Source organism: Neopsephotus bourkii, unplaced genomic scaffold (assembly GCF_033783945.1).
Source record: "Neopsephotus bourkii isolate Nb327-2 ecotype Australia unplaced genomic scaffold, CSIRO-AGI_Nbou_v1 NB_107, whole genome shotgun sequence".
NCBI classification, from domain to species: Eukaryota; Metazoa; Chordata; class Aves; order Psittaciformes; family Psittacidae; genus Neopsephotus; species Neopsephotus bourkii.
Window position 1 is genome coordinate 1698429 of NW_026900624.1, and position 56569 is coordinate 1754997.

Sequence of the window (56569 nt, forward strand, 5' to 3'; positions counted from 1 at the left end):
GTCGGGGTAGGTAAAGGCTATTATAGGGACAAATGTCCACTAGAGAACTTTATTCACCCTCCATTCTAGGCTTATTTGCAGCAGCATTCAGAAAAGAAGGCTAGGTGATTGAGCCTAGTTTGCTTGAGCACAGCATGTTCTTTACTACATCCCCTTTTAACTGATCTTCACAGTAGTTTGTACAGAACAGATAGGACAAGTCTAGTCTTGACAATAGTCCATAAGGAATTGCCTTGCTGTATATGACTATGGGGTAAGGAAAACAAACCAAACAGAACCAAAACAGAAGGGTACTAGTGAGAGAGGCAGCAGTGGGCAGAGCTGAGCAGCAGTGGAATCATCAGAGACCATGATGGATTCTGGAAACTCATCCTTTCTAGTCAGCAGTGTCTTTAGATGAATGCCATCGATGATGTGCCTCTTACATTCTGGCATGGAGAGTTCCAGTAAGAGCAGCTAGGGAACAGCAGTGGTCTGTCAGAAGGATGAATCCCTGACTTGTCCTTTTCTAGGGCAACATTTTTAGCCCACACAGAACATTTTACAAGACTGATTTCTGGCTACCTCAAGATGTTCCTTCTCTCCTCTGCATCTCAGTGACCTTCTAAACTGCAGTGGGTCATTGGTTATTTTCAGATGGCAATTGTTGGGTATATACAATTACAGGAAAAGGGAAGAGATGTTCTGCAAGGACCTGACTTACTGTGGCAGGAAAAGAAACTTGGGACAGTTGCACTGACATACTGCTACCACTGGGCACCACAAGTTGTGCAGCTTCCCAGATCCAAATTGCTGGGTCCCAGCACCACAAATGGTTGAATGCGATTGGAATGTGCAATAGTGGCTGCTGAGAGATTTGCTGAAATGCTGGCATCACTCTGCAGCATGCAGATGTGCTATGTGGAGAAGAGCTTTTTTGTAGATCGCTTGTAAGATATTTGAAACATCCTAGATCAGTGGGCGCAGGCAGTTTGAACAGATGTATGGTGTTTCCTTGACTGATTATTATGCACACAGAGCTGATGCAAGACTCCTTTCTTATCTACTCTACTGACATACCTATATGTTTTTTTTCAGTAGTTATTTATTGTTTAGCTTGAGTAATACTGGATACTGCATATACAAATATAAAATAGAGGGCTCAAAGCACCCTCTGCAGTCCTGCCTAGACGCAAATAAATATGATGCAGTTGGGTTTATAAAACACATCCAATGCATGGAGTAAAATGTCTTCCATGTCTGTGTCTCTGGTTTACTGCAAAGAAGGGGAGCTGAACACTGCCCTAGTACTAAATGCTGGTGTGTGTGTATATATACATATATATATATATACACATTCTTCTTGTCTATGAACTCCTGCAATACTGAGTCACTATACCACTCATATAAGGAGTTCTGAGAACTTACCAAGAAATCAATTAATTGGTAAACACTGACATCCATCCTTTTTATAGTAATTATTTTAGAGGACACATCATTTAAAAGTCACAGCACTGACTCCTGCTGGACAAGAGCACTGCTTGACCTTGGTCCTCCTCCTCAAATGCACTTCTCACGAGGCAAGTGTTGTGAACATCTAGCTGGGAATAGAAGTTCTGTTGCCAAATAAATGACACCAGAAGAGGGGGCAATGAAATCGCAGAGGGAAGCATTTGTTGCAGAGTTGTTAATTTTGGATGGGAAAATTTTCATTCTATCTTGCATAATTCAGTTTCACAGCTGAAACTGAATTATGCAATTTATGCAGAGGGGCTTCCTTTTTCTCTGTTAGATAAGACTGTGTGGGGGCAGAGGTATGTGGAAGGAAACTGCCTACTTATTTCTGTGGCAGCATGAAAACCAAGAAATGGTTGGAAATTATATCCTGGGCTAGAAGGTGCCTTGTAAGCAAAGAGAGTAACTGTGATGGATGAGTCCATTTGCATGGGACTATCCCTTCACAGGAGCTAGGAGGCAGTGATTCACACAGTGCTGTGAGTAGCCTAGAGGTACCTCTTCGCTACCCCCTGACACGGGGTGAGGTCCCACACAGAAACCCACACTGCAGGGAAGCAGTGGCTGTGGGTGCGCAGGCACCATGCACAAATTAGGGCAAGGATGTGTGCTAGTATCAGCACCTGGAGTTCATAAAATGAATGTGAGGTGGGGCACAGCTGAGTGGCCTGCTGACACCCTCGCAGCATGTGGTTGGGACAGTCCCAGGGGGAATATGATGAGTATTGTGACACCTGCCTAGGGCAGAGCAATAGCTCTTCCCAAGCTCACTGTGACACTGTGGGCAGTCACTATGTTCTCTTGGATAGAAAGGGTAAATGATCTGAAAACATCTGCTAATATCTAAGTGGTTTTATAGATATTATCAACACTCTTCTAGGTATTGGTGTCCAGGCTTGTGTTCAGTTCCAAAGGCACACACTTTCCAGGGACCTTCAAATTCATAAATGATAAGAACGGGACAGGCAATGAGGAACTAGAAAGATTCAGGTGCTTGCTATGAAATTCTGTTGTGGTTTACTTCTTTGGTAACAGCAGGCTACTGAGGCAGCCCGTTTGCACTAACATGCATGTTCTGAACTGGAATTGCTGCCATGAACCTGCCAAGACAAGTGCTACGTACTTGCCACGGTGGAGATGACTTTCAGATTGCTGGCAACGTACCCTGTAGCCCATGCCTCTGTCCAGAACAGTATCCTGGGCCTTGAAAAGCAAGTTGTTTAGGAACGTGGTACCTCAGTATTGAGTCAGGCAACAGGACCTATTTTCAAAACAATTCCATAGTCAACCAGGGCCAAGGAACATGGCCCTTTATTCTGCTCTCATGAGACCTCATTTGGAGTATTGTGTACAGTTCTGGTGTCCTCAGCATAAAAAGGACATGGAACTGTTGGAACAAGTCCAGAGGAGGGCCACGAGAATGATCTGGGGACTGAAGCACCTCCCGTATGAAGATAGGCTGAGAAAGTTGGGGCTGTTCAGCCTGGAGAAGAGAAGGCTGCGTGGAGACCTCATAGCAGCCTTCAAGTATCTGGAGGGGGGCTATAGGGATGCTGGGGATGGACTCTTCATTAGGGACTGTAGTGATAGGACAAGGGGTAATGGGTTAAAACTTAAACTGGGGAAGTTTAGATTGGATATAAGGAGGAAATTCTTTCCTGTTAGGGTGGTGAGGCACTGGAATAGGTTGCCCAAGGAGGTTGTGAATGCTCCATCCCTGGCAGTGTTCAAGGCCAGGTTGGACGAGGCCTTGGGTGAGATGGTTTAGAGAGAGGTGTCCCTGCCCATGGCAGGGGGCTTGGAACTTGATGATCTTAAGGTCCTTTCCAACCCTAACTGTTCTATGATTCTATGATTCATTGCATGTATCACATCCCCTGTCACCTACTGGCTCTGGAAAGGTTGAGCAATACAATGAACTTCCTAAAGACTAACCTGAGAGTGGTAAGTGCTGAGTGAGACAAGGGGGCACAAAATCACAAAATGGAATATATAAAAACCTTTAGAATCAGTTTTAAGTAATATTAAGTTTGATGCCTTTGTAACAGTACCAATGGAAAATTACTGAGGTGCATGATACATAGAAAAAAAACCAGAGTACAGCTAGAGAACATACTGAGAATTCTCACAAGATAAACCATTGTAGTTGACATAGTTTTAAGAAAAACAGGCTAGAAGAACAGGACACAGGGATAAGGAGTATCTGCATGTCCAGGATGGGCTACAGTTAAACTAACTGATAATTAGGAGGATAGGAGGATTATTATGTCTCTGGTGCTAACGAACAAGTTAAACTGGTATGAGCATCTACTGCGCGTGCTCCAAAGGCTGCCAGAAGTGATGAAGATTGTTGGAAGAAGTAAACGACCCTCAGAGACCACCACCACAATTCTGTACGCAGGCGGGGGACTCTCTGGAAAATGATGTAATCCATACGTAGCCTCATGAATATGTATGTCTGCACAGGGACTATATAAGGATGGCTTGCATAGCAATACGGGGACACACGTTAGGAGGAGCTATCCCGCGTGTCTCCCGGCACCACAATAAAGAATACCTGCTTGTCAGCTTGAAAACTTTGTTGGGAAGTTTGTTCCTGGAGTTTTCTCTGAATCATGAGACATGGAAACACTGGGATGTAAACTTAGCAGAAGCCACTTTGCTGGTTAACACCAGTGGTTCTGCTGACTGACTTGTTCCTTCCCAGGCAAATGCTCCACACACTGTAGCAGGAAGTAAGGTTACCGTAGTAGAGGTAAGGGAACTGCCTGGGAAAGACAGCAAGGATTGCTCCTCCCTTGGGAACAGTTAGATCCATTTGAGGGATTGCTTTCACTCAAGGATGTGGATGCACTTAGAGGGTGATGTGGGAGGATGGGGAAAACAGGCATGCACCTGAAGGGGAATTAACTTAGGGAGAAAATAAGTCAGGATTTGAGTTGTATGTTATATCAGGTACTATAGCAGGAACCACCTGAACCAGTGGAGGGTAAGAGCCTCACAAGAACCGGGGCAAGTACAGCGATAACCCTGCCAAGACTGGTGTTAGCACCCAACAGTCTGTGATGATGTGCCACCCCTCTTGTCCTGAGTGACCACTGTAACAGATGACGTCACAGACTGAAATATCTGAACAAACTTTAATGGATATTTGGATGCATATCAGAATCAACCTTTGATAGTCCCCTGTAGACTTAAGGGAATGACATCAATGTATACGTCAAAGAATAGCATGGGTGTTGATGAGGGGTTATGAGCATGATGCAAATGATAGAGAATAAGGGGCGGAGATTGTACAGGGCATGGCTGGGATGGAGTTAACTTTCTTCATAGCAACCTGTATGATGCAGAGGTTTGGATTTGTGGCTAAACCAATGTTGATAACACTCTAATATTTGTCTGTTGCTGAACATTGCTTGTACGGCATCAAGGCTTTCCCTTTTTCTTACTCTATGCCCTGTCTCCATGTACCATGAGTGGGCAAGAAGGTGGGAGGACACATAGCCAGCAGAGCTGACCCAAATTAATCAAAGGCTTTTTTCTTCTATATAGCATCTTACTCAGCAACAAAAGAAGGAGATGGGGGAGGATTGTTGGCTTCCAAGGTGGCTGTTGCTCAGAGACTGACAGGGCATAAGTTTGCTTGTGGGAGGTGGTGAGTGGCTGCTCTTGCATCATTTCCTTTTTTCAGTTGTCTTCACCTATAAAATTGGCTTCATCTCAAGTCATGAGTTTTCTCAATTTTGCTTCTCTTATTGTTTCCTCTTTCTTGCTGCTCTGGAATTTCACTGGGATATCTTGCAGGAGCTGTCTGCTATTGAAGCTGGTATTTTTTTCAGTGACATTGTCTCACTTCAGTATTTTCAGAGGGCAGTACTGGAATACACTGCTACATGAGCAAGTTCAGTGGATAAAAGACAGACACTGTATTTGCCAACTCCTTTAAAAAATGTTTTTTAAATACTTCAGATTCCCACTCATTGTCCTTTCCATATGCATTTATTGATGCTGATTTCTTTTTTGTTAACGTAACTTACGGAAAAGTATCCTTTGTCACTCAGCCATGATATTTACCTCTCAGTTGCACAACTTGAACTTTGCAGTGCAACAGAAGGAAAGGAGAATACGGATTTCAAGATACATTATAGCATTTTTGGTATAAATAAAAAGAAATAAACCTAATGCACTAAGATACAATGAAAGATACAGTATGAATCAAATGATCTAATAGAAAAGTGGTACACCGGTCTTACATTCTAGTATTTTTATGGTCAAAAGCAAATTGTAAATTTCAAGCAGGAATCCTGAGCTATTATGCATCTAGCTGAAGTAACAAAATGCTGTAAGAGATATCTCTCTCAAGATGAAATTCAGTGAGAATCCTGAGTGTGATGTCTGTATGGTAAAACTATCTGGCTTATAAAAAAAATCTCTGCTCTGCCACTGAAAATAGGTGACTGGTGATGGATACATCTGAGGGCAGTTTTAGAGCAAATTTTTAAAATAGCCTTGAATACAGCTTCAGTTGCTGCTCTTGAAGCTTTATCTACACTTTCTCATTTCTGATGCTCTCCATCAAGAAGATCTCAACTTACATCCTCATACAAAGTGGTTTTGTATGTGTTTTTTATTTTGGGATAAATTTCTTAAAAGCTTTATCTAAAATACACTGAGACAAGAAGAAACTGTTAGACAAACAGTCGTGCACTGCACTTCTCATATCACTGAGCTTAATTATACAGATCTTCATTGTCTGTGATAGATAACAATAGAAATACGCAATCTCTACATTTCATTGCAAAAATCAGTGGAGTTTCATCTACCAAAGTCAGATCCATTTCCAAGGAACTTGGTAAACTCTTTAATAGTGATGCTGTTCATATTCTTACTAACCTGTAGGAGTATGCTTGTCTATAGGTCACCTGGCCCTGTGGCTATTTTTGAGGTCTGGCATTATCTCCAATCCCAGACTCCTGTCCAATATGGAAATTGAGTATACTTTTGCAATCTAACAGGGTGGATCATTGACAGATCTTTCAGTGTATCTGGAATTACAGCACAGCTGAAATTGTTGCTTTCAGACTTTCAAATTGAAAAGGGAGAAGAAGAAAGAATCTTCATCCTTATTGTCTGCTGTCTGTTTTTGATAATGTCATTGAAATGTAATGATAATTGCTCTACTAGTTATGGATGTTAAATCCTCCTGAGACCTTTAACTTTGCCATAATTTTAATACAGATACCTGCTTTTCAAAAGGCCCACAGTCTTCTCTGGGTTACACAAAACCATGGTAAATTATTTCTGAGTAGCCAGTTTCTATGAGATGCTTCTCATTTCCTCTGGTTATTTGCCATGGACAAGATTATTTCCAACTAACAAGCTTATTCTAATGAGTTTTTTCCCTCACTCCCCCACAATGATATTCTGTTCATCTAAGAAAGCTGTGAGGAAGTAGCATGTCAAGGTGTTTTCCATTCATATGCTGGAAGAATGGCAATATTAGCCATCTGTTAATTTACCTATCAACATGGCCATTGGTGAATGGGGACAGTGAGGAGTATTGCTTGTCTGAGAGACATCAAAATGTGCTTTCAAATCAGAATGAGAGAATTTTTCCTGTATGATTCCATTTTCACTACCCTTGGCTGCAATGTTCCAATTATAAATTGTTTGATTAAGGAAAAAACTTTTTTTTCCCCCCAATGAGAAAGTATGACATCACTGTCACTTCATCAAGGAATTCTCAGATCTTGCTCCATCCTGCAAATGGAGAGAGCCATGAGTGGTGCCATTTGAAGCACGAATGATTCTGCCTCAATGGAGACAGTAAGAGTGATAATCCTCGGAGTCACAAAAGCCTGGTGAATCGCATTTTAGCCTTGGCATTTTAGGTTTGGTATCCAGTGTGGTTTTTAACAGACAGTTTTTTACAGAGTAAGGTTTATACACACACACATTTGACTTTGTCCTGTCAATCATATCTATGACACATGGCAGTGAGTGTGGTTGCACTTTTCTACAGGATCAAAAATACATATATGTGCTAACCTTCACTTGTGGCTGCAGGGAAGACTAGTGCATGGCAAGGCTTTGAAGTGTCTCCTTGTGCATAAGCGGGGCTCTAAATGTATGGGTGCATATGCATGTGTCTATAAGAGACAGGATCTGTCTGTGATCACACCTATCCCTAAGGCTGGACTCATATAACAGTGGCTGCCTGAAACTTGGGCATCTGGTATAAGGAAGTCACCCAGGCTCCTAATGTGTGAAAATGCCCTTCTAGAGGGGAACCCATCCAGTCTTAAGCCACATATCTTGGGAAAGAATGTGCTATGCTTGGCAGGGTGTCTAGAGGGATCCTGTAAGAGTCCCTTTGACTAGATATTTAGACAGCTAGAGATAAATGACACAAATACCATCTGCCGTTCCTACAGAAAGCTGGGGATCACATTGCTGCTTGGATCTCTTCCTTTTTAGCTCTCCTGGATTTCTGAAATATCTGCAGCTTTTTCGCACATATTTTGTGTTGATAAGGATCCACTGCAAGGTGCAGTTTCTACTTTGCCATGTCCAATGACAGTGCAGAAATAGTCAGTAAAATCTCCTCCTATACAAAACCTGAACAGGGAGAGAAAGCCAGATTTAGTTGCATTCCTGACCTAGCTGAACGTAATACAGTCATATCACTTCCATGAAAGGCAGAGTGGCACCTGGCCTTGCTGCTAAGCTATATTATTGTCAGTGGGATTAGAGGCTCCCTTGCTGGACTCTCACTCCCATTCCTTAATTTTCTTCCCCAGACGTGAACAAAAGTATATGGGCTATGGTTTCCCATCTAGAGACCTTCCCCTTCTTTGGTAGTCTCCATTCAGTGGTGCTGGCAGTACACTTCCTTGCCCCTTCTTTTCTTCACTGAATTCAGTCTAATCAGATTCCTCCTTACTCACCAGAACTACAGCTGTGTTCTCTCTTGCCATCCTGATGTGACATGCCTGTGTTCCCACGACTTACAGGCTCCCTTTGACTTGTCACAGGGATGTGCTGAAGCACCTGAATCAAAAGGACTCAGGTTGCTGCAGATTACGGTCCCTGACCTCGCTTGTACTCCCTGTTGTTTGGTCTGGGGTTTGTTTGGAGTTTTTTGTGTTGGTTTGGTTTGTTTGTGTGTTTTTATGTTTCACTTTTTGCAGACATTGCATCACAGTGACTTGCTGAAAAAGGCTTACATGTCTGAACTAAGTTCCATGTTGTTAATCCACTTCCACTTCTTCTCACTGTGAGAGTATGTGAGTCCAAGTAAGTAGTAACTACTTCTAGATCGTTTGTAAAGAAAATTCTAGAAAGGAAACAGAGAATAATAATACATTAAAATAATGTTGTCTTCACCAGAGGTACAGAGAAAGCTTAGTGCTAAATGACCAACGTTGCAAGTACACCATGCATCCAGCCACACATCTCTCTGCACCGCTTCAAATGCCAAATTTTTCCAGTTTATTTAATCTCATTTCTCTTCCTGGGGCTTCTTAGGAATAGAATAAAAAGAATAATACACCTGTGATAGCATTAAAACTATATGCTATAGTTAGCCATGTATGACCTGATACCTGGAGATACTTTTCTATTCTGATTGTGATAGGAAAGCCTTTTCAGTTTTCATCAAAAAAAAACCCTCTCACAAATAAGTGTCTGCTTGTATGTCTTGGTTTGTATGCTAAATGTCTTTAAAACAGAAGTCATCTCGGCAGAGAGTGTAGTCCTTCCCATGGGAGCATGCTTGCAGAGAGAAGCTCCCAGGTGCAAGACTTGAACCACCAAGATGCATCTTACTGTGAAGGTGTTTGCTGCCGTATAGGGATGCTTGGTGTATACAGCTAGCAGTGGATTATAGATCTGCAAAGGCATCTAACATGAGAAAGCAGACATCTAGCATGAGAATACGCAAGTGTAACCCATTAGCCCTTTGGCATACAGGTCAAACCCCATGAATTTTGATCTCACCAGTTCATCCTTGTTGTCAATGATGACCAGGTCAGCCTCCATGTCAGTACATTCTTTACGGGAGTCATTCCAATTGGATTTATTCTGCCTTTGAGAAAAGAAGTAGCATTTTCCCCCATATTTTTCCCAGTGTTTGGGGCAGCCTGCAGGAGGGAAGAACAGCTGTGAAAAAATCCGTGTTCACGCTAACAAAAGGATTCCAACACAAAAGAAAGGCAAGAGAGTAAGTTGCAGCCAGAGAAGTACCTTTGTGGTTCTGCTTTTGATTTTCACCATACCACGTGGGATCCTTGCCATTCTCTGTAGTTAATTCCAGCCCTAGGCATAAGTCAGAGAAGTGGAATCACAGATAACGTTATCCAGCCTTTAAAATATTTGCTGAGGAGGTAAAGAGAAATGGCCAGGTCAAAAAGCAGCTTTAAGTTTTCAAGTCCTATTTGCCTGCTGCAAAATATGGCAATAGCGATGTTACTGAAAGAACATTTCTCTCCATTGCCAGGCAGGGTACCAGGAGGAACAGAGAATGAGGCCTGGAAAGGGTGATAACATTCAGGGAGACAGGGACTGCTTGATATAGTTTTGTTGGTTATCCAGCAGCTCCTAAAGAGCAAAAGGGAATTGCACTTAGTTAAAATGCCAAGAATGGAGAGGTACTTGAGAAGCAGTACGTACATCATGTTCATGACAATGCTGGGATACCAAAGGGATTGTTATATTTTGTCTGTTCACCTAGCCATGGGCTCCTCCGTGCTAGCATGAGAGAGTAATCAGTTCTTACCTCTGAAAAAGTAATGCAGTGCTGACCAAGCACTACTTTTAAAGAATATGAAAATATGAAAAGTCTCTGGCCTTGAGAGCTTATCCTATGAGTGTACGTGATAAAGCTGTTTGTTCCTGAGATGTCAAATTCTTTGTTTGTTTGTTCTGACCAAAATCTGAACACATACCTTCCCCCAGCCCCTCCAGCCCCTTAAAAGACAATTGAACAGACTTCTGGAAACTATCTTTTGAATGGCAGAGTATTACCTACCTAGTGCATGTGCATCTTCACAGGTGATGGAGAAGGTTTTTGAGTCAGCTGGTCTGCTTGCAGTTGGATGATCTGGAAATAAGAATGTGATTTCTGCTTTGGATATCTGACCATCTTGCCATACACTCTCAGGGCTCTTCTGAACCTCTTTGACCACCACCATCACCCCATACAGAATGTTTACTCCTCACCTTTTTCCTCCTCCAACGGAGGATTCTAAGGACCACCAGAGACTTCAAACTGAGCAGTGATATATATGAATCTCAATTTTAGTACAAAGGAATAATCAGCTCCTTCTTTAAGCCTAGAGACAGACAGTGGGTGGCAACAGGAAGGAAGGAAGTATGAAATAAGAGCATTATTTGGGGAAATGACTACACTTGTTTTCCCAGAAAACAGAGCCACTGGACCAGATTCCTTTGTTCTGTAATTTTGCTCAGGTTTCCTAGCATCTGATCAGATCTAGGTTTTTCTATTGTCCTCTCTTTCTTTATATTATTAACTGTAATAAATTGCATTTTAAATAATACCTTCCAGAGCCTGCATGCTTTCCTTTTTTCTTTCTAAGTGGGATGGTAACAAGCTGGCATTTCCTGGTGCAAAACAGTCGTTGAAATACTCTTTCACAAAATGCTGGAGTATGAACTGTGAGAGCTACTATGGTCTCCAAAACACATTGCCTAGAAAGACCTACATTTCTTAATCTACATTTCTTTCCCAATAGCAACCAAAAACCAGACTTTCAAAGTTGTGAGAGAAAAAGCTTCACTGTAGCACCTAAAACCAAATGCTGACAATGTATAATACTGGTTTTACATTTACAATTCAAAGATCAAAGTTGATCAGTAAGAGTCTAATTTTGCAGAGACTAACTTGCATGATTTGCCCTGTTCCTTTTAGGGATTAACTTCAAATATACTGCCGTAGGAGTAGTTGAGTTTTAGATATCACTATTTAAAAAACCCAACAAAACCAAAACTAAACAAAAAAACCCAAGGAAAGATGTATGTCTGAACATGAGAAAACAAAGGTTCTTAAAGCTCTGGTATATAGAATTACATCCAAACCTGTATACAGAGATACCCGTGATAAGGTACGCATTATATTTTACAAAGTATTAACACTGATTGTAATAATGAATTTTAAGCTGAGGACTGAGAAGTTGAAGACACAATCACATGTTTGGAAGAGGGGGGAATCAGAATTTATTCTTCTGTAAAAGTTCTGAAAAACATGATATGAACAAATGTCAGGACCATTTCATCTTAGAAGATGAAGAAGCTGGGTTTTGCATATTGCCTGACCCTGTGGGTGGAAGCTTGAAGTACTGCTTGTCAAGGTGACCTGAAGTCTTTAGTGTATAATAGTACCAAATATTGGTACTAAAACTACCTAACATAATTCAAAACCATTAATTTATGTGAAAAAAATCAAAATGAATACATACTGCTATGCATTGCAAGAAATAACACCATCACACTGATTCTCCTACTGAATGGAAATCAGTTTAAAACACATAAGTGTTAGATTGAGATTGTTCCTGGCATATTGTCAACTTTAACTCTGAAATCTGCTGTATCAGACAGCACCATTATTGAAAATGGTTCAAAGGCACCAAAAACTAACAAAGCAATAATGTGTTATTTTCTAATTGGGGCAACTTAATACTGAACTTTATCGTGCTTTGGCCATACACTAATTGTGAACATTTAGGCTTTCTTTGCTTTTTACTGAACTCCTAGAGCAATAAGGGAAAATAAACAAGAAGAATAGGTTTGAAAGTGTATGTTTTTCATGCATATGTGCATCTATATGCATATATCTTGAGGCTGGATATCAGCTCCTGGTTGCAGAAAAGAGCAAAATTTAAGTCATATGAAAGAGTATTTAAAAGTCAGACCTATCTGTTATTGGAAGACCAGCTCATGAACTACATGGCTAATTTTTTACTTATCAGCAGATAACTTTTCTTTCAAGAAAAAATAAAAGAATATGATACTACTATAAAAATCATAAAAATTTCTGCTCATGTTCCACTGAGTAAGATTGTTGTCATTTTCGTGAACAGAAATGGAAAATGCCTTCTGTCCTGCAGAGCTCTTGTAAAATGGAGCAATATCAAGAGGTGACAGTTTAGTTCATTTGAACAAGCTGTTCATCAATAACGGTATATTTGGCAAAACAAAACCATATGGAAAACTCATCTAAAAGAAAAACTTGGAAACAAACCACTCAACCTGGCAACAGTTTTTATTTGGAGTACAAGGGAAAACTATATGCTACTGAAATTAAAAACTAATTTGCTTTAGTTTCTCAAGTTTTATCTAGATCTCAAGTTTCTTAGGATTATTTTTTTTCAGTTCACTGGGGTCGTACTGAATCCAACAAAGTATCTATAACTGAAGCCGTACCTGAATCAGAGTCTAGTGGCTCCTAATTCAACTCCTGATTAAAAGCCTTATTAATTGGTGGTAATTTGACCTTACAATATTGTTGGGATTTTTTACATTTTATAAATGTAATGTGGTATTTTACATTCCTGTGCTATTTTACATTTTATAAAGGTCACAGCACTATCAGACATCCCTCCTTTACTTTTTCCTTTGAAAAACAGTTACCTCCCCCAGCCCTATTTTTAAAGTTCCATGGATCAAAGGTTTTGTCATGTCTTCAAGAAGAGTTTCTCCATATGCATCCAGAGTAGGTGGTAAACTCTGGGACTTGAATGTGATTGACTGTGGAAACCTCTTTAAGCTTGCTTAACTATTAAAGGATGAAAAGCAACAAGCAACCACATCTGAAATTTAAAAACGTTTCCTTGAAAAATATTCAAAGGAATGTACCATGTGGCTATATTAAAATTTGTTGTTTTTTTTGGTTTTTTTCCTCTCTAATGGAGACAAGCATGCTCTTTTCTAAAAAAAAAAAAAAAAACAACCCTAATTTTTTATGTAGTTCAAAGATAGTTGTGAACTCAGTGATATATATGCAGAGAGGCCTAACACTAAGCTTTTATTAGAGTGAGGTGCAAATAAATTCTTTTAACTTGTGACTTAGCTACCTCTTTCATATGAGTGAGCTTTTATTCATATTTATTTAAAGATTTTTGGTGTTATGGATGTGATGGTGACATGTTACAAAGTCATCACCTTAAAATATTCTCACAAATAGCAATCATAATACTAATAGGCATTATCTAATCTTGACTTGTTTCTTCAAAACATTTGAATAATAAATAGTGAATTATTTACTGTTGTCCTGGGTTCAGCAGTAGCAGTCATTTTTCTCCTTCTTAGTAGCTGGTGCAGTGCTGTGTTTTTGACTTTCAGCCTGGGAACAGTGCTGATAACACCAATGTTTTTAGTTGTTGCTCAGTAATATTTAGCCTGGCCAAGGACTTTCTGAGTCTCCTGCTCTGCCAGGGAGGAGGGGAAGCCAGGAGGAAGCAGAGACAGGACACCTGACCCAAACTAGCCAAAGTGGTATTCCATACCACAGCACGTCACGACCACTATGTAAACTGGGGGCAGTTACCTGGGAGCTAGATCACTGCTTGGTCAGGCTGGGTGTCAGTCAGCGGGTGGTGAGTGGTTGTATTCTCTTCCCTCATTATTTCCCTTCTCATTATTATCATTAGTGGCAGCAGCAGTGGTTTGTGTTATACCTTAGTTACTGGACTGCTCTTATCTCAACCCGTGGGAGTTACATTCTTTTGATTTCTCCTCCCCATCCTTCCAGGAGCCGGTGGGGAGAAAGGTGGGGGGGAGTGAGAGAGAGGATGCATGATTCTGAGTTACTGGCTGGGCTTAAACCATGACAACTGTCTGAACATCATCAAGTTTTTTAATTGTGTTTTGGGTTTTTTCTTTTGGAATTTTAAACTTCCAAACCACTTGACTCTTTACAGATTTCCTCTTACAGCCATGGTTGGCTAAAAACTACTGCCTTGTACCTCCAGACTAGCCTTCTGTTGCTGCTGGCTTTGGATGGCATTACTCAGATGTCAGTCAGTGGGTGAGGGTCAAAAATTAATTTCAGTTATTACATTTTTAGCAGGACTTACACATGAGTATCAGACACACTGCTAAGACCAATAGGAGGATTATCACAGCAACCAATACAGCAACACGTGTTCTGGAGCAACAGCTTTTACCTACAGATAGACAGAAAAAGATAAAGATTAGGGAAACAACTGGAAAAGGAACCTTTTGTCTTCATTCAAAAATGCCATTTCCAGGCTCACAGTGAGAGAACTCTTAAGTTAGACAAAGCGCTTTGATGCTGTCCCTTCACACGTTTGTTCTTCTTGTGTTAGTTACACTGTGGACGGATATTTTTCCACCACAGACATTCAACCTGAAGCCCTTCTGCCATTGCTTGCAATACTTTGATATATTCTGCTGCACTTGATACTGGAGTTAAGCGCTCACTGGGATCCATATCTGCCCTCTCAAAATACTATGAAAGCAGAGCCCAATCTGACTACCAGATAAAGGTCCTGCAATGTTGTACTCCTCAAAAAAGCAAATTGTTCAGAGAAGTGAACTGTCTCCTCTTTGTTTTTACTGTTTATGGACTTCTGTTTAGAATTTCCAGGTTGGACAAGGCCTTGGGTGATATGGTTTAGAGCAAGGTGTCCCTGCCCATGTCAGGGGGGTTGGAACTTGATGATCTTAAGGTCCTTTCCAACCCTAACTATTCTATGATTCTATGATTTAGTTCAAGAGGGTCCTTGCGATACTCATTAGTCTCTCAACTCATTGGATACTGGCTGGGTGTTATAGGGCACAAGCAGGTCCAGGAGAGGACAGATAATTTGTTTTGTAGGCCAGTGGGTGGTAGGCTGTCTAGGAAGCATTCAGAAGATGAGGTCATAGTAGAAAAGCTAAATTAATCCCTTATAGCAGAGTTTCTGAGTAAGAACTGGGTAGATCTTCCATTTCAGGGCAGTTCCTTGTGAGAAGATGCATGAACTGGAAGATGTATGGCCCAAATAAAAGATTAGATAAGCCAAAAAAATCGAAGAGACATTAGGTGTGAGATAGCTGGGTTGCTAAACCGTTTTGTAACCTCAGTCTTAAAGCTATCTCTGCACCCAGGGACTGGAAGATAACAGATCTAATGTGCACTGAAAAAATAGATGGAAGTTCTAGAGGAGATCTGTGAACTTAGGTCAGCTGTCCTGACCATACAGTCACAGAGTCCTTTAGGTCGGAAGTCATCTTTTCAGATCATCTAGTCCAAGCAATGTCAACTACAGCTGGTTGTCCAGGACAGTGCACAGTCAGGTTTTGAATATATCCTAGGATGAACATTCTACAACCTCCCACTTTAGGAATCATTCAGAAGGCAAATGAACAAAACACAGGATGTTTTGTCTACCACATGGTTTGATAAAATCATGATTTGCCTCTATTTTCAATGGTGAATGCAATTCTACTACCAGTATGGGAAAAGATTCAGAGAACGGAAGCAGTAAATGATGGTGCAGGCTAGGGTTCTGCAGTACGGAAAAGAGATAACTAGAAAGAAGCTATGTCAGAGTTATATAAAATCCTGAGTGTCATTTGGACCTTTGATATTATATGGCTGCTTACTGTATCTTTCATGGAACATCAGCTGAATCTAATAGAAGGCAAGTTCAGAGTGAAAAAATCAGATGTTTCTTCATGTAGTATTAAAAAGAACTATGGATCCCCTCATCAAAGGACACTGTAGGAATCTGGACTGTGTATAAAACCAAGGGGAGATTGGGCAAGTTTGTAGAAGAGATACCCACTGAGGGTGCCTAAACAGAAATACACCTGCCTTGGGATGTTCATGACTACATGAGCAAGTATTACAGGAAGGTATTGTTTACACCCACACTCTTCTTACTCATCTCTAGTCGTTCACGTATGCCTGCTGTGGTTTCTTGGTATGGCCCAGGATTTCTGTGTGTTCCTATACCATTGAACCCATAAGAGTTTCATTGCATATAACACAACACATGCACAGCCCCCTGCTCTGGCTGTGTAAAGCAGACATCTGTTTCTTCCTGTCTCCCATAAGGTTTCATATCACTGCATTTTTTGAAAAGAAGGACCAACATCCTCTCCTCTCAGTGTTAAGTTCATACAGACTTAGTAGACAGCTAAAAACTCACCAGATGACGTGTAGCTAACTGCAGCACTTCTGTCTAGGGACTGCACTTTCACTTCTGCATATGTAGAATCTAAAACCAGGCAAAAATAACAGAGAAAACCAAGCAACAACTTAAATGGAACAAAAATGACTGAAGTTATGAGAAATGCTATACACCTCACAGCAACTGATTTATACGACTGTGTTTGAATATGCTTGAATAATATATTTCTCCATTACATTCACAGCTAAGAGGACTTGCTATAGGCGGAAACAGATCTGATTTATCTTCAGTGCAAAGAGCAACAGAGGGGACCTGGGTACCTGCACATGTATTTTAAAAGGAAGTGAAGAAAAATGTGTAAGGTTGACTGTCTTATTCACATCTGTATGTACGTGGTGAGATTGGCTACAACATCAAAGCAAACCTGGAAACTGCAGATCATGGTAAATTTCAAGGGGTTAATGATAAGATGGTGTGAAAAGAGAAAACTGTTCTAACATCTGCAGATAAAAAATACAAATAGAAACTACTGTTGGTGTCAAAGAGATGAAAGAGATGGTGAAGTTAAAAATGAAGAAAAAATAAAATGAAACACAAAGTGTATGAAGTCTGTTGTTTTAGGATGTCACTTTATGCAGATGTAGCAAAGCCAATGCAAAATTTCATGCAATAATTCTTAGCTCATTAGAGCAAAATCAGTTTTACGTTAGAATTTTGCAAAGTCATTCCTACTAAATCAAGCTGAATCTGCCCATGAAATATTTTATGCTTGATTTATTAAACATGTAGTTTATACAGACAAAGCCAGTAGAAAAAAAGAAACCCTGGAGCAATGCCTCACATGCTCAGCAGGCAGGAACAAGCTGTGCACGAGACTGCTTCAAACAACAGAAACATTAGGCATTCAATCTCCTAATCAGTTTGCTGCAGGAATCAGTTTGGTGCCTGAGACCACACCTGGTTCAGGACCAGCTGGCATTCAACTGTGGAATAATCTCCCCGACTGATAGAAACTACCCTTAATATCACATAAGAAACTCTCCCTCACATGTGTACCTTAACAAATAAAAATTAGACCCTAGAACAATCCCCTTTTGGGGGGTAAAAGACCTGGATGGACACCCCACCTGTGCATTTTTCACACCACTGGCTCTCACATTTTCTTAGTCCTCTTTGAGGCTTTGGTGTTCCACAAAAGGCTGAAGAATACAAAGAAAGCTCAATTCAGACCAATTTACCTACCTTGGACATCGGTGACCTTCTGTAGTTTGGGCCGGGTTGATTCAGTCAAGTTCAAGTCAGCATAAATGAGTTTTTCTGACATCCTTGTTCCCCCTTTTCTTTCTTTCCTCTTGCTGCTGATTTTAAAATGGTACTCTGAACTGAGGACGACTCATAGCCTTCTTCCCCATCTAACTTTCAGGAAGTAGTTCTTTCCTCTTAGTCATGCAGAAATCAGTGACAAGCAAGGAAGCCTACTTCTAACTGACCTTTTTATAGCAGCCTGTTAAATGTAAGGTTGTGGATTGATGTGGTCATCTTTGTTGGCAAGTGCTTCTGCCTTTAGCAGTATTAGAGTCCAGAAGACAGTGCTTTCAAAAGCAGACACCTGAAAGCATGATACATTTGCCCCTGATCTGTAGAGAAATGTACTCAGTGCTGCTGAAACAGGACCCTGCCATACTCTGTGGCTCTTCATTTGTCTGCAGCTCTTTTAAACCAGAGCCAAGCTGACTTGCTGTGACCTGAGGAGTGTAGGGTTTGTGCAGCTCAGGAACAGGTTCTTCTCCTCTGTAAGTAGCTCCTGATGGCAAATGGGAATTCGTAAAATGGGATTGGTCCAGCCTGTTTCAGGAAGGAAAAAGGGTGCTTAACATGCAGAGCAACTAGAATAGGTTAGTCTAGAGAAGACAAGCTGTAGGCTTTCCCGGTTTTTAATTCCCACATGACTAATGCTTTCATAGAGCAGGAGACAGTAGCTGTGTGGGCACTGTGCTGTGAATCATTGTTGGAGGAAATATCCTAGCTTGTAGCATCATTTGAAAATGCCAGATTTAGTTTTTTTGCTGATGGGAGATGTAATTGGCCAGGAAAAACCTCATCCCCCAGCCTGATTTGCTGGTTGACAGCAGGATCAATAGGGAGTCAGCAGCGTGCCCTGGCAGCCAAGAGGGCAAACTGCATCCTGGGGTGCATCAAAACACAGTAGAACCAGCCAGCCAAAAGAAGTGATCAACCTGCTGTTTCAGCATTGGTGCAGCCTCACCTTGACTGATGTGTGCAGTTTTGTGCGGTTTAACCCCAGCTGGCCACTAAGATACTCACAGTTGCGTGTTCCCTCCCCTCCAGTGGGGTGGAAGAGAGAACTGGAGATGCGAAAGTAAAAAAACTGATGGGTTGAGGCAAAGATAGTTTAACAGGTAAAGCAAAAGCTGTGCAATGAAGCAAAGCAAAGCAAGGAATTGGTTCACTAATTCCCATCACAGGCAGGTGTTCATCCATCTTCAGGGAAGCAAGGGATCCATCATGCATAACGGTTGCTTGGGAAAACATCCTAATTCTGAATGTCTGCCACTTGCTTCTTCTTCTCCCCAGCTTTATGTTGCAGAGCATGACTTCATACAGTATGGAAATCAGTTGGGGTCAGCTGTCCCAGCTGTGTACCCTCCCAACTTCTTGACACTTCGAGCCTGCTCACTGGTGGGTGGGGTGAGAAGCAGAAAAGGCCTCAACACTGTGTAAGCGCTGCTCAGCAATGACTAAAACATCCCCATGTTATCAACACTGTTTTCAGCACAAATCAAAACATTGTCCCGTACTAGCTACTATGAAGAAAATAAACTGTATCGCAGCCAGCACCAGCCCGGGGCCCAATGATTTAAGAAGGATGTGAAGGTCCTGTAATGTGTCCAGAGCAACAAAGCTGGTGGAAGGGCTGGAAGGCATGTCCTGTGAGGAGGAGCCAGAGGACTCTGGGTTTGTCTGGTTTGAAGGAGTCTGAGGGAGAACCTCACTGCTGAACCTCCTCACTGAGGAGGGAAAGTGGTGAGAAAGGTGCTGGTCTCTTCTCCCTGGCATGAGCAGCAATACTGTGAGTTTCCTTCTCTTACTGGTATCAAGCAGCTTTCACTCCTGCCAGACAGGTGGGTGTAAAGCAAGCAGGCAAAGACATGATTGGTCTGGAACCAGCATCCCATTCATCTGCAATTCAAAATGAAGTGGGTCAGAGCCTGGCAGTCAGAGCATAACACTGTGTTTTTGAAACATCATCATAACATTGTTTTTTAAAAGCAGGTTTAGGATAATTTCCTTATGTGAGTCACTACTGACTGAAAGATTGCTCTGGTTAGCCTTTCTGAACATTGCTCTTCTGGCTTTGTGTACTCTGGCATAGATACCTCATGCTGGGTACTGTAAGCATATCATGGTATCAGCTGTGTATAAAACAAAGATGACACAGGTGAGATGAAGTTAAACATAAAGATACATGGACTATAAGAATGAGCAGATAATAAAAAGATTAAAAGTAGAAATTGTAAGACACTATCAGTGGGCCATTAAAAGAGCCATCAAAGCATAAACCTTAGAAGGTTCAAAGAAAAACTTTGAAAATGGATGAAAAGAAAAAGATTATTGCAGGTCTCATAAGAGTCTCATAAGAACAAACTTATGGATGGGTTGTATGAGAGGGATTGTGGGATTGTGTAAAATTTAAGGGCTAGTCTAAGTGTATTGTGGGAATGTGAAAAAAAATACTACCAGACATTTAGGTAAGAGGTCAAAGGTAGGGAAAGAGAGAAACAAACATGGGAAGACTGGGAGACAAAAAGGACACTCCAGTGTACCTAAGATGATTGTTGGTCAGTATGTTTGTCTGACCAAACCTGATCACTGCAAGCTAGACTGTCTTATTAAACTCTGTTCCTAACTATCTTCTGGGTGAGTATGCTCACTATGCTATGTATATGTGTGTGTTTCTGGTTTTGGGGTGGGATGATCCATTAGGGAGCTTCAAGGAGGGCCTTTTATATAGATATTCTTATCAATTTTAAAGGACTTTCAATATAGAAAAGTGCTTTCAATACAGAAAATTCTGGAAGATGTTCTCAAAGATACCAGTAGGTAACATGGTTCTGAGCTAACTACACTCAGACATCAGACTTGTAGCAACATTTCTTCAGGTATGATGTACAGAAAGACAAAGGTACTCAAAGCTGGAAACAAGACAGAGCTTATCTCCATGCAAGCCAGACCAATTAGGTGGCTTATCCCAGTGGCCCAGTGATGGACAAACAGAATACTCCCAAATTAATACTAAAATGCTGTAAAAGACAGGCTCTTAAACGTGATTGAAGGAGCAAGCCTGGAGCAATTCTGTCCTGTCCTATTTTTCCTCAGCTGTGACAAGCCTGCTAATTTACCTTGTAGATAATGGTGTTTCTGATTGACAGTGGGATAAAGGTACAGGCATATATGGTTTCTTCAACTGGAACAGCAACATGGAAAAGAAACACACATGGGTTACCTGAAGGTTCCCCTGGCAACTCAATAATGTGCACAGGGAATTGGAGAAGCCAAAGGCAGCCAGTGCAAACAGAATGAGACCCAGAACAGTGAGGGACATGGGGGAAGGGAAGAGGAAAGATAATGCTTTAACCAAAAAAGTACTTGGGGTTTATTTGCAATGGGTGAGAGGATTAAAGGGTCAAGAAGATGAAACCATATTCTGCGGAAGGGCAAACACATTTGTCAGTTCCACAAGGTCTTACATTCTTTTTCTTTTATTTTTCTGTTTGTTTGTTTGTGGGGTTTTGTGTGGGGTTTGTTTTGTTTTGGTTTCCCAAAAGGGAACTGCATGACTAATTTGCCTGTTGTAAGATGAACTGAGTGAACTGAAATCATCTGTCCAGTTATTGAACATTTTTAATTGCTGGTTTTCTGGAGTCACAAGCACAGCACATGATAGCATTAATCCCACAAATATATACATAAAAAATAGCATCCCTCTTTACTATGGAATCTTGCCCACACTAATCAGCTGATTCTGCTGCAGCTTGGGTGAGAGCTGACTGTGTGGGCTGGTGCTGTTTAAAGAAAGAAGTTGTTAATGCAATACCACCTGGAATTGGTAGTTTTGAGCTCCATTTAACAATAATAGGTCATGTATCATGAGGTGATGCTAATGGGAGGCTCCAGCTTTCCTGGTAAAAATCCATAAATCTGACACAGATGCTGCATAAGTTAATAGTGGAGACAGCACACCCTGTAGTGTGTATTAAATATTCTGAGCTCTTACTCAAAGACTTGTCAAGAGCAGGTAAATGCATACCCATTGTTTCTCTTCTCTGTGACATTGTGTAGTTCCCACAAGACTTGGATGGGAAGCAGCAAATATCTTTAGTATATGATAGATACTTTTAAATGGGGCTGTATGGATGAGACAATAGACCTGTATACATATATGCTGAGTTAATAATTATATTGCAATTCAGAAGCACCACAGTCTGTGTTTGACTCCCTAAACTTTGGTCAAGGGAACAGACAATACCTCACAGTTTTTTCTAAGAAATAAGCCCTTTACCTACCCATAGCAAGCCTTCCATTCCCACTCCATTCCTGGCGTTACTCTTGCCAGCTCTATTTGCATGTTTCCAAGATCAGTCACGTCCATCTTTTGAACACCATGGGCATGATCAATTTTGAAAAGAAAGGCAAAAGAAGGGTAAATTTTTAACATGCCAAGTTCTTGTCCAGTACTTACATTGTCCAACCTCCAGTCATAGGTGAAGAATATTTTGGGATCAGTTGAGTCAGAAGGGTCTTTGTACCTCATCAAGAAACGAGGCTTGGAAAATCTTTGTTCTTTAAAGAACTGGACTGTGTCTTCAGTGCCAAATGCAGTAATGAGGCATGCTGCTGTCCTTACATGATGGGGCAGATCCAGGTGGACCACTGAGTACATTTGTGCTCTACAGTAGCTACTAACTGGGAATCAGTGGACTACAGTTTAGTTAGATTTTTGTGTAAGTCATCATAGCATTATAACATAGAATCACAGAATGGTAATTATTTGTAAAAATTGCCAAAACCACATTAATAATGTATGAACTGCATCTGCTTGCTCTAAGTTATGAAAAGATCTTTAGCATCCCTGTACAGCTCCCGCAGGTAGAACAGTATCCAGACACTCACTATCTGAATATTTAAACATAAAGTAGTGCAGGTGTGAAATACCTGTTGCACTCTTTCATTGAAAGATCCAAATTGAAAGATAAGTAGTCTGCAAATGAGCTATTTTGAAATAGGTAAAATATTTAAAATGAAGTATACTTTATGAAAGAGGAAGGCAATAAACAGCTGGGGAAAAAAACACCTTTGCGAAAACAAGCCTTTTTCACTGTTTTTTCACCTACTGGATATTACTCAGATAATGACTTTGTTATGGTTGTAGTAAAGAGAAATATTAAAATAAAAATGAAGGATGTGAGAGAGAGGGTTAGAAGGAAGAATGTAAATGGAAAACCCCACTCAAACTTCATATAATGCAACTCGCATGTTTTCCCTTCAAACCGCTCCAAGGGTTCCATGGATGTGCTTTACAGCCTACTGAGCAAATGGGGATTTTTGTGGTCATTAATGTGCTTGTATACACTGGAATGTCCCCAGACCTAAATAATTGGAAGATATTTTCTGACATGTAAAAGAGTTGAAAAAAACCTGAAACTTTTGTGGGACCAAAATTATTTTCTAATATAAATAAAGAGATTCAGCTACCAATGCAGAAAAACATTGAAAATGTTAAATATCTCTTCTGAAACTAATAGAATATTTAATATTTTTGAAACAAAACATTTCTATTTTTATTTCATGATGATCTTTTCAGATAAATTAACTGCTTCTGTTTTATCTCAAATCACTTTTAAAAAATCATTGTTACAAAAATAAAGAATAAGATTTTCTTCTAAATTGATCATATTTCCCCCCCCCATAGTCATTCACAGCCAAAAATTCCCTGTTTGTGTCACAATCACAAAAAAGATTTCTAAACTGGGTATTTCAAGAACAGTTTCGCAACCAGCTAAAGGCCACGATTAAGGCGAGCTACCTCACCCAAAGTTCCCCCATTTCAGATGAACTCTGACACATTGTATGCAAACCACTTTTTACAGTTGTGTCAAAAGGGAACTAAAAACCTCTGAACAAAATAAAGCCACTGTGACTTACAAACACTTCATCAGTGTAAACTTGTTCTTTCTGTATCTGGATAACATTAAACTGCCTATTTCTTTTTCACTAATAAAAACCCCCAAATAACATCCTTTTCTTTTAAATTTAACACCCACAGTGGTACTTCGTTCTAAACTCCAGCTGTTTTAACATCAGATGTCTATCCTTAGTGGTTGCCTTTACAGGCAATGGAAGAAACAGCAAGTTCCAAGAGTGTCCTGTTCTATTCCTATGGGAGACATTTAAGACCATCAGGAAGAAGCAACCTTTGGAGGTGTACATGTCTCTACTTAATGCAGAGGAAACTAAGTAAACTAACCTTTGAAGAGCTTCAGTGAGGGAAAACATGGGTGTTTCACATCTGAATCCTGTCTGAACTGACCTGTGGTTTGGATGAATCAGAAGTTACACTCCCAGCAACACTTTCTAGCTTTGTGGTAGGTGATTGCTTCAGCCATATCTGATTTGTTCTGGCTGTGGTTTTGACTTGCAGATGGGATCAGTTTATTTACCTAAGCAACATCATCTAGTGCTGTCTGGGATACTACAGGGTATCTCAGGTAGCTGCATGGGGCTAGCAGGCATGACACAGGACCTGCAGAAGACCTGGCCTCTTCTAGATTGTTAGAGGCCATGACAACTAAGGTTTTCGAATGGCCTCAGACACTCGTCTTTAGCCAGTTGAGCCCATATGTTTTCAAGCCAATATACTTGGGGCATGATCTTTTGCAAAGGGGGATGCGAAGAAAGTCTTTACAGCTTACAGAGAAGTAGATGCTGCCATTTGGGAAGACACCTGCTATCACAATGTCATATCCAAGCAATTCTCCATGAGGGCTGAAGCCAAATGCCATCCAGCCAGTTGTATGGACCTGCAGCTCAAATGTCATCAGCTCCTGTTCATCATGGTCCTGGTAGAGGTAGCCCAGGAAGGTGGAGGACTGCCGCAGTGGAGACGCAGGATAGCCAGAACAAAAGCATGGGAGGAACAAGCAGAAGAGCATACCCTGGATTCTTGAGAACTGCCATCATGAACAGGACCACTGGAGTTTCTGAGCCTTGCCAACACCTTGGGCAGTTATTGTGTTACAAGTGGCCCAGTTTACATGGAAGCTCATGAAACTGGGGCTGTTGCCAAAAAGGAGGAGTGCGAACTGACTCTTCTATATCCAATTTAATACGTAGGAAAGATCAACACTTTACATAATATGCCCTGGCACCCTGCCTCAGTGAAACCATACTAGGCCATGCCATATACATCTTAAAACATTTCAATAGCTCTTTTGTACTGCAGAACCAAAAAAACCCAACAAGGCATGTACCTCCCACCCAGTACTCCCCAGGGTGGGTGAATGCTGGCTCTTCTCACCAGGGAGAAAAGGCTCTTCTGACTAACTTGCCTTTGTGTTGAAATGAACCCTGACTATGTCATCCTATTGTCTGGTGTGATGATTATTGGCAAGTTTGTTGGAAACGGGCTGGTGAGTCTTACAGCCATGGTTTATCAGAGGAAGCTGCTGTGGCACATGAAAATAGGGGCTGTAGTGGAATGGTAGAATAGGAAAAATGCTTTTGCATGCATTATGCCGTGGTGGGAGTGAGTGGAAAGAGAAAAGGCATCATCTGTTCCCCCGCTTAAGACCTTTTAGTGTAATGATATAAAAAACAAAGAGCCTCCATAGGTTTCCAACTGGTTCTGCCAGGAATTGCCTTGTACATTTCTTCTCCAATTTGTTCAGTTGCATAATCCACTATAGCCCAGTGACTATAGTGGCTATAGGCATAGCCCAGCTATGTCAGTTTTGAATGATGTGGCAGTTCATTCCTAGTTACTTGCTAGGAAAGCCTAGAAAAGCCCATTTGTATTAGTCTGCTGAGACAAGTGCTTGCAGAACAAACAAATAACAGAGAAGAAGGGATATCTAATCTCATCTTCAGGGACAAAGCTTAAACAGATCAGATTGCATACAGATTGCTTGAATCCCAGGTTATGTTGTTGAGAGTCCTGCTGTGGACAGCAAATATATTTGTGGTTTGTTTTGTGAATTATGTTAGTACAATGCAAACATTTCAAATTTTCTCTGCTCCAGAGAGTCCCAGAACACTGTTCTGGGAGAACTAGACAGGGCTGAGGGATATGGTAATGCAAAGAACAGCACGGGGGTGTCAAAACTGACAGACTTCAGCCAATCCATGGAGAGAACCAAAACCAGTTAATGATACGGGGGGGGAGGGGGAAAGGGGGAAGGGAAGGGAGTCTGCATGACTGCATTAGGGTGCTTTGAAGAACTGCTGGCATGAGAAATTCTCACCATTGTTACTTCTCCATTCTTTTAAGCAGAAAACCTCTCTCTCACAAGGTGGGGGGAGAGTGAGATTAGGGGATGCAATTGAGACGCTACTGGAAGACATGCCTTTCGGAGGATTACAAGGAGGGATTGTTTAGCTGCGTGACAAAGATTAGACCTGCATGGCTTCTTTGATAGAGCAGGATGTGGTGATTCCATGCCACTGCTGGGGGCGTGGGAGAGATATCCAGGAGCAGGAAGATACCAGATTGACAGTGAGCAACATGCCAGAGAAGATTATATAATTATGGGTGACCTGAGTAGAGGAAAGAAGATAAAAACTTCTTCCTTTAAAAATACAAGTGCTTATACAGGAGCCAAAAATGAAGGGAAAGAGGAGAGTCAGAACCACAGGGTGCAACGGCACTGCTGAGGGTTTGCCTCAGGCAGCAGACAGATACATAGAAAGAAGGGGAAAGCAGTGATGCTTCACTGAGTTCTCTCTTTGGGGATTATGATGATGTACCACAAAGTCAAGAAGAAGAATGAAAATGCTGTGCCCAGTACCCTTGAAATGACCATGAAGGCTCCAGTGCTGAGAAATTTTGCTGGCAGCACACATATCCCTGACACATAGGCAACTCCAACTCCCATGTCTCCCCAGCCCAGCAACTCCCTGTTGCAGTGCAGGGTAGGAAGCATGGGATTCCTGGTATAACCAGTTGAAGCAACATGCGTATTTCATGTCACAGTATTTGACCTTCTGTTGAGGTTTAGCACTTTTGTTTGTTCTTTTAGGCCAATTTTTAGCAAAATACTAAAAAAAAAAAACCAAAAAAAACCAAAAAACCAAAAAAACCCCACAGACTCTTGCTTTGGAAATGGGGAAAGAAATGCAACCTGCACTTCAAAGACCAAAGGCTGTCAGAAGTGAATATCCAAGGGACTTACTTAGGTTGCTTTCATGATCAGTAGCAGAGGAAGCCTAGACTAACTTAGGCCAAACAACTGGTTTTTAAAGCTACTTAAGTGACATGGAATAAATCCAAAATGCAGCATTTCTATACCATTTAAATGCCTTCTCATTTGTTAGTATAAAGCTAGTCACTCATTTCAAAACATTCAGTTTTGAACTTAGTGCGAAAAACCTCTTGCTGAAGATGAGCTATAAGACTTCTAGGGAAGAATTAAATTTGAGAAAAATGCATAGATATATAGAGGCTTAAACAAATACAGGTGCATCCCTATCCATGAACTGTCACTGGAGCCCTGAATCAGGGGACACAATTCAGTTGTCCACACATAGGTGTCTATATTTGAGATGCCTTCTTGTATTTCACCTGCCCTCACCTGCTGCTCCAGGAAGGCACAGTTTTCCTGCTGTACCTGTCTAATCTTTGTCATCTGTGTGTGGATATATTCAGTCAATAGGCCATCTAAAATAGCTGTTAGTGCATATATTAAGAGTTAAGACCCCCATGGTCTTGTCTGAGCTCTGGCAGTGACTATATTTGACTCACAGCAATTGTACTTAAGGCAGCCTCTTAGCAGGGGTGGTGAAATGCAATTATTGCAAAGTTAATTCAGATCCAGAAAGACAGCAGGGTTAGGAGTATGTTCTGTCATTATTTTTGTAAAGACAATGTTTTCTTAATGAGGTTTCAAAGACGGAAGAGGTATAACAGCTTGTTCACTGAGGCTTTGTTTGCACAGCTTTATTTCCTAAAGATTTGTGTCTCGCATCCTGTAAATACCCACTGTTGCAATAGTACTGGTTCCAGAACCTTCTCAAAGGATTCTTCTCAACCTTCTTTGAAGGTTGTCGTCTACAGCACATAGATGAACATGCTACCTGGATCTGATGGATCTCCTTGTTCCTGCAGAGGAATGTGAAAGCAGTGATGACATCTGAGGGATAGATCTTTCTGCTAAGTAATTTCAATTTATTCCTGTCATATCTGAAAAAAAAACCAACACTTATCTGAGAGAGCCCTTATTAGGAAAGATTTTCAAGACAGAAATCATTGTGGAGGCTGAAGGACCTAAAAAAAACCCAGCAGGTCAGCAAGGAGGAGAAGACAGGAAAAACATCCCAGTCAGCTACAGTGAAATGCCATCTGTCTGTCTTCTGTGAATAGAAAGATAATCTAACTGAATTGTGGTCTCAGGTGGCTTTGTCACTTTTCCCTCAACATTGAATGCCTTGAAAAACCCATCAGCATATGGCATGAGGAGTAATATGATGCTGCTTACTACAAAAAGCTATTGAAATGTGTTAACTGCGAAGAAAATGTGGCTCCAGCACACAAGCCCATACACCAAATGAGGTTTAGAGCTTCATTAAGACTAGGCAATACTATCAATAGCAACCTGGTATAATCAGCCCCAAACTTTGCCTCTGAAGTAAAGCAGACAAATACCCAAATGCCTAATTCTATGACAGGTATTTTAACTTGGAGTAGTCTAAGCAGTCAAGTGAATGTACCACAACAGAGAAGAAGAATGAGCAGCAACTGAATCAAAACAGTACAAATTACAGTTGCAAGGGTATAAGAATATGGCTTTTTACATTATGTGGTATCAGGATAAGTATTTTTGCTGTTCTTAGTCCACATTGAACCCTTGCACTTAAGCATAAATCCTTTGCTTCTTATCTTTTGTGTGACTTGTAATGAACAGCCAAAGTATTTTCCAAATATCTGCAAAAACCTATCTGAATATTCATTAAAACTGATGATGAGTTCGACTCATTCATTCAGCTCTGACGAGGGGTGGGAATTCTTCTCTGCAAAGTATGAGAAGGGCTTGGCCCACATTCTACAAGATGCTCACTCGCCCTGGGTATTCTGTTCCATCAGCTAAATGCCACCACAAGAGGGAACTCACTTCTCCCAGTACATCATTCTGGTGATGAATGGGAGCATTTTATAGTCTCTCAGCTTCAAAGGAGTCTCTCTGAAGCCAGTGATAACAGACAATTCTGGTGTTGCAAGTTGTCCTGCTTGTCAGTAGTGTCTGCATCAAAGTAGGGTGATATTTGTCTGCCAAAATACCGTTATAATTCACTGCTCAATTACACTTGGTAATTGTCTACTGCCCTCCTTGGGTCACTCATTTTCCAGGTGTTTCTTCATGAGTTGCAGGATTTGCCTGAAGCCAAGAGAATTCTTGTGATGCATTGTGCAGCCCATAGTTTCTGAAGTGACTGTTAACATCAGCTTTCTATTCAGTAGGAGAACACACTTGCTATAGGCCTTTTGTTGTGCTGTCACCTCTGTACCCTGTCAGATGGCTTGTTTACTCACTGTTACATTAGAACTGTGTGAGGACCATTTTCATATCCTTTGGGCTTTCCTTTTGCACAAAGAGCCTGTGGAGTTTGCTGTTATGGTGACTTAACACCTACAAACACTTGTTTCTCTTGGGAGTACTGCAATATTACTGCTACAGTAGCAGCTGCATTTCATAGGACAATTTCCTCATTATTTCCTTTTAAACTGCAATACCATCCATAAGCCACAGTAAAATGTGTCACATTGAGATGGATGCTTTACAAATGATGTGAAAAGATAGTCCAAAGAGGTAAATGCTTAAACTAATTAAACATATAAAACATAGAAGTCATACAAATCTGGTTTTTTGTTTTTTTTTCAGAGTTAAGTTAAATTTTCCATGGAGGACAATTTTCCTGAATCGAAACAGCTTGCTTTAATCCATCCTTCTCGTTGCTATGAATACTGAGTGGAATCTCTGCAGCAGTGGGCCCAGAATACCACTCTTCTTTGCTGCTGCTAAAGAGCTAAAGAACATAATTTGCATTTCTAAATGCTGCTTCTGCTAAGAAGGTGTGACAAGTTTCCATCTAGTGCTTCACTGTAAAGAAGAAGGAGATAGAGGAGGAAAGTGAAGATGCTGTGTTTGATTTATCTTCCTTTTTTTTATATATATAGAAGTAAATCCAGTAATCCTATCCATAAATTATTGCTGATTTATGCTGAAGTAAGTGAAAGGATTCAGATTGTTCAGTCAATGCATTCTTTCATTTAGATCCAGGAAACCTAAAATTCAGAAGTCTATTATAACATGAAGAATAAGCCACTCTCCACCTCTACAGTCTCCATTTTATTGCTGCTGGTTGTGAAGAATCTCTGATCACAAAGATATAGATAAGAAAAAGAAACGGTTTTCAAATTCCGTTTTGCTTGCCTGGACTATTTGAGGGTAAAATGAACATTGAATATACTTACAATGTGCACAGCCCATGTACAGACAGATACAGCTTATATTCCTGAGTACAAATAATACCTACAAAATATAACAGGTATGCAACTGAAGTAATCATCACTTGTGAAGTGTATTACTTAATTGGTGGGAAAAAAAGAGAATGTTTTGGAAGAACTGTTTCACCACTGTGTTCTACTTGATTACTGTTTACAGGCTTTTCCATTTGGGTTTCCAAATGTTTCTCTGGAAGAACATGTTTCCTTGTGTTTTGCAAATCATTTTCTGTTGTGCCTGCGGAGGGCACGGTAGAAGTCAGTCTTTCAGCCAGTTCACTTTCCACTTCAGTTTCCACTTTGTCAGCCATATCTTTCCAGATATTTTCTGTAAAAAGAAATAAATACAATAATAAGGTAAGGCTGCAGGCTCTTAGCAGCAGGTAAACACGACTGTCACAAATTCACCAAAGAAAAAAACAGTTCAAAATTTTCTCTGGATCTTACAACTAGCACTGGTGCATTCTTTTCCTCTGAAAGTGAAGTGCATTATAATGGGGCGTCAGATACAATTGTTATTTTGCTGTCAGCAGGGAGAAGATCTTTCTATGTGAATCTTTGGGACTGCCAGACTCCTTGCTGGCAGCTGCTATAAAACATAAGTAATGCATTTCTACAGAAGTGAGAAAGAGTGGCTCTAACCACCACATTCCAGTGACCATCCATTACCTGCACACTGTGTACTATCACCTCACCTTACTTCAGATCTAAAGAAATACCAAACACTGATATAAATGCACTTAGTTCTCCAGGTAGCACGTGCTTACGAATATTCTCTTTTTTCTTTTCCAGTGTAGAGAAAGAGACATCATTCAGCACTCTTGAATTCTGTTTTGCTCTGTATATTTTTGGTTCCTGGATCCACGCATGCTTCATTGCTTCATCGGGAGTCATGCGCAGGTCAGGTTCCCACCTTAAATCCGTGGTAGACAAATAATTATTGAACTATTTATGACAGAAAATTAATTTAAGCCAAAAGATTCAGTATTATCTTCTGAAATTCCGGTCATGAGCATATTTCTGAAACAGATTTTTAGCTGAAAATTAAGAAAAATCCTATTTGATCTCTTCCATCCTTCAAAACTTTTTATTTTCTCCAGCACTGTGTGCTTTGCTGATCAATCCTTCTGCAGCATCAAACCATTTTTAATACACAGTTCAAGGTGTTAATAGGGTAGAGACCCTACTGAATATTTGTTTCGTGGTTTTCACGTTCTGTCAATGCAAGCTCCAAAAAGACAACATAAATGAGACATGTGATAACTCACTAAAAGATACATCTTCCCTAATTTAGCTGCACTGAAACTACTGTAGAGACTTAGTGTAACAAAACTCACATGAGATCTTAGTATGGAAATTAAAGGTGGTGTTTGATTTTGGGTTTTTTTGCAAAATCTCTACATTGACTTTATGTTTTCACTGTTTTCATTTACTCAGCTCTCACACCCCCATACTCACAGGTACCAAGTGTTTTGGACAAGGGCACTTGTCCGTCACACAGAGGACAAGTACTGTCAGCTACTGAGCCATCATCACAAGTCATTGGGCATGTTCCTTCAGATCAGAGCCTTGCTAACTTCAGTCTCCATAAATGTTAGGCAAGGTAGCTACTCATGATCTATTTTTCCTTTTGGAACATATGTTTGTTTTCCTTTCAGGCTAACAGGCAAATGAAAATGAACAGCATATGTGATAATCTGCAGCCTTGTCGCCATGCAGTGGCTATGAGCTTTGACATTTGTCACTGTGCTGTGGTCTCACCAGACTGCAGGCTTCCTGGCTGTGACAGACAACATGCTCCCCAGTTTTACTTCGGAGCAATGGCCTTCATTACCAATACATACCATTCTTTCAACACCTTTTCTGCTGTTTTTTCCAGTGCTCAAACACAAGTACTTTTCCATTCTTACTGTGTTACTGTCAGTCCTAATACTTTTACAAATCTCTGTATCAGTTGCAGACTGTTACATTCTGATTTGTCTCATCTTAGTGCTGTTCAGAGCTGTACAGAAATAATGTAGGAAAACAGATTCTTGTCATCACAAAAGCTGAATGATTTTTTGTTTGTTTGTTTGATGTTTTCATCTGCAAAACAGTTATATACAAGTTGAACAAAACTATCTATCTGTGAAGTTATGGCAAATGTATCAAGCTGCTTTGGACAGACACAGATTTGCAAACAAAAAAGACAAAAGAGTTCAATTCTTTTTGTCTCCAAAGAGTTTTCTTTTCAAACCATACTTCATTCCTTTGAAAATTTAAACAGTCCCAACACGCAACATTTTTAATGTGCGACCTGGAGATACTTGTTCACAAGGTTGTTGGTTTTTTTTCTGATTCACTGAAACTATTTTCTAAATGTTATGATTCAGACTGCAAAACAAAATGGATCAATGATTCATTCAAATCTAGCAAAATGAGAACATGAAAAGCAATCTCTTCATGAAACAGAGAGGGTTGATTTTCTTTTTATCATGTAACCATATGGATTTCTTTGTTAAAGTACTACTGAACTGCTAGAAAGAAACCTACAGTCAGCGCTAAAAATGACAAAAAGTATTAGTCTTGTGTAAGACAGAGGTAACACTGGAAAAGGTATGAGGCCAGCTTCTGCTGCCACTACAGAATAAAAGTTAGAATCCAAGCTCATCCCGAAAGCCTTAGTGCACCTGTGCAAAAGGTTAGTATTTAAGGCAACCAGACAGAAGTTCGTTCCTGCATGGTCAGTCTTTTAGTTTGATGGATGAGTAAAACCCCATTATTAACCATCTCCCAAGCAAAAAGACCTATTAATAAAATAGCACCTCATATAGAATCATAGAATAGTTATTGTAAAGCAAGAATGATATCATGATATATAAAAGGAAAGGACCTTAAGATCATCTAGTTCCAACCCCCTGCCATGGGCAGGGACACCTCACAATAAACCATATCACCCAAAGCCTCGTCCAACCTGGACTTGAACACTGCCAGGGATGGAGCATTCACAACCTCCCTGGGCAACCCATTCCAGTGCCTCAGCACCCTAACAGGAAAGAATTTCCTCCTTATATCCAATCTAAACTTCCCCTGTTTCAGTTTTAACCCATTACCCCTTGTCCTATCACTACAGTCCCTAATGAAGAGTCCCTCCCCAGCATCCTTATAGGCCCTCTTCAGATACTGGAGGCTGCTATGAGATCTCCACGCAGCCTTCTCTTCTCCAGGCTGAACAGCCCCAACTTTCTCAGCCTGTCTTCATACGGGAGGTGCTCCAGTCCCCTGATCATCCTTGTGGCCCTCCTCTGGACTTGTTCCAACAGATCCATGTTCTTTTTATGTTGAGGACACCAGAACTGCACACAATACTCCAGGTGAGGTCTCACAAGAACAGAGTAGATGGGCAGGATCACCTCCTTCAACCTGCTGGTCACGCTCCTTTTGATGCAGCCCAGGATACGGTTGGCTTTCTGGGCTGCAAGCGCACACTGAAGCTGGCTCATGTTCATTTTCTTATCAACCAGCACCCCCAAGTCCTTCTCCGCAGGGCTGCTCTGAATCTCTTCTCTGCCCAAGCTGTATCTGTATCAGCAGGGTCTGTGGGCTCCCACCCTGTAAAATGCTTTAGTAACATGACCACCTTGGAAAATAAACATGAAGATGTTTGAGCTTCTCCCACAGTACTTCATTTATTGAAAAGTGCCATTTATTTTGTGATAACAGATGACATGCTGGTGATACTAAATCATGTCTCTCTTCCCCCACTCAAACACATAGGCACTTTGCCACTGACACTCTCACCATGAGTGAGGTTCAGTTTTGGAACAAGTTGCCCAAGAGGCTGTGGATCTTCATCCTTGGAGATACTTAGAACCTGACCAGGCAAGGTCCTGAGAAACCTGTTCCAAGTTTGCTCTGCTCTGAGTAGGAGGGTGGGCTAGATGATTTCCAGAGGTGCCTTCCAAGCTAAGATATTCAGTGATACTAGGTAAAAAGTTTCTGTATAGAGAATTTCTACCTTGCCTGAAGGCTGTTAACAGTTACATGCAATCTGCATTTAGCAACATACAAAAATGTGAAAATCATCTATTTCCTTTAAGAAAAAAGCTGTGTACAACTTGTCATACTAGGTATTCAGCAGCAAAATCCTTGACTAAAGTCAACAGCTTAACCTAGAAATGATAGGGTCTGAGACATGCTAGACTCTTTTCACACTCTGAGCTCTAGTGACTTATAAAAATCTATTCCAAACAAGAGAATAGAAGAATACAGTTTATCAACTAATTCTTGAAATGTGAAATGCCACTGCTATCAGTGAAAAATAGCTATAACTATGAGAAGAAGGTCTTAAATCAGCATACAAACTACAAGGTAACACTGTGCTAACTATGCTAAGTAATTCTCCACACTAAGTACTATAATCAAGAGGAAGCAATCAATACCACTGATTCTGGGTTGGAAACATGGCTGAATGCCTTTTTATCCTCTGCTAAGGGTGAGGCATATGGTATAGTGGAACTAAAAAGAGTCTAACCTCATCTGAGGGAATGTGCATGCAGAGCAAGATCTTTGTAAGCATATATTCAAAGAAGCAGAACTGTTTTCATTCATATACTACAGTATAACATCTGATTGCCATTTCCAAGCCCTAGCACAGAAAATTCCATAAAGGCATTCGAGCCACCTATGTCAGCTCCAAGTATAACTTCTGCTGGAGGAAACAAGAAGACTTTCTCACAGGAGCAGGAGTTAGATTTAAGTACAAAACCAAACCTTCATCTCCATATGCACACTGCCTTGGGACAGTGCATTACCATTATCTATGTTATCTGAATGAACCTTTTCTGATAAAACAGAAAGGTTTAACTGTAAAAGTTCTCAATGAGTAAAACACATTGCTTTTGGAGTTTAGTGTTCAGCATCAGAAGATCTGCTTTTAGACAGGATGATGTCAGCTCTCTTCTGTACCTTAGACCAATCCCATATAGGCTTTCTGTGCAATGATTTCTCTCTGGAGTAACCTATGTATAATACTAGTTATGCAAATGCTACCACAGAAAACAAAACCAAAGCAACCAAACCAAATCAAAAAACCCAAAACACCCTACCAAAAAAATCCCCAACAGATACAAAGGTTTTAAATGAAGAATAGAATGAAAGCAAAGTCAGAACTAGCTTGCTGCATGTAAGTCAAAACTAAGAACTCACCTCAGACATCCTTGAAGAAAGTCCAAGAAACCAGCGTCATTGGTTTTCAGTACTGTGCTTAGATCCTTGGAGTCTGGGCATCTTTTTTTTCCTTTGCTGTTAGTTATGGATTTAGGAAAACCTTTGGAATCTTAAAATATATATAAAAAATACATGCTCAAAAAAATATGATATATACCCTCACCAAATATTTAAGAGCTGCAAAAACAGTGCCCATATCGATCCCACTAACTCTGGTTTTGCCCTGCTGGACTGATAGTCTGCCAGCATTGTGGCAAACAATATTGTACACATCCTACAGACTGCATCCTATGCCGTGGTTTTTTGCTTTTGTGTAATTTCCAAACCCAAATTATACATAAAGGAATGAACTCAATGTATATCAGTTCCCAAAGCTCACTATCTTCCTCTGAGCAGCATTTTTAAGCAGTAACAGTGGAATGGATTTCTCAACCCCTTCTCTATCACCTTGGCAATGAAAGGCCCTAAGACAAGAAGAGGAAAGCGACAGGTTCACTTGTAAGCTTCATGTCACCCTTTTGCTTCTCCCCAGTACCTCTCTGAAAAAAGTTTTGTTAGATAAGAATTAGCCAAGGTTATCTGGCCCTGATCCTTATTGGTGCTACTAACTAGTGATTAACTAGCAGGGAGGAATCCAGCAACGACAATCAGAAGCAGTTACCAAAGAATGTTCGCTTCCTTGATGCAGCCTGGATAAAATCAGCTGGTGGAAGACCCAGTACCTTCAACATAGAAAATGAATTCATGAAGTTACTCCTCATGTCATTAACGTACCTAACAAGTATATTAACCATACTAAGCATCAGGAGAGAGGTGGTATTTCACTCTCCATTTGAAAAGAAGTTGAATGCCACAGTTTACTGTGAAATGTCTGCAAACCATTTCCTCTTGTGCCATTTACTGTGGAAGGAGTTAAGCGATTCCCTAAAGCTGCCTGCACACAGGAAATGTGATCTTGTAAAGGATAATACTGGGATCTTCACTACCACATGTCTGTTAATGACAGCAGTTGTAGAAGGTAACATGGAGAGATGCTGTCTTTTAAAAGTCTTGCGCAAATTAACATGGCAAGGATCAGAACTTGGGGCTGAGTTCAGTGTCAGGTTGCATTTTAGTGATTGGTGTGGAGTAACTGAGCAATTTGCTTTCAGTTTTGTACCTATTCTAAGATTTGCACTGGGTAGGTGATCTGAGGTTGGAGATGTTACAGCACATTCCTAAAACTCTTTGAAAAACATGAAGATGATAGTGCAAACCCCTTGATATGTGCAGACAGTATAAGAAGGGGCAGCATCCACAAACTGTGGCTTGAGAAGTGCAGGGTAACTATTAGGACAAACTTTTTCACCATGAGAGTAGAGCAGCACTTGAGCAGGCCACCCAATGGGTTTCTACTCAAGACTTTGAAGTTTTCAAGATCTCTAGACAAAGCTACAGCTGACTACTCAAATGTTAGCAAAAATCTCTTTCCCAGTAGGAGTCTGGACTAAAGACATCTGATCCAATTAACACATATTAGATTTCTAAGAGAGGAGACTGTTCATGACTATCATTTTGATTGCTTTTTCTTCGCTTTAGATACACTTCTTCTGTTCTAATTTCTCCATGCAAATTCTGACCAGAATAAAATATGTTTCCTTCAAAAGCAAAACAATAAGTGTGCAAAGTGGTGTTTGGCACATGAAATGGAAATAACAGATTTGCCTTAAAACCCATCATCTCAAAGAGCTCTTTGGCTCTATAATAAAACTCCCTCTAAGTGGCCAACCTATAGCCAATTATATTTCATTATCTATTGAGATTTCTTTGTTTCTGGCAATGTAGTTTATCAGGTGAATATACAATTAGAAAGATAATCCCAAAAGTTACCTCCATGATGCAGGCAAGTTGGTCAACTTCATTTTCCCCTGGAAACAGTGGATAGCCTGTGTAAAGCTCAGCTATAATACAGCCTAAACTCCACATATCAACAGCCATAGCATAAGGATGACCAAGAATCACTTCAGGTGAGCGATAAAACCGGCTTTGAACATAGGTGTACACTATATCAAAACAGAAAATTAGACAAGAAGCAAAATATCATAACTGGGACAGAAATATAAATTCCAGACTTCACAGAAAAGTGAAATACATGTTCAGGCATCATAAGTCTCCTCTACCCATTAGATAAAATTAAGGAGTTGCTCACACAGGCTCTAAAAACCTTTTCTAATCCCATCCTAAAACCAGTGGGTAATATACTTTCCACTATTCTATCTGGAAATTGTTCAACAAATTTCACTGGAGGAAATTATTCTACTAGTACTGATTCAACTTACTCCATGGTCATTTTCCTATCTGGAGGTCTTCCTTCGCCTTCTATCAACCAACAGTTTTTCATTATTACAGGCTTGCACTGTAGGAAATACTGGTTTCACTGACACCTGAGGAACATCTACCGCCTTCTGATTTCCCTATTAATGCATTACCAACCCAGAGCAGATGTCAAAAGATCTCATTCCAAATTTAGGACTCATCATAGTGAGAGCTTTAATTCTTTTGTCTCTTGTCATTCAGACAACTAAATGCACTTACTGTGTTATTTTCTGTTATTTTCTTATTCCTACCTCTCTGATCATCACTTTTTATTTATGCACTTCTTTGCATCCCACATTCCATCTTTCTGGAAGGAAAGCACCCTGAAAAGTAAGTGCTGCATGATATGTGATTCCTCCAAATCTGTACAGTTAGAGAATTCCATGGTGGCAATCCACCCTTGTGCATCTGACCAACTGCACAACTGTTGTCTGATTTTTGTCATTCCAAAGAAATCGTTGACTTTTTGCTTTCCACTCTCTAAGCCGATACCACTTTGAGGGTTGAACCAATTCTCTTTTCAGCTGACTGTCTCCTCAGTCGTGCTCCATCTTTCCTTTCACTTGTTTTGCATTTCAGTTTGTCAATACCCAAATATTTCAGGCTGCATCTCAGATTACCTTCTACTCAAATACGGGCAAACTTAAAACGATTACACACTCCTACAAAACTGGGATGCAAGTGGTCTGAATCTAGTGGTCCGAATCCCAAAATATAGGTGAAAAAGTTTGGCTCAGCTTAAATATCCATAATTCATAGGAAAAATATGAGCCATACAAGACTAGTTTTGTTTTTCTAAGTTAATGAAATGCAGTGCAGATTTCTTTCTTGGGTTTTGGGTTTCATTGTTGTGTTTGTTGGCTTTTTTTTCTAACAGATAATATTTGCATTCCTGATGATGATATAATTCCTGCTTTACAGTATGTCTACTAATATTAAGATTTATTATTAGGTGAATTTTTATTCATTCATTTCTCTTCTACTAATTTGGTTTTTCTTACTTCCTGCACAGTCTACTTAAATCTTTGATTAAAAAAAACCCAAAACAACAAACAACCAAATTTAGATTTTCTAGACTAAAACCATAGTTTCCCTTCCCCCCATTGTATTAATCCAAAAAGTACCAATGATAACACAACCATCCCACTGAGAAAGGCTCTCTGCACCTGATAAATTCCTTGCTAAGTGAAGTATTGAGATTATACTCGTATGCCTATTAGCAAGAGCTAGTCACTCTTCCAAAATGAAATTCCAATTTCAACAGGAATAGAGGATCTCAAGTCATCAGGCTTGGGATGAAGAAAAAGCATGGCAATAGAATATTTGTCTCCAACTAGTATTTGTTCTACCACCAGTAGCTGAATAGTTCATCAGATTCTAACTAAGGACATAGGTCACTGTATCTGCTCAATCAAAGAAGTAGTTTTCACATTATTCAAAATTAAGAAAGCTTATTAAGAAAATTACATCAACTTGACTTTTCTGCAAACCTCTTTGGTGTTCATAGCAGCTTGATCCAAAATCAATAACTTTAACTGAGCCTTGGCCTTTGTGGTATAATAGTATGTTCTCCTAAAGAGAAAAAAGAATCATAGGGAAAAAGGGGTTTTAACACCACATTAGATTAATTAACACTTTGGAAAGTAATCAATGCATAACACATCGGGCTTACACTTCTCTGCATTCATGAAAGCTTCAAACTAGAACTTCCTTGGGAATGTATTTGGTAATATGAGTAAGCATCCAATAATGGGAAATTAACCAAAGAGGCAAGATTTGTGGAGTTACCCAGTTTGAAGGTTAGCTAGACAAGGACTAGTCCGCGTCATACAATCCAAGCCACTGCACTGTGCAGTGTGTGGTGTTATCAAGGTACCAGCCGGCAAGAATGCTTGCTGTGTGAGTAGAGTGCGCTCCACAAACCTCATTATTTGTTAACCTACTAAAAGGCAAACTGCATCTGGTTGTATCCTGTGCTATATTAACCAGAACCATCCTTTTGTAAGCACAGAAAGCTCCTGGCCCATGAATAAGTAGTGCTTCACGGTTTTTCCATCCACTGCTTTCAATTTTCTCCAGACTGTCTTTAAGCATACCACTCTCCATCTCACAATGGTGTGGTCCCACTGAGAAAGGCTCTCTGGGATCCCCAGGAAGTGATGGATGGAAACGGTAGGGTCTTATGGATTATTAGCTGGGTGCAGATGGGTACAGCACTGTGTGCCTGCAATTCCCTGTAATTCCAGCTTAAGAACTGATTCTTAAACAGCTAGCTCAGGAATATTTGCAGCAATGAGTAAACATAGCCTATTAGCTCTCTTCTGCATAGCTGACTTTTATCCTTATTAAAAATCTACCTAAATCAGGGTTTTCTTTGACTTCTTTCGGGCCATGCAGTCTTTCCCACTTCTCAGTGGAGATATGGCTACCTTCATCAACCAGTTTTAAAGTTATTATATGTCAAAGCTTTGAAGCACTGAGCAGTTCTCAGGTTGATGCCAAATAATGAGAAAATAGTTTCTTAGCTAATTAGTAGGCTCATTAGGAAATACTTTGTGTGACAACAGGGAGAGGCTGCTACTATGAAAGTCAAGGCAAGGACTGACTTCCACTACCAAAGTGCTCTTGGTCTTGTTACAGGAAGAAGTATCCTCCCTCTGCCCTTCATGCTTATGGTAGAACTCTGTCTCTAATACTAAATCTCTCACAGCGCAAGGGAGCTGGTTAACTGCAAGACCAGGTTCTGGGGCAGTGATTACTTAGCATTAATCCAGGTAATGCTAGGTAATTAGTCATTACCTAGCTAATGCTAATGACTAATTACCTAGTCCAGAGAAACTTCATACGCTACATTACATTTAGATATATCACAGAAGGCAGATGGAGTAACAGATGTGAGTTTCAAACATAAATTCACAAAACTGTACAATTGTAGAATGAGAACAAAATTCTCTTTTAGCAAACTCATTAGATGTTCACTAATATATTACTCTATTTAAATACGCTTGTTGTTATTGCCAACCTCATTCCTTGTCAGTGGCTTCCTGAAAACAGATTTCCCCTTGGGCTAATTGTTTCTGATTCAGATATTTTAGCTATTTGCAAATCTCACTTCTCACTGCAAATTGATCTGGCAAAGATGTTGGCAAGACAATGAGTACAGACCGCATGTGACTCTTCAGAATTCTGTGTCAACATATATTAAGCAAAGTGAGAGCAGAATTTCATCCTTCGCATTTTTACTGGAGAGCTGATTAATTTATTGATTTACTGGCTCATTTGCAGTTTTGTAAATAAATCAAGAGAAACATTCACACAAAATTAAAATAGAATTAAAATACTTAGAAAATTTCAGAAAATTTGATAAATCTTAGACTGGTGATTAAGGAAAATGAAATGTTTCACCTAGCATGAATGCTTAGCAGATATAGCAGCAGGACTTGGATCACAGATGTTCCTCCAGAAATAGGTGAGCACTCTAAACTTTGTATTGTAGAATTCCTTTGCCATCTACTAGGCCGCTTAATTTACAGTTCCGTATATAAAATTAAATAGACTTAACGGGAGAACCTTAAATAGATGCCTTGTGAATATCTCCATATCTCCTTGAATTATAATGTCCCTTATACTGAAATACTTAATTTCACAAGTACTTTTTTTCTTTAAGCAAAATGTTATTGCCTGAATTTGATTCATATCTTCATGCATTTTGGCAACCAGCTGAACTCGTATAGTAATTGCAGTGAATGAAATGAATCAATGGAAATAGTTACTTGGGTCTAGTACTAACACAGTCTGGAGTAAACTATAGCTTCAGTACAAATAGCCTACTGGGTTTTAAAGATTCTTCTGAGAGTTCCCTCACAATCAATAAAAAATAAATGGAAGCTAATGTATTCTGTGCAGAATAACAGGTTATGAAATAACTGTACTTACAGGCTTCAGATCACAGTGAATGATTCTTTCCTGGTAGAGCACTTGTAAACATCTCAGCACACACTGAGTGAAGTGTCGAATTAAAGACAAACTGAAACCTTGGAAATTGTTCTTTTTGATCAACTCATACAAATTTATTCTGCGGGGGTTGTGGGGGTGGAAGAAGACAGAAAGCAGAAAAGAGATTAGGGAACTTATTTTTAAAGGCATGATTGCTTACAGTGTATCAAGAGAGTATTTAGCCTCTCTTCGTACATGAGGAAGGACTCAAGCAGAAGAAAATAACTTAGCTCTTTTCCTCCTTGAGAATGCTGTTCTGCATGTAATATGCCCAGAAGCCTCCCTGATCCTCCAGATCTAAAGACATAATGTCAGTGACTTGCTTGCTTGATAAACTCGGTGCTGTATTATGCAGCTGTGCTGATTTTCACTAAGAACAACTATCATTCAGGAACTGAGAGGAATTAATTTTCTTCAGTCTCCTTTTGCCCTCATTTGTCTTTGCTTTGGCAGCTTGTATAAATCCTTTTCACCTAAAGAGTCATTAATCAGCAGTAAACGCTTCTAGATAAATACCCCTGTGAAGCTGGGTCTTGTTAGGTTTTTATACCTCTCCTGTGACCATTGTATCTTAGCTCCTTTCAGTAGGTGATTAAGTAACGTTGCAACATGGCAATGCTACGCAGGCACTCGGAGCACCAGCAGCCCTGATGACTCTCCCTAGTAGCCTGGGGTTACCCCCAGCTGCTTACAGCCCAGGACCCCATGACTCCAGTGACACCACAGCAGGGCTGGTCTCCAGCGACCCCATGAATGTTTTGCTATGAGTTTCCATAGTAGCTTTTTGAAAAGAGTGGTCTGTGTCTTCTGTGGAGGGGAAGAGTCAACTCTTGTGTTTGTGTGTCTGTGAGTGACAGACTGACAAGCAGCAACACAGTGAATTTATGTCTCTTTGAGATTAAGTCTTCCATACAATAATGAATATTCAGCAAGGACTGTAACATGTGCAGCAATGGGGGCTTCAGTTTAAGGGATGGGGAACTGTGGGTAACCTCCATGATTCCAAATTGATGCCCTGATTATAAGGGTGCTGGTGAATAAAATGATCTTACTTCTCTATAATTTCTCCAAAATTCCTCCTAAGATGTGTCCTGCACCACAGGTTCATAGAAAGCAGGAAAGAGCTATATTTTTAAATTATTCAATATTATCTGTATTTACATGCCCTGAGGTTTAACAGTCCTGCATTCATTATTTTACTCTTTTCCCCATAGGTCTTTCAGGGAAGAAGACTTCGATATACAGCACAAAAAAATAAGGGATGGATCATGTCATTATCTGTGTGAAGCCTGTGAATGGAGCTTTTTCTTGTTCACCTTTGGTGAACGAAGGCTCAGTTATGCAGTCTGTATTTAGACAGTATTCCTTTCTTGTAACATTAACAGTTGCAAATTCTTCTGAAGAAGACATAAAAATTAATGCTTGTAAGGCGGAAGATCTACAATGCTCCCTAAGATTTGTGTAAAGGAAAATATACTTTACCCCAGCAGTTCGAAGGAAATACAGAAGTGATTACGAAAGTAGAAGTATTCCTTCATGTGGATGATATTGTGAGTGTCATCTTTGTCCTTCTTTAGGAGAGCATCAAGGATCTTCACTTCTACTAAAGCCTGGCTATGAAATCTGAAATATCACATCACATAGGAATGATAACATTAACTTAGTCAAGCATTTGTAGAAATACAAACGCTATGAACACTATGATCTTTCTGTAAACTCAACATGTCAGACATTGATTAAAAATTTACCATTCACCCGTTAACTGCTGTAACTTTGATTCATTATGCTGGTTTCCTTGTCTAAATATACTGGCCTTACATAACACTTAACAATAGTTATTTTTGACTTGTCTGAAAAAATGTTCTAATGAAAAAGTTTCAAATTAGCATCCAGAGTAGAATCCTAGTGCTTTCAAAGTCCATAGGAATGCTTCCGTTTACTTGAACAAGGCCACATTTCACACCTATCACAGTAAGATAGTTTTGAAGAGCACCCTTACATTTAGTGTTCACTGATGGTGAAAACTAAACAGCTCTGATTCTTCATTCCCATCTGCTTCATTGACTCTGGTTCAAGCTGGACTCAACTGAAAATTTGTAACCAATCCCATAATAAGAAGAGGTTGGTTAGGACCATAGTGTAGAACGTTTTGTGTTAAAATGAGTGATTGGAGCATCCCAGCATATTCATGTGGGTTTTGAGTCTTGGGGGGAAATGTAGGCTCTCAGCTCTCAGTCATGCAGGGCTGATCTGATGTAGAGGGGGGTTGATTTTGCCTTGTTCATATTATCCCAGATTGTCACTGCCTATATAACAGAGTTGAATATACTGGTTTAAAGTCAACAGATGTCTCACCTTTTCTTATTCCTTATTATCTTCAGTGCCACTAATTCATTGGTTTTATGATCCAAGCATTTAGCCACCTGCCCAAATGACCCTTTCCCAATGACCTCCAACACTTCATATCGATATGCAATATGGTCATGTAAAACCTTCAAAGGAAAATGAACAGTTCAGACTCAAATATTATTACAAAGATCAGGCTTTAAAGTAGTTCATGTTAAGTCTATGTTAAACAAGAGTGACAGAGAAAATGCCAAGTGCATGCTTTATTAATCCACCTACCTTGAATCAATCCCAAGTTAGTTGCAAAGTGGGCTTCTCTTTAGGATTCTCTTCTAAGCTTTAAAGTGATTGGTACTGATGTTTTCACTATGTGAATATCTTCTAGAAGCAACGTTTATCTCACATATATCACTTAAGAGTTGGCATACAGTCACTACAAACTTATCCAGCTGAAACTGAATACCATAGTTTTTCCACTTACCTTTAAGTAGGAACCATGCTCATCATCATAACAATTATTATTCTGGGTTTCTGGCAAACCTTCAATCTTTTTAGCTTCCAGCCCAAGAAACCATAGCTCCGTGTAATTGAGAATTTCCTTTTGCTCATAGACTGTTAAATGGTTTCTAAAATATTTCAAGGCTTCTAAATCAAAAAACAAGAATGTAAAACCAACAATCAATAAAATGTTGGAAACCTGGTGGCAAATTGCTTTCACCGTGGAATATCTTACAGTACAGCACACCACTGAGCAGGAGGCTGAGTAGGTGACTGTTAAGAGGCCCCTTCGAACAACATTGCTATGATTCTACAGCACTGACATTTTGCACAAATTTATGTTTCTTTTTTATTTTTATGACTTACAGTATTATGTCCAAAGCAGTCAAAGCAGCAAAGCATTCATCACCTGTCAGCAAGACTTTTAAGAGAGCTCAGGTACAAATTATTTGATTCTGAGCAAAGTTATCTACCTAGGTATTTTTGAAAATCCTGTATGTTGCCTATCTGCTTCAGCAAGCTTCATAGCATTCATTAAAAAAAAAATGATGGTTTTATTGGTTTGATCATCATATTTAAAAGAATGGCAGTAAGCTTTACTTAACCAAAGGGGTTTTTGTGATAGAAGACGTCAAGGAAGTTCAGATGCATCAGATTTGGAATCAAATGAGGCACAAATGTGCTGTTGCCCTAGTTCTGATTCTTTCTGCCTAGAAACATTTGAGCTTCCCTCACACCTCCACTTGCATCGTTTAAATCTAGATAAATAATCAGACTGTAGCATTACAAAACATGTTCTTTAGGCATGCATGTGGGTGTTTTGTTAAACGCTGGCAGATCGTAATATCGTAATCCACTAATGCAGGGATGCTAAATCATTTCAAAACAAAAGGCCACTACTTTTTATTATTCCTAGACTCCTTCTAAAAGCAGATAAACTCTGTCAGAACTTTCTAGATCTGAGAACTCCCAAAATGCAATTTAGCCCACAGAGATAAAAAGTGTCACAGCTGCAAGCAAGTGGGAAAAGTGTTTGATCATTTTAACAAAATAGCGCTATCACCTACATGTTCTGTCATAAACCTTAGACAAACCTACATTATTTTGTATAATGCATACTTCTCTCATTTATGTGTTTGTGTTAGTCTACTCCTTCTCCTATTGTGTACATCCCCAAGCAGAATTTTTGGAAATTCCTGAAATCATCCATATCCCTGTCCTCCAAATAGTTTGTTCAGTATTTCAGTGACCATTTAGCATGGGGCCTTTGGTCACTGAGTGTCCTGACTACATACACTCTTTATCAATGCAGGCAGCCTGTCACCTCAATTCTGCTATATTCTACCTGAAGCTGTCATAGGCAGTTTGACAGTGATGGTGGTGCTTTCCGGTTCTGATGGCTTTGTCTGAGCTCTGGTATCACTTTCAGGAAGACTGTCTGGAAGATTAAATTGTGAAAAATTTCCTTGCGTTCCGTTTTCCTGCCAAGCAAAAAAACCAACCAAACAAAAAGGTGAATTTTGTTTGATCTGTAATTATAGAAATATATACAAAACCAGATTTAAAAATTCTACATTCCCAAAGACAAAGCTGCAAGCTATCTATTTGGTGTTTGTTCAGTGATCTTTATGTCAATTTTGTGCTGAGAGAGAACAAGCATGTTTGGGACTAGAACACCCTAGTTACCCAGAGAGCTAATTGTGCCAATAGCACTAGAAGTTATTGGACCACATAAAGGGAAATCTCTAAATAAGAGAAGGAAGTTCATCTTCCAGGTTCATTTAATAAATGGGCTCTCACTTTTTGTAAGTTTTACAAATTGCTATGGCTTGATTAAGTTGCAGTAACCCACATGCTAGTACAGACAGCAGGAAAGAGAGTATAATAGGCATTATCAACCTCAGATTTCTATGTGGGCACATCAGCTGGAGAGTTGTGCTAGAATCCTTGAGATTGCTTGTGCAACTCACAGGACTGAATCCACCTGACCCATGGCAGGGGGGCTGGAACTAGATGATCTTAAGGTCCATTCTAACCTTAAACATTCAATGATTCTATGAACTGCAAGTACATCAGCTTGGGTCTGCACACATACACATGTATTAACAGAAACACCAAGACTGGTATGAACATGTGGGTTCAGAAGCACTAGAAGGAAGACATTGCAGAAGAAGGGATATACACGTCACCTATACCAGCAGATGATCAGGATCACAGCACATGAAGATTCTCAGGGTTTCCAGAATGGGAAAACAGAGCACAGACTGCAGAATCAAGTCACAAAGAGATGATGAAGGGCTGGAGACAGAAGAGCACCAGATAAGGAGACAGGAGACTGTACTCTAGGTTAATGATGTAAGGTTTGGTGTCCCAGGCCATGTGCTCCTCAATCCCTTCATTGAGGGGAAAAGACTCAGCAGAGGTGAAACATCCAGTGGATCTGGCAGAAGCTACAGAGAGGGCTATGGCTTCTATGAACATAAGATGAGGAACAAGAACTGCTGAGGAGAAATAGAATCTATTTGATGAAGTAGGGCAAGATTGCAAAGAGACAGGTTTGAATTAGGCACAGCAGGGAAGAGCCATCATAACTTAAAGGCCTTGGTACTGATGGGGTAGTTCAGTCTCCCCAGTATTCATTGAAGTGGCAAAAGCATTTGGGGAGATTTCTGGACTGTTCTCAGTGTAGGTGATTTGAGAGGCACCGCTAGACAGCTGGTTGAGGATGTGAAGATCAAAGAAAAGGCAGCTTTGGAGGCAGTGACCATGTGATTGTGGGGTTTAAAATCCTCAGAGAAAAGAGACAAGTGGAATTACAAGCCCTTTTATCCAGGACAGCACCTTTGGACTTGTTCAGGGACCTTCTCATCATAAACCCACGGAAGACTGCCCTGGAGGGCAAAGGAAATCAGGAGAGCTCATTGTTCTTCAAAATCAATTTTCTAAAAGCATAAGCATAGTCCATACTATTGGTGTACGAGAAACTGAACATGAGACAGCTTCAGTGTGCCCTCGCCGCCCAGAAACCAACTGTATCCTGAACTGCATCAAAAGGAGCATGACCAGCAGGTTGAAGGAGGTGATCCTGCCCCTCTACTCTGCTCTCGTGAGACCTCACTTGGAGTATTGGGTGCAGTTCTGGTGTCCTCAACAAAAGAAGGACATGAAACTGTGGGAGCAAGTCCAGAGGAAGGCCTGTGACACTGTCTCCCACTGTATGCTTGAAGCCCAAACAGTGAGATATGAACTGCATAAGTGAGTGGAAAATTGGCTGGTCAGGTTCCAAGGACTGGTTAGTAACATTTGGTTACTAGTGACACCCATCAGGGATCAATACCAATGCCAGAACATTTTAGTGTCTTTATTAATGGCCTGGACAATAGATTGAGTTCACCCCAAGTCTGCAGACCATAGCAGGGCTGCTGTCCAAAGGGATGTCAGTGAGGCTACAGGTATCTTCTAAAGCTGAACAAAGACAAATTCTAAGTCCTCTACCTGGAACAGAATATACTCATAGAGCAGGGCAGGCTGAGGGACAACAGAAAGGATGCAGCTTTGCAGGAACGTGGGTCTGACAACAGCCTGAACGTGAGGTAGCAGCATGCCCTTGTAGCAAAGAAGGCCAAACACATTCTGTTAGCAAGAGGATAGCCAGAGATCTCCCCCTCTATTCAGCATTTGTAAGACCACACTGAGAGTACTGTGTCTAGTTTGGAGTTTCCCAGCGCAAGAAAGACATTAACCAACTGGAGTGAATTCTGGGGAGAGGTCACACTGGTTAGGAGCCTGGAGCATGATGTTCAAGAAAGGGCTGCAGGAAATATGCTTGTTCAGCCTGCTGAAAAGGAAGCTTCAGGAGTGATGTTAATGCTGTCCAGTCACTTGACAGGATGGTATAGGGAAATCAAAGCCAGACTCTTCTCAGAGGTGCATGGTTCTAGGAAAAGATAGGTATGTGTCTAATAGACACAAGTTACAACACAGAAAATGATGATCAGATATTAGGAGAAACACTTTTTTACCATTAAAGTAGTTCACTATTGCAACAGGTTGCCCTGAGAAACTGTAGACTCTCCAGCCTTAGAGATACTCAGAACCAAGCCCTGAGCAAACTGCTCCAAGTTTGCTCTGCTTGTAGTGGGAGGCTGGGCTAAATGTCTTCCAGATGACCCTTCCAACCTAAATGCTTCCTTAATTTACTTATAATTTCTCATCCTTTGAGAAAGGCCTGATAACTCACAAGACTGGGGCAGGATGGAGACACAAAAGATCAGCCTCAGTGTTAGGAGGGTACAAAAGCTGTATTCAAATAACCAGCACATGGTTGCCAAGACAAGAAGAATCCAGGCGATGTGATACAGACTAATCAGTTGGAAGTATCTGGAGATTTATACAGCAGTGCTGGTAAGTAATCCATCTGATTGTTTACAGTTTTTCCTTTTGTTTTCTCTTTAAGGCTGGAAATAGAAACTGATGCAAATGCTGACACTTCATTATTTCTCTCTTCCCCCACACAAACACACTTGTGACACTCTCTTAGCTGTACTTAGAGAGAACCTGATTTACCAGGCAAACACAAGATTACTTGTTTACAAGTTTACAACTTTAATTACTTGTTTACAAGTTTACAACTCACCTGAATAGAGGAGAGGACATTCTGCAAGCTCTTATTTGTTATCTGAGGCAGGCTGTTTTCAAGGGGGAGAGGGTTTGCAGTGTCTGCAATCAAACCATGTTTTGCTTGACCTTCCAGATGTGGGAGGGAAAAAACACCACGACTGACTTTCTAAATAGAAAGCATAAGTAAATATTATACAGCAGTCTAAAAAGCAATTCTCTGTAATGCAGGACTTAAAACCTTGGAAAACAGGTATGATTCACTTCTGACACCTAATGGCAAAGGGGAAAAGAGCATGGACTCTCCTGCAGCTCCACTGTACTAATGGGCAGAAGTTTGTCCAGGGAATCAGGCAACCTGGCACATTTTAGGGCATGAAAATTTCCCCACAAGGACACCTCCATTCAGCATCAAAGCAAGGACTGCTTCAGATGGAAAAGGCAGTTGGTCTTGGAAACTAAAGAGCTGTTCCAGCAGAACTCCTTTGAGTGGGGAAAATAAAGCATATGTAGGGTAATAAAAAGGAATGAGTTGTAAATGGCAAGGCAATGTCATTAGCTATTCCCAATGGTAGAAAAGAAACTGGGATTGGGCCGCTACCAAACTTCAGGAGTGGGGACAGTGGGAGAAGGTCTTCCCTGCATTGGTTTCTCAGTATTTCCTTCCCCCTCATTTCCCATGGAGTTTGCTTTGACTAGGCCCCTTTGTACTGCTTGCTGGTGAGGGAAAGGCAAGTTCTGTGTAAAATTTACTGAAAAATAAAGGCTTATACTAATTTGAAACTCCAGGATTTTTAGTCCTTCCTTTAGACTTTTCCTACTCGTTATTTGCAAAACATTTCGTCATTCTTTAAATTCTTTTCATTCATTCTTTAAAGTCAGTCATTTAAGGATGTTGTCGTATGAATGCTAGAACCTCTAATAATCTTTGATGCCGAAGTGAGAGAAATCACACTCTCAGCAGCAGAGAAAATTCTTGTGGTAGACTATTTCTTTGAACAATAGTAAAAAAAAAAAGGTTGAAATGGATCTGAAACTGATCACCCATGCATCATCAAAAGCAGAACAAAGACTAGAGAGTTAAGGCTACAACACATACAAGTCTGTGACATTTTCGTCATCAGGGAAGGATAGAAACATATTTGTCAAGCTTTTGACAACAAAGAGGTTTGATATCTCATCGAAAAGCAAAGAAACAAAGCTCTCAATCCAACCAACTTCAGTGAATAAATTTTATTTTCCAATACTATGGAAAAGTCTTTAAAACCTTAGAACTTATTCCAGTGGACTTTTTATGAAAGCTTGAAGAAACAGGAGTGAGTAGACATAAGTAATGTCTTAAGTGCTACCGAACAGCTAGCAAACCCAAAATACAGGTATTAGGGACAGAAAGTCATACAGCTACAGGGGAAAAGGAAGAGATCAGGGAATAAAGGTTTTACCTCTGCTCAGATTCATTTATTATAGGGGCCCCCTAGAAAACAAGCCTTCAGATACTTTTAAAGTCAATTGAAGAGTCACATACCTGATGGAAGACTCTATTAGATCCCAGATGATCTCTCTCTTGAACAGTCAGCTGAGACTGAGAAAATGCATCCACATGGGAAGACTGCAAACATGAAATGATGCTTTAATAAAAATGGTTCTGGAAAATAAAAATAATCCTCTCCCAGTCAAACAGCTGTTTTGTGGGCAGATGCAGAGACGGCTTGCTTTGCCCATTATGCCTCTCAGCATGCTTCATATGCCCATGTGGCCAGTGGAGGGGAAGAGGGGGCTTTTGCCATCTCTAAATATGTGCTCAACAGCCAACAGTGGGCCTGCTTGGAAGGACAGCTTTGAACTGCCTCACAAGGTAGATTGTGCGTCCATCTGTTGTTAAGAGCAGCACGAAGCTGATTCAACTTGTGGTACAGATTTAATAAAAACACAGCTGTGTTGAAATATACTGAGATACAGAAAAAAACCCATTGGTTCCAATGGACAGGTAATATTAGCAATAAATACAAAGAAAAAAAGAAACATGTGAAAAGTGCTAAGCAGCTCGTCATATTTAAGATTTTGGTGGTGGTTTCAGCAGGTTCTTTTATAAAGATTAACACTGTAAGGTAGCACTTTCTGTCCAATAACAGACTATCGTGAACTGCAGAAATCTGTAGATACTGAGAACTCTGTGGCTATCACAGCTTGGAGCTCTGCTGTCTAGACTGAAGTGAATCCCACTGGGTTTGGTCAAAAGTGCTCCCTAGTCCCTGGGCTTTGAGATACAATGTCAGTCCACTCACAGTCAAAAAGTCATCTTTATCCAAGTAGACACATCAGTTCCATTACAGAAGTTCAGAAGCTGCAGAACAACAGTATTTTCTCTAGGGGCAGAGGAACTTGGAGCAAGGAACTTTGGTTTCCAAATAAGAAATCTGCAGCAAAAATTATCCTACAGATGTGAGGTGCAGATTAAAAACTCTTAAATAAAGCAGCATAGAATCATAGAATAGTTAGGGTTGGAAAGGACCTTAAGATCATCAAGTTCCAACCCACCTGCCATGGGCAGGGACCCCTTGCTCTAAACCATATCATCCAAGGCCTCGTCTAACCTGGCCTTGAACACTGCCAGGGATGGAGCATTCACAACCTCCTTGGGCAACCTATTCCAGTGCCTCAGCACCCTAACAGGAAAGAATTTCCTCCTTATAGCCAATCTAAACTTCCCCAGTTTAAGTTTTAACCCATTACCCCTTGTCCTATCACTACAGTCCCTAATGAAGTCCCTGCCCAACATCTTTGTAGGCCCCCTTCAGATACTGGAAGGCTGCTATGAGGTCTCCACACAGCCTTCTCTTCTCCAGGCTGAACAGCCCCAACTTTCTCAGCCTACCTTCATATGGTGTTCTTCTTCATCTGTTTTACAGCCAGGGCTTCCATGGCCTGTACTTGTCACAGAGTCTTAAATGGGCACATTACCTGATGATGTCTTTGCTTTTTGCAATGACTTTTAGTCTATAAAGTGCCAGTATCGGTGCCAGAGGATCACTTTTTAAAAGCCTCTGTCATGGACTTACAGTTAGTCCAATTGAAAATATGCCTAAATACTGGAGGAGTATGCTCAACGTATTTTGTACTGGCTGGTGCCATAAAACATCTGCCATGGTGCAGCCTAGCCACACTGAAATTGCCTCTGACTGAGCCTGAAAGCAGAAGGGACAATTCAGATTACAATGCTGCATCTGTGCCAATAAGATGCATATATATTACAGGACCTGTAGTGGGTGAGGGATGCTTATATACAAACTGATCCATACATGTATGGTGATTTCAATATATCCAGGACACATCAGCATTGCTACAAATGTGCGCATCAAGCTGAAGACACGTACAATGGCTCTGACACATGCTGCTCTCTTAACATGGAATAGCTGTTCAGAGAGGCTATGGGCTCTCCATCCCTAGAGATGTGGTTAGATTAGAGACCTCTAGAAGATACATCCTAAGAAAATATGGAGAGAAAACTCTATGTACAAATCTAACTGATGACATGAAGGAAATGCTGCCCTTTGACACGCAGGTTCAACTGTCTCACCATCAATCATGAAGACACCACTAAAGCTAGGCAGACCAACTAGAAACTAGTGCAGTTAGTGTTCATGATAGGTATTTTTGCTTTCATTTGAAAAGTTGTGAGAAGAAAAAACATAATAAAATAATATAATAAAAATAAGTCATTCTTCAAGCTTAAACGGTAAACTTCAGATACAGAGCAAGCTGAAAGCAACAGCTCTGGGTTTAGCCTTATGTTAATCAGTACAGCTTGCAAGGAAAGATCATGGATATTTGTGGAGCAGAGGAGAACATTAGGAAAGGGAAAGGTACTAAGACCTGTCTTTGCAGGACATAGTAATTCCCATCTTTGAAACGGGAGATCTGATGGCAGGGGGTAAGGAAGTATGTGTTGTAAATCCAATACGTTCCCAGAGCCACCACAACAAATGCCCCCAGAAGGGAACCACTGGACTACTGCATTCCTACATAGGAATATACATATATAGCAGAATATACTTTGCCCAGTGCACCAAATATACTTGTGCTTTGGCTACACTTCAATGTGAATTCGCATAGATGATCTATGGAAAGCCCAGTGACAGAGGATTTTTACAGACAAACACTTCACATGCAAACTACATATCCTGCATTTGAAGAAAGAATCATATTTGTTATGGAGGTGAGTGTGGGGTCCACATTCATAACTGTACTAAACATATCAACCTAGCTCTTAATAAGACTGTTAATTTTAGCGCATGGTATGCTTTTTCCCCACTTTATTCTCAGCTATCTTTATTTTCAGTTTTGGGAGATCATGAAAACAATACACACAATTTAAAGACAGTTTCTTAAACACTTTGTGCTTTTCTAACTACAAGTCAATATAAAGCCAGGATTTTAGATAGCAGCAGTTATCACTGAAAGCCAAAGAAACCGTGGACTTCACAGACTTGTACAGGCTGCAGTCTTCATTCCAAAATGGCATTTTATTTCTCAGCAATACTTTTGAATAGGTATGTAGTGATGCCTACATTACCAAATATAAACTGAATATAAATATATACTGAATATAAACTTCAATTCACAGGATGTTTTAAAAACTCAGCAAGAGCTAAGGACACAGGCTGAGTGAGCTCCAACATTTGCTGCCGGAGTTTGGAATCCATTTCACTGGGCAAAGATTAACAAGATACTGGGACAGACATTTCTCCTTTTACAGTGCAAAAATATCAGTCCATCAGGCCATGGTTGTGCCCTTTTTTTAATCATGGAAATCTGTGATTTTTTTGTCTCTCCAAACCCACTTACTAAGGGTTTATAGTTCTTCAGTGCTCTTTGGGAAATATATTCAAAACACCTCAAAAACAATAACTGATCAACTCTCCTAACATTCCCCCAAATAAATGAATGCCATAATATTTTATCCATGGAAAAACTGATCTGTGCTTACAGTAGTGCTGCTGGTGGCTGAGCGGGTGGATTGACCAGTTAGTCCACACAGTGACAGGGACAATGGTCTTGATTCAAATGACCCACCCGCTGCTGCTCTAGCATAATCCTGTACATCTAAGATGGGATCTACAGTTGAGCTGTTATGACTGGTTTAACTCTTGTAGATGCACTTTGAATTAAAGCTGCATCAACTGTTACTATCCCAGTGCATTTCACTCCTGGCTGTCCTACTCCTATAGCATTCAACCTGTCCTACAGCTGCAATATTGCACTTCAATCCCAAGCTCTCATCTCCTACTATTCCAGCCCTTCAAATCACGTATTACCTTGCTAATTCTAACAGTCACTCAAGAAATAGAATGATGTCATTATTTACTACCTAGTCTGCAGTCAGAAGGAGTTTTACAGCCGAGCATACAGCATTCTGCAAAATCAGAAACTGTGACACATTTTCATAATTCCCAAAATACTAGCCATTTTTTTCAGTACCCACTTGACCACAGAAATCAGAAACACATTAAAATTTTATAAATCATTAAATGCACAACTATGTAAAATATAGACTCCATTGTCTCCTCATTTAAATGGGCACTGTCATCTCTTTGTATTCAAAACTGAATCAAGACTGTAGACTACATAGAGAGAATGCAATGTAGGTGTTAGTTCGTGCAATATATTAAAAAGCCATACCAAACGCACTCTCACACACTCAAAATACAGAAGGAACATAAACACTTTTCCCACCTTGTCAACTATTTCTGTCAGCATAACTGCAAGAGCCGTTAACTGCAGGATAGATGTTGTTTATTCCATTCGGCGAATGCATTTCAGGAAGCCCACCTTCATCTAGTCAGAGCATAGCAAGATCAGTTTCATACAGTACCCTGATCAGAGAAAAATGGATAGTGCTTCTGCTTGGCTTCAGATTTAAATTTTTATCCCGGAAATATGCCAGTGACTATTAGCTGCTCTAGTATTCTTTTGGTGGCCATCTGTTCCCTTCTCAGCCTCCTTCTAGCCAAATATAATTTTCCATATTTATCATGGCAAGTCAGTAATAAGAAAGACAAATATAACAGGATTGGCTGTTCTCCTTGCCGTCTCAGTCTGTTCTTTCTCACTGAGCTCATGTGCTTGTGAAACCAGAAAACACTTGAACTTGTATCTCTTCAAAATTTGTCGCAGCAACCTTGCTATACAGTGAGCTAAATCTATTCACCAAGACAGCCAACCTGGGAAACGAAATTAATACCTCAAGGGTTTATTTCTCATTGGACATTATGTGTCATTTACTGAGGACCAAATTATGGAACCTTGGTCAGTGGTTCTTGTTGGCATCAGTGCAGAGCTGCTCTGCCCTGTGAGATAAACAAGCTTTCATTTTGGTGTAGGTACTGAAACAGAGCTTAGCTGCCATCCTGTCTTTCCTATTCCTCTTATGGGTGTTGTATGTGTGATGGAGCACTTACGGAGGCATCCCTAAACCCCCCCACTATCTTAGGGGAGTATCTAAACCCGAAAATACAATTTGCTCTCCTCCTTCATACAGCCAAGGAATGGCATGTTCCCTGCTGGTCTTAAATCTGTTGACAACCAGAATAGTCCTACTTCCACTCAGAAACCAGGGTTTCCAAAGAAGTACATTCTCACCCACAGACTCTGTTCTAGAAGGCTGCCACTTTTACGGATGTGCCTCAAATGAGCACCACTTTTCACAGTGTAGTCAAAGGACAAACAGCTGTTCTTTTGTATTCATGGTGCTCCAGCAATGCCCTCACCTAATATAATTGCTGAGGTACACCTATTAAAAGGCACATCGCTCCCATTTCCGTCACTCCCACTTTTCCATTCTTCCAGGCTTTGTTGGCAACTCTCTTGTATTAGTGCTCCCATACAAGAGAAACTTCTCATTCACTGGCCAAAACACCAGACTGTCACACCAGCAGGGCAGGTTTAGCCCTGGCAATGCATGGAGATGCCATGTGCTGGAACACAAACAGTACAAACACACATCAATTCTATTTAGTTAAACCACTCCCACACAAACGTATACAGACAAACCATCACGTGTGAGCACATACAGCTAGTTACACTCAACTCTTCTCTCCCACAGGTATAT

The 56569-nt window shown here is 40.3% G+C and overlaps 2 protein-coding genes across 3 annotated transcripts; both read right to left on the bottom strand.

Moving 5' to 3' along the window:
* Nucleotides 1-7389: 7389 nt before the first annotated feature.
* Nucleotides 7390-18506, bottom strand: LOC133214641 (C-type lectin domain family 5 member A-like). Of its 2 annotated transcripts, XM_061357737.1 has the most exons (8): nt 17892-18500; nt 16668-16736; nt 14586-14675; nt 10523-10594; nt 9739-9810; nt 9493-9635; nt 8721-8830; nt 7390-8112 (listed from the first exon to the last, which is right to left on the bottom strand). In XM_061357737.1, the coding sequence occupies exons 1-8, from the start codon at nt 17971-17973 to the stop codon at nt 7968-7970; spliced, it is 783 nt and encodes a 260-aa protein (XP_061213721.1). In that variant the 5' UTR covers nt 17974-18500; the 3' UTR covers nt 7390-7967. The 2 variants fall into 2 exon arrangements, with proteins under 2 accessions (XP_061213721.1, XP_061213728.1); XM_061357744.1 differs by lacking the exons at nt 7390-8112; nt 8721-8830 and adding an exon at nt 8839-9384 and having other exon boundaries at nt 17892-18506.
* Nucleotides 18507-30273: 11767 nt separating this feature from the next.
* On the bottom strand, nt 30274-55551 carry DYRK4 (dual specificity tyrosine phosphorylation regulated kinase 4). The gene is made up of 14 exons (XM_061357755.1): nt 55195-55551; nt 50987-51070; nt 49481-49630; nt 46190-46325; nt 44828-44991; nt 44356-44492; nt 43483-43623; nt 41941-42079; nt 39495-39576; nt 37515-37691; nt 36311-36367; nt 35629-35758; nt 31209-31354; nt 30274-30769 (listed from the first exon to the last, which is right to left on the bottom strand). The coding sequence occupies exons 1-14, from the start codon at nt 55216-55218 to the stop codon at nt 30522-30524; spliced, it is 1815 nt and encodes a 604-aa protein (XP_061213739.1). The 5' UTR covers nt 55219-55551; the 3' UTR covers nt 30274-30521.
* Nucleotides 55552-56569: the final 1018 nt, after the last annotated feature.

Excerpts from the sequence above, each read along its gene's own strand:
- LOC133214641 (XM_061357737.1), bottom strand. The coding sequence starts at position 17,973 with ATGTCAGAAAAACTCATTTATGCTGACTTGAACTTGACTGAATCAACC. Across the intron at positions 16,737-17,891 it reads GAAGGTCACCGATGTCCAAG|ATTCTACATATGCAGAAGTG; the intron begins GTAGGTAAATTG and ends GCCTGGTTTTAG. Across the intron at positions 9,636-9,738 it reads TCAAAAGCAGAACCACAAAG|GCTGCCCCAAACACTGGGAA; the intron begins GTACTTCTCTGG and ends TCCCTCCTGCAG.
- DYRK4 (XM_061357755.1), bottom strand. The coding sequence starts at position 55,218 with ATGCTGACAGAAATAGTTGACAAG. Across the intron at positions 43,624-44,355 it reads ATAATAAGGAATAAGAAAAG|ATTTCATAGCCAGGCTTTAG; the intron begins GTGAGACATCTG and ends GTGATATTTCAG. Across the intron at positions 42,080-43,482 it reads ATTTCCTTCGAACTGCTGGG|AATAAATTTGTATGAGTTGA; the intron begins GTAAAGTATATT and ends CAACCCCCGCAG.